The sequence below is a fragment of the Gopherus evgoodei genome, chromosome 1 (assembly GCF_007399415.2).
Source record: "Gopherus evgoodei ecotype Sinaloan lineage chromosome 1, rGopEvg1_v1.p, whole genome shotgun sequence".
Classification (NCBI taxonomy): Eukaryota; Metazoa; Chordata; order Testudines; family Testudinidae; genus Gopherus; species Gopherus evgoodei.
In genome coordinates, this window is record NC_044322.1 from 223904810 (window position 1) to 223976204 (window position 71395).

At 46.2% G+C, this 71395-nt stretch overlaps 1 protein-coding gene and 1 long non-coding RNA gene across 17 annotated transcripts; one reads left to right on the top strand and one right to left on the bottom strand.

The window, feature by feature from the left end:
- Positions 1 to 8367: 8367 nt before the first annotated feature.
- Positions 8368 to 32707, bottom strand: TAPBPL (TAP binding protein like). 8 transcript variants are annotated; one of them, XM_030537680.1, is made up of 10 exons: positions 32557 to 32707; positions 31084 to 31332; positions 18719 to 18994; positions 17867 to 17962; positions 17418 to 17786; positions 16874 to 17203; positions 16028 to 16125; positions 15447 to 15491; positions 14932 to 14961; positions 8368 to 10147 (listed from the first exon to the last, which is right to left on the bottom strand). In XM_030537680.1, exons 1-10 carry the CDS (start codon positions 32603 to 32605, stop codon positions 10124 to 10126), a joined length of 1566 nt encoding a protein of 521 aa, XP_030393540.1. In that variant the 5' UTR covers positions 32606 to 32707; the 3' UTR covers positions 8368 to 10123. The 8 variants fall into 8 exon arrangements, with proteins under 8 accessions (XP_030393540.1, XP_030393556.1, XP_030393565.1 ...); XM_030537696.1 differs by having other exon boundaries at positions 17867 to 17947; positions 31084 to 31335; XM_030537705.1 differs by having other exon boundaries at positions 17418 to 17759; positions 31084 to 31335.
- Positions 32708 to 33755: 1048 nt separating this feature from the next.
- On the top strand, positions 33756 to 47684 carry LOC115636970. 9 transcript variants are annotated; one of them, XR_003997125.1, is made up of 6 exons: positions 33756 to 34072; positions 44026 to 44260; positions 44366 to 44467; positions 45230 to 45348; positions 45974 to 46062; positions 47409 to 47684. It is a non-coding gene; the product is annotated as an uncharacterized LOC115636970 (long non-coding RNA). The 9 variants fall into 9 exon arrangements; XR_003997124.1 differs by lacking the exon at positions 44026 to 44260 and adding an exon at positions 36769 to 36820 and having other exon boundaries at positions 33757 to 34072; XR_003997126.1 differs by lacking the exon at positions 44026 to 44260 and adding an exon at positions 36773 to 36820 and having other exon boundaries at positions 33757 to 34072.
- The last annotated feature ends 23711 nt before the right edge of the window (positions 47685 to 71395 follow it).

Genomic DNA, 71395 nt, shown 5'->3' on the forward strand with positions numbered 1-71395 from the left:
GGCAAACAGTCATTCTGGTTCTGCACCACAAACATGCTGCTCTACAATGAGCTGCATGTGATTTTTGACAGCAACCTCACTACTACCCCAAATACAGCATGGACACATCCCAGGAGTCTGAGTCTCAGGCTACCTCAGGCAACAATGAGGAGAACATTCTAGATGAGAAACAGGAGGAGAATGGGAGACAAGTTAGCTGGGGGTCTATTCACCCCAAGAGCCAGGAGCTATTTTTAACTCTAGAGTCCAACTGTTTGCAGGACTGCATGGTGGCTGAGCATGATGCTGGGAAAGGCACCTCTGGTAAGTATGTAATTCCAATCTAACTGTAGGGGTTACATGCTCTTATATTTTATGTTTTATGTAAAGAAAAAGTGAAGTGTAGTGAGTATCTGCTTCCCAATAGCTGCTCCAGCTACACAGAGGGTGGCCCCCTTGAAAAGACCGTTTATGTGCATAGGAATGCCCAGGAATCCTCCATGGATATCTCTAGGAAACTTTCATGGAGGTACTCTGCAATCCTTTGCAGAAGGTTTCTGAGGAGGGCTGCCTTATTTCTTCTACCATGACAGGACACTTTCCCATGCCACTCCAGTATTAATACTCCTGGCATCACCGTGGTACACAGCAGAGCAACATAAGGACCAGGTCTGTACCCAGATGCTTGCAGCATCTGCTCCCTTGCCACCTCTGATACCCTTAGAAGATTGATATCACATAGGGTCATCTAGGGGAAATGGGGGAAGTTTTCATTACAAGTGCTTGTACTACAAACTACAGAGTATGTGATCCACCACTCCAAGTGATTTCAGGGTCCCTCCACCCTGACATGTGGGTGATTTGGTTGGCAGGGATTGGCACTGATCTCAGATTCTGCACGTCTAGGGTGACTACTACCTCCAGCATGGTTGTACTGCCCCTAGCCCCACCCCTGTCCCTTCCATGCAGCTGTCATGTAATTGCATCTCCTGTCTGGGGTCTGTACAGCCCCACTACAAGATAGGGCTAGGGGTGGTACAGCGGCACCAGAAGAGCTGCCGGCGTGGGGCACTGGCTCCTGAGAGTGGCAGCTCCATGTTTTGCTCCTTTCACCGCTGCACTTCCCGGGAGAGCCCTCTGGGTTCTGCAGATACTGATTTATATCTGCGGATATCCGCATCCACAGGTATAAATTTATATCTGCATAGTGCTCTAATTAGAAGGGGTGAAAAGAAGATGTGTGTGTGAAGCTCTACACCCCAGGGAAATGCCCTTTAACCCTCATATTCATCATTTGTATACAATTGTGATATTTCATGCAAAGCATACTATGTGAGGTATCGTGGGAAAGATTATGATCTGCTCAAACCCCCTGTTCCATCTAAATATGTGTAACCCTTCTGCCCATCTGAGTTGGCAGCAACAAGGGCTGGGTTCAGTATCTAGGGGTTCCGTTTCAATAACACAATGCAAAACCGTCTCAAGCCCCAACCCACTGACCTGGGACAATTACATACCACCCCCGGAGTGCCTCTTAGAGGCAATACTTCCCCTCTTGCAAGCACAGAGTCCGAGTGTAGCAAAATCTTTTTAATAAAGGAGGGAAACAATGCAGCATTATGTTGGAGAAACACCACAAACAGGATTCATAACACAAACAATGAGCAAAAGACCCAGCCCCAGGTAAATCGGGCCGTATCCTTTTCCCCTCAGAGTCTTAAGACCAAACACCCAAAAGATCACCCAAAGTCCCAAAAGTCCAACACCCTAAAAGTCTCTTGAGTCCAGCAACCCAAAAATCATCCAAAAGTTCAACAACACAAAAGTCTCTGTCCCTGGTCAGTGCAGCCCCAGAGTTCAAAAGTTTATCTGCAGAGTTTTACCCACCCAGCCTGGGTGGAAATGGGGTAGGGGGAAAGGGGTGCATGGGGTGTTAAGGGGCACCTTACGTGGTCCGAGGCCAATTGCCCTGCCTCTCCGTGGGGTTCTGCTGCAGCCTTCACCATGAGCCACTCCACTCCTCCAGCCATCCCATGAGCCGCTTCAGCCATCCCACGAACTGCTCCGCTCTGCCCCATTTCACCCCACTCGCCATCCTGTGGACCACTTCAACCATCTCATGAACTGCTCTACTCCGCCCTGCCGTGCCCTGCCCCAGTCCACTCACCTTGCTGTCCCACAGGCTACTCCAACCATCCTGAAAACCACTCAGCTCCACTCTGCTTCACTCTACTCGCCATCCCATAGGCTGCTCCAACCATCCCACAAACTGCACTGCTCTGTCAGCAGCTAAGCAAAATATCTTCAGGCTCCCTCACTAGTTAACACAGCACTCAGTGATCTCAGCTCTTTAGTAATTTCAGCTTGTAGTAGGGGAGCCCCACTGCTGGTAAACCATTGACCCAAAGTGGATTCAGGACATCAACCTGTAATTAGACTCTTGGGTTTTGGAACACATGTCCCTTGTCTAGCAAGTGCTACTTAGCTGATGGTGAGTTCCTCTGTCATAAAACATTTCCACTGGCACTGATTCACATAATCAGGGTAACAACACTTTATTCTTCCTCAAGCTGAGAGAAACTGGGGATCCCACAGCAGTTAAAGTGACCATTTGGGTGGCTGTGGGCTCATGCTAGGCAGGGTGAGTGTGCCTATGAAAACAAGACCAGCCCCTGAAGTTCTTTTCCACAACTCGCCACAGTTCACCACCAGATGTCAGGGTAGAGCTCATCCTGACTCTGCTTATATCTGCATATCATGAATGAAAGTGAAGTTATACAAATTGTGTTGTATGACTGTCATAAAACTATGCTGTGGGCTTGGGAAGTGCCCAGGTACTAGCTTACCAAAGACAATAACCAGGGGGATAACCAACACCCAGGTGGGTGTCGAACAACCATCAACAGCCATTGTCCAAGCAAGGGAGCTACAAAGCAATGACTCAGCTGCACAAAGCCACATCAGGGGAATTGCTCAACCTTGCCTGGTTACTCAGCAATGCCCACCAAACATGCTTGGACTTGTGTTCTCCAAGCACATGGTGGAACTAAGGGTATAAAATAGACGACAGTGCCCCCATACTTCGCCTTTTCTCTCCTCTCACCTATGCTGCAAGCAACAGAGACACTGAGAAGATCAAAGACTCAAACAGAGGAGACTGGCCCAGGTTTCAGGGATGAAACCTATGTACTATGAATTGCAATATCTAATGAGGTGAGAAAAACTGCTTAATCTAGATGTTGCCCAGTCTAATAAGGTTGAGAGTTTAAACTGCATGCTTATATTTTATTTTGGTATTCTGACTTTTTGCTTATCACTTATAATTGCTTAAAATCTATCTTTCGTAGTCAATAAACTTGTTTTACTGTTTAGCTTTACCAGTGAGTTTGCCTGATGTGTTTGGTAAATCTGCACAGGTTTACAAAGGCTGGTGTATATCCACTTTCCATTGATGAAGCGGTGCACCAACTAATAAACTTGTACTGCTCATCAGACGGTATATTCCTGAGGTACAAGTCTGGGAGCTGGGGGGATTTGGCTAATTCCTTTCCCTGTGTGATTCATGAGTGGCTCTGGGAGCATTCATGCAATATAGCTGGCTGTGGGACTCTACATCCTGTTGTGCTGAGTGATAACAGCATCTGCAGGGGTTTGCTGCTTGTCACTAGCAAAGCATTGTAAGAGATAGATCAGTCTGGAGAGCTCAGGGGGCACAGCGGTCCCACAGTCCCAGGCTGCACCCCAGGGAGCGCATCACAGTGTGATGACATGTTTAGAAAGACAATAAGGCTTCTAGGACCTCTGAGACAGGGCTAAGATCTTGGAGGATTTCATTGTCTGAAAAACTGGACATAGATATGGAAAGCAGGAGAGCATTCCAGGAGCATGAGCAGGTCATGCAGGATGAGAGAATGTGGATTATGAAGAACCAATCAGACATGTTGTGGCATCTGGTTGAGCTTCAGGAAAAGCAGCTTGAGGCTAAACTCGCTCTGCAGCCCCTGCAGAACTGCCTGCAAGCACTGCCCTGTTCCCAATTCCCCTCCCCAAAACATTCCAGGAGCTGGGGGTGGGGTGTGCAGTATCTCTTCCATTCAGCGCTGAGGTGAGTACTAAGAACAAAAGGCAGCCAATCAAAGACCTTTGATGGGCAAGACTTCTGTGCTTTCACAGACAAACTGACTTGGTTTCTCCCCTCCCAATATTATTCCACCATTTGCCCAAGGTTAAAGAAACAGAAAGAGCAGGAAAATAATGTATGTGTGTGCAATAAAAGTATTTGTTTCTAGAATTAAATGCTCTTTATTTATTCCAATCACTGAAGTGTGTGTGTGAGGGCTGGTCTACACTATGGGGGGAAATGTAGCATGAATAATGTAGCTGAAGTCGAATATCTAAGATCAGATTACTCACCCGTCTTCACCGCGCGGGATCGATGTCCGCGGCTCCCCCTGTCGATTCCACAACTCCATTGGGGTTGGTGGAGTTCTGGAATCGATATAAGCGCGCTCAGGGATTGATATATCGTGTCTAGATGAGACGCGATATATCGATCCCTGAGCAATTGATTTTAACCCGCCGATATGGCGGGTAGTCTAGACGTAGCCTGAGAGGAAGTTACAGAGAAATTGATGCTATGGAGGAGATGGTAGGGAAAAGCACAACACAGATAAGCGGTGCACATTACTGAAACAGGTTTTCAAAGCATCCAGGAGATGCAGAGCTCCTTGCGGGGCTCTTCTTATTGCTCTGGTATCTGGTTGCTCAAAATTAGCTGCCAATCTATCTGCCTCCACACTCCACCCCTGCAGAAACTTCTCTCCCTTTGCCTCACAGATATTATGGAGCACACGGCAGGCAGTGATAACAATGGGGATACTGCTTTCACTGAAATCCAACCTAGTAAGCAAATTGTGTCAGCAACCCTTTAAACATCCAAAGGCACATTCCACCACCATTTTGCACTTGCTCAAACTGTTGTTGAAATACTCCTTACTGCTGTCCAGGTGGCTGGTGTTTGGCTTCATGAGCCACAGGAGCAAGGGGTAGGCTGGGTCTCCCAGGTTCACGATTGGCATATCAACATCGTCAATGCTTATTTTGCGATCTGGAAAAAATCCCTGATTGCAGCTTTCTGAACAGACCTGTGTTCCTAAAGATGCGCGCATCACACATCTTTCCTGACCCTTCCACATTGATGTTGGTGAAATGCCCCCTATGATCCACCAGTGCTTGCAACACCATTGAAAATTATGCCTTATGGTTTATGTACTCTTTGGCAAAGTGGTCTGCCGCCAAGATAGGCATATGCATGCCATCTATCACCTTACCGCTGTTAGGGAACCCCACTGTGGCAAAGCCATCCACTAGGTCCTACACATTGCCCAAAGTCACTATCCTTCTTAGCAGAAGTCGATTAATGCCCCTGCATACTTGGATCACAACAGAGCCCATGGTGGATTCACCAACTACAAATTGATTCCCACTGACCAGTAGCAGTCTGGCATTGCAAGCTTCCACAAAGCGATCAACACTTGCTTCTCCATAGTCAGAGCAAGTCTCATGTTCGTGTTGCTATGCTTCAGGGCTGGGGAAAGCTCTGCACATAGTTCCTGGAAAGTGGACTTATGGATTCAAAAGTTCTGTAGCCACTGCTTGTCATCCCATAGCTGCATAACAATGCAATCCCATCACTTCGTGCTGGTTTCCCAGGACCAGAAATAGTGCTCCACCCTTTTCAGCTGCTGCATGACTGCCAGCAGCAACCAGGAATTTTTTCATCCTATGGCTTGCAGTAAGGCTGCTTGCATGACATGGCAATGTTCCATGTGGTGGTGCCTTTCTCAGCACTGGAAATACTGCAGGATAAGGCAAAAGGTGTTTCTAATGCTCACAACAGTGCACAGCTGAGTGGGATCCATACTTCTTGGGGTATGGCATACGCACAGCTAAGCCAGGCTTTTGAAAAAACGGTATGAGAAAGTGTCATTGATATCAGGGTAAGGAGGGAGGGAGGAAACTGCATCATGGGAAGCCAAAGCCATGTTTCCATTCCCCCCTGCCTCAATGTTTCAGTCCCATGAGGTGTTGTAAGCTCTTCCCAAAACCTCCTGTGGCTAGTTGCACTGTGGGATAGCTAACCATAGTGCACTGCTTTGTGCATCAATACAAGTATTGCTAGTGAGGACACACACACAACCAATTTAATTACTGGATGTAAACTTACCTTAAGTTGACTTAACTTTGAAGTATAGACATGCCCTCAGTTACCAACCACCAAATCCATAGAGATAACTTTCATAAATGTAATACAGATATCTCTGTTTCTTCGTAGCAGTATTTTAGTAGCGGTTTTACTAATGAAGTCTACCAGTATACACTTCCCTAATACTACTCATTACTCCCCTCCAAGGAATTTTTTACCACAGCATTGCTTTGGGATCTCATGATCCCTACATCCTTTTCAGAGCCACTGTTTTCCAGAGATCTCATTTGGTTACATTCTTTCTTCTTAGATATGTGACTTAAATATATCTAATTAAAATGCTGTATTAAAATGCATTCTGCTTGAATGAGCTCAATTTACTGAGAAGTCCAGACCATCTGGATGACTGCCTTGTCCTCATTTTCCACTCTGCTAATCTCTGTGTCATCAGCCAATCTCATTAGCGGTGATTTTATATTTACTTCCAGACCTTTGATAAAAATATTAAATATCATCCACCTTGTAGAACTCCACTAGAAACACCTCCATTCAAAGATTATTCCCACTGATCATTCCTTTTTTAAATCTGTCAGTTATATCTGTCCATATAGCATGAGCTTTACTGATATTGTCTAGATTTCACGAGTCAACTCTTTTAGGGATCTTGTTATCTGGGTCCTGATGCTTTTAGAACAGTTATCCTACTAGATGGTGTTTTAACATCCCCCTTAGTTACTAACAGATGGGGAAGCAATTCATCATCCTGATGCAATCCAAATACATCAGTTGCCTTCCTTCCAAATATAGAACAGAAATATGTATTAAACACTTCTGCCTTTACTGTATCATTTTATTAACAATTTTACCATTTACACCTAATAATGGGCCTGTCCCATTATTGGGATTTCTTTTGTTCCTGGTATACTTAAAAATCTCTCCTAATTGTCCTTAATTCTGCAGCCATGGATTTTTTTCTGGATATCTTTAGTTTCCTTATCAATTTTCTACACTTCATAACCTCTAATGTATATTGTTTGCCATCTGCCTCACTTTTTTCCACAGACATATCTGCCAGATGGAGCTGGCAGCAACAAGGGCTGGGGGTCAATGTCTATGGGTTCCTCTTACCAATATAAAACAGACCATCTACTGCTGCCTCTTGCCTTTCATTGCAACATTGTCCTCACAACAGGTTGAAGGCTTAGAACTGCACATCAGTGATTTCAGATCTAGTAATTACTCAACAGAAACAAGAACTTTTAATTGAGTTTACTCAACTCTTCCTTTGAACACTAAAGAAAAAAGAACCAAATAGTATCTAGGACCCTTTAAAGCAGAACACACCCCTAGATAAGACACCTTTCCCTAACCCCTCTGACTTTCACTGGGATGTGACATCACTACCCATTGCTTAGCAAGTGGGTTTGAGGTTAGGGTGACCCCTTTAATTAGGGCATGCTAAGCACAGTTCTGCTGCCCTTTATTCATACAGTAAGGATGACAACATTTCATTACCCCTGCATTCAAAGTGATTTGTATCCCAAAACCAGCCAAAATTGATCACTTTGGCAATGTAGCTCTGTCTGCTGAACACCTAGGTGTGTGTATGCAAATATAATCTGGTCTTGAAGTCTTCCCTCCCTCCCCCATTTCTTTTTGCTGAGTTTTCTTTCTGCTGCCCTGGTTGAAACTCCTGCATGGGGATGGGGATCATTACTGAGACAGCCCTTTTAGGCCTGTTTGTTTCCTATTGGTTACACTTCATATTGCTTGTTAGGATATAGATATTCAGGCCTATTTCCTACTGAAAATAAGGAAAAAGGAACTTCGATTTACGCTTGCTGGAAGTTCACCCCAATAAACATTGAATTGTTTGCACCTCCAGACTTCAGGTATTGTTGCTCTCTGTTCATGCGAGAAGGCCCAGGGAAGTGGGAGGGTGAAGGAATAAGCCCTCTAAACATTGCTCCTTACAGAATGAGGCTGGGAATGAAATACTTCATTTTTACCTTATTACGTTTGCAGAAAAGGACAACGAAGAGAATTGTATAATAACCAGTAAACCTCTACTGTGATCTGTTACTTTGCAATTTCGTCCTTCCACCCCTCCTGAGAGGTGGCAGCATGATGATTCTCCCTCCCCAGACCTTCCAATTCAGAAGAATTTCGAGTTAAAGTGGAAATGTGTTAGAAAAATAACAGGGTTTTATTCAAAAGTCAAATTCAAACTAGCACAAAGTGCAGTGAATACCGAATCTTGTTTGAGCCAGTTACAGAGCGAGCCCCCTCCTCACCCACACCCTCTCCACCCTGAGCTTCCCAAATACAGCATTTCAGCAAGATACTAACAAGGGATGTAACTGGCTCTCAATCTCTCCTGCTGAAGAACCTCTTCATATAAATAATTAAATATTCATTGGGCAAGAAAGAGGAGACAAAGCAGGAGTTCGTAGCTCAGTGGTCAGGGCAATCCCCTGAGATGTGGGAGAGGCCCAGCTCCAAAAAGATTTCACTCATATCAAGTGGAACAGCTTCAGCAGGGGACACTGAGACATAACCACCCCAGAATACTCAACAACGCAGTGGTTACAGCACTCACCTGGGATGTGGGAGAACTGACTTCAGGTCCCTGCTCCAACTCAGGCAGAACAGGGATACAAACCTGGGCCTCTTACATTATTGCGGAGTGCTCTACCTTAAGCTAATAATGTTGTTAGTTGAATTATTGTAGCACATAGGATCGCTAGTTGTGACCAGGACCCCACTGTGCTAGGCACTGTACCAACAGAACAAAAGGACAGTTCCTGCCCAAAAGAGCTTACAATCTAAGCGTAATACAAGAGATCTGTAGGGAAATAAAAGGATACAATGAGACAATAATGGTCAGGCTGATCGGCATTCTAACCATTGTCAATATATTTACAGGCATCATGGCAAAGGAGCGTTTTGCGAATGTATTTGAAGGTGGATGCTTTGTGGATGTTTTAAGGGAGCCCCGCCCAAGTGTGCTGAACAACATGGGAGAAAGTAGAAAGATGCTTGTCTGAAAATGTAACCCACAGCCACTGGAGACTGGCACGATGGGCCCATCAGAGGTGAGCATCAACAGTTCAATGGCAAATAAGAGATGATAGGTAGGGTGAGAAATGGCCAAGAAGGGGCTAGAAGGTGAACACAAGCATCTTATATTTTATGTGATAGAGAAGGGAGAGCCAGTGGAGGGATTAAAAGCTAAGGATGACATGGGCAAAGTGACGGTGTACACATGCACACATATGTCTATACATACACCCACCAAATTTCTGACCTGCTTGCTCCCAGCTGTCTTTGTTCAAGGCGTGATCTGATAGGTATGCTCTGAGCATGCCTCTGGGATCAGGCCCTGGAGGTGACAAAGGTAGGGTATTGCTTAGGTTGACAATCCTACTAGGGATTATGCATGAGCTAGGGAACCAAGCAGCTCAGTGGCATCAGGAATTAAGTGATTTTGTGTATGTCCACAGGCAGAAACTTAGGTGCTTAGGGGACTTTTCCAGCAGAACCTTAGGTGCCTTAGGAATTTAGGCAGCTAAAGGGTTAAGCACCAGCTGAGCAGAGGTTTGAGGATCTTGGTGGTGCCTAAATGTTGGACTTAGGCACCTAAAATGCCTACATCCTTTTGTGGATCTAGCTCTGTGTACCTGAAAGTGTGAGAAGAACAGTGTTACAGGGAGGTTAATGATATTACTCTCACTCACACAATGCAGACAACCCCTTTTCTCTGACTCCACCTTTCCAGGATCACAACAGTCCTCCAATCCCTTCCTACAGAGCTGCAAGAGAGTCCCTGGAAAACATGACAGCTCCATTAATTTAAAATGGGAGGTTAATTTTAGAGCGGTTGGGTGTTCATCTGGTATGGAGTCTGTCAGAGGGGGCGCAGGAATAAGGGTAACTGAGTTAACTGTCCCTTTTACCCTGAAGGCCCTTAAGGAGCCAGGCACTCAGGCAGCGGCACAGTCAGCTGCAGCGGCACAGGAGGCGGCGAACAGAGCGGCTAACAGGGGAGTTTCAGTGGGAGTGCTGTTGGAGGAGGTTACAGGGGAGACCAAGGCAAAGGAACCAGGAAGGCAGACCAGAGAAGAGGCAGGGGTCTGCCAGCAGCCCAAGCCTGGTTGGTGGCCTGCAGTGTGGTGTGAGGCGTGGATTGCCAGGCACAGAGTTGAAGCGCTACGATGGAGGCAGAGGTAGCAGGTGCAGACACACTGAGGATGACTGGATGCGGTAGCTGCGGCATGTACATGGTTCTAGAGGGAGCACCTGAAAGGAGTTTCGTCTGCATGAAGTGCCGCCTGATAGAGCTGCTGGAGGAAAAGGTAAGAGGACTGGAGATGCAAGTGGAAACTCTGGCTGAGTTTAAAAGGGGATTTGAGCAGTTGATGGAACACAGACATGATGAGGCACAGGGGACAAGCTCAGACGAGCGGATAGAAGCAGGACCAAAGGACTCTGAGGAGGGGCTGCTGGGTGAGGAAAGTGGACGGTGGAAGCATGTGACTAGGAGAACCAGGCAGAGGAAAAGACGGGCCAGCGATGGAGAAATAGAACTCAGGAACAGGTTTGCTGAGTTGGGAAATGAAGATGGAGCACAGCAGGCTGCTGAAGGACAGAGGGCGAGGAAGAAGAGGCGAGCAGCTAGTCCTGCACAAGGAGGGGAGGAGTCGATGAAGGCGACACCAAGTATGAGCCCTAGGAGGACTGTAAGGGCGAATACAAATCGAAAGGAATTGCGACCACCTGCTGTGGGGGATAGACCGCAGAATCGCACTGTCGCCAGGAAAAGGCAAGTCTACGTGATTGGAGACTCTTTACTGAGAAGAGTAGATAGGCCTGTAACTAGACCTGATCGGGAGAACAGAAGGGTGTGCTGTCTGCCAGGGGCTAAGATACAGGATGTGGACCTGAGGCTGAATACGATCTTAGCAGGAGCGGGAAAGAATCCGTTGATTATCCTTCATGTGGGAACGAATGATACGGCTAGTTACTCGCTGGACTGTATCAAGGAGGACTATGCCAGACTGGGGAAGAGGCTCAAAGACATCGAGGCTCAGGTGATCTTCAGTGGGATTCTGCCGGTTCCTAGAGCGGGGCGACGAAGGAGTGACAAGATTACGGCGATCAACAGATGGCTTAGGGAGTGGTGTTATAAGGAGGGCTTTGGGATGTACGGTCACTGGGAAGCGTTTACGGATAGACGACTGTTCGCTCAGGATGGACTTCATCTAAGCAAGGAGGGAAATAGAATTCTAGGATGGAGGCTCGCCGACCTCATCAAGAGAGCTTTAAACTAGGAAGTTGGGGGAGATGGTTGGGAGATGTTCGGGAGATCTCCACGCCGGAATGTAACCTGGAGAGGAAAGTAAACAAAGTGAGAGGGGATACCCTTGTGGTCCCAAGATTTGATCCAAGGAGGAATAGTGGAGAAACCAGAGTAACGGGTGCTGCTGGTGGTAAAAGGTCTCTGCACGACGGGGGAAAGAATGTCACTGACGCCAAACTCCGAAAATTAAAAGGTCTGTACACTAATGCGAGGAGTCTAGGTAACAAGATGGAGGAACTGGAGTTACTAGTGCAGGAAGTGAAACCGGATATTATAGGGATAACTGAAACCTGGTGGAATAGTACTCATGACTGGAGCACGGGTATTGAAGGCTATGTGCTGTTTAGAAAAGACAGGAAGAAAGGCAAAGGTGGTGGAGTAGCCTTGTACATCAATGATGACATTAACTGTAGCGAAATAAGAAGCGATGGAATGGATAAGACAGAGTCTGTCTGGGCGAAAATCACACTGGGTAAAAAAGCAACTAGAACTTCCCCTGAGATAGTGCTTGGCGTGTGCTACAGACCGCCGGGATCTGATTGGGATATGGATAGAGACCTCTTTAATGTCTTTAATGAAATAAACACAAAGGGGAAATGTGTGATTATGGGGGACTTCAACTTCCCGGATATAGACTGGAGGACGAGTACTTGCAAGAATAATAGGGGTCAGATTTTTCTGGATGTGATAGCGGATGGATTTCTTCATCAAGTAGTTGAAGTACCTACGAGAGGAGATGCCATTTTAGATTTGGTGTTGGTGAGCAGTGAGGACCTCGTAGAAGAAATGGTGGTAGGGGACAACCTTGGTTCGAGTGATCATGAGCTGATTCAGTTCAAACTAGATGGAAGGATAAACAAATGTAGATCTGGGATTAGGGTTTTTGACTTCTCGAGGGCTAATTTTAAAGAGTTAAGGAAATTAGTTAGGGAAGTGGATTGGACGGAGGAATTAGTGGATTTGAATGCGGAGGAGGCCTGGAATTACTTTAAGTCGCAGCTGCGGAGACTGTCGGAAGCCTGCATCCCGAGAAAGGGGAAAAAAAACCATGGGCAGGAGTTGTAGGCCAAACTGGATGAGCAAACAACTCAGAGAGGGGATTAGACAAAAGCAGAAAGCTTACAGGGAGTGGAAGAAATGCAGGATCACTAAGGAAAGCTACCTTGGTGAGGTCAGAACATGTAGGGATAAAGTGAGGAAGGCTAAAAGCCGCATTGAACTGGACCTTGCGAAGGGAATCAAAACCAATAGTAAAAGGTTCTACAGCCACATAAATAAGAAGAAAACAAAGAAAGAAGAAGTGGGGCCGCTATACACTGAGGATGGAATGGAGGTTAAGGATAACCTAGGCATGGCCCAACATCTAAACAAGTACTTTGCTTCAGTTTTTAATAAGACTAGTGAGGAACCTTGCGATGATGGAGGGATGATAAACGGGAATGTGGATATGGAAGTGGATATTACCGCAACTGAGGTAGAGGCCGTACTTGAACAGCTCGATGGGACGAAGTCGGAGGGCCCGGACAATCTCCATCCGAGGATATTAAAGGAACTGGCGCGTGAAATTGCGAGCCCGTTAGCGAAAATTTTTAAGCAATCGGTAAACTCGGGGGTTGTGCCGTATGATTGGAGGATTGCTAATGTAGTTCCTATTTTTAAGAAAGGGAATAAAAGTGATCCGGGTAATTATAGGCCTGTTAGCTTGACGTCTGTAGTATGCAAGGTCTTGGAAAAAATTTTAAAGGAGAAAGTAGTTAAGGACATAGAGGTCAATGGTAATTGGGACGAATTGCAACACGGATTTACTAAAGGTAGATCGTGTCAAACCAATCTGATCTCCTTCTTTGAGAAGATGACGGATTACTTAGATAAAGGAAATGCGGTAGATATAATTTACCTAGATTTCAGTAAGGCGTTCGACACGGTTCCGCACGGGGAACTGTTAGTCAAATTGGAAAAGATGGGAATGAATATGAAAGTTGTAAGTTGGATAAGGAACTGGTTAAAGGGGAGACTCCAGAGGGTCGTATTGAAAGGTGAATTGTCAGGCTGGAAGGAGGTCACTAGTGGAGTCCCTCAAGGATCGGTTTTGGGACCGATCTTATTTAACCTTTTTATTACTGACCTTGGCACAAAGAGCGGGAATGTGCTAATAAAGTTTGCGGATGACACGAAGCTGGGGGGTATTGCTAACACGGAGAAGGACAGGGATACTATTCAGGAAGATCTGAACCACCTTGTAAACTGGAGTAATAGAAATAGGATGAAATACAATAGTGAAAAGTGCAAGGTTATGCATTTAGGAATTAATAATAAGAATTTTGGATATACGTTGGGGGCGCATCAGTTGGAAGCGACGGAGGAGGAGAAGGACCTTGGGGTACTGGTTGATAGCAGGATGACTATGAGTCGCCAATGTGATACGGCTGTTAAAAAAGCAAATCCGATTTTGGGATGCATCAGGCGGGGTATTTCCTGCAAGGATAAGGAGGTGTTAGTACCGTTATACAAGGCGTTGGTGAGACCCCATCTGGAATACTGTGTGCAGTTCTGGTGTCCCATGTTCAAGAAGGATGAATTCAAACTGGAACAGGTTCAGAGACGGGCTACAAGGATGATCCGAGGAATGGAAAAACTGCCTTATGAAAGGAGACTCAAAGAGCTTGGCTTGTTTAGCCTGGCCAAAAGAAGGCTGCGGGGGGATATGCTTGCTCTATATAAATATATCAGGGGGATTAACGTTAGGGAGGGAGAGGAATTATTTAAGTTTAGTACTAATGTTGGCACGAGGACGAACAGGTATAAACTGGATATTAGGAAGTTTAGACTTGAAATTAGACGAAGGTTTCTAACTATTAGGGGAGTGAAGTTCTGGAACAGCCTTCCGAGGGAAGTAGTGGGGGCAAAAGACTTTCCTGGCTTTAAAACAAAGCTTGATAAGTATATGGAGGGGATGTTATGATAGGATTGATCTTGGATTACCACCAGATAGGTCTGCTCAATGGTCTGCGGGGAGGTGTTGGATGGCATGGGAACTGAGTTACTGCAGAGAATTCCTTCTTGGGTGCTGGCTGGTGACTCTTGCCCACATGCTCAGGGTTTAGCTGATCGCCATATTTGGGGTCGGGAAGGAATTTTCCTCCAGGGCAAATTGGCAGGGGCCCTGGAGGTTTTTCGCCTTCCCCTGCAGCGTGGGGCACGGGTCGCTTGCTGGTGGTTTCTCTGCAGCTTGAGGTCTTCAAACCAATTTTGAAGATTTCAATAACTCGATCCTGGGATAGGGGTTGTTATAAATTGGATGGGTGGGGTTCTGTGGCCTGCCTTGTGCAGGAGGTCAGACTAGATGATCAGATTGGTCCCTTCTGACCTATGAGTCTATGAGTCTAAGTCTCCAGAGATTTCTCAGACTTTGGATCAACTGAAAAGAGAGAAAAATAATGAGATTCAGGGTGACAAAAACAATCAATAAAATATCATTCTCTTCCATGTTCTGCAGCTACCAGGGCGATGGTAGGCTATATTAAGGGCTTTCCCTTCCCCCTGCCCTGGTTCTTATCATGTAGACAGAAAACAGAAGACCCAGAAGTAGTGCACCTTTGATCATACCCCTTATAATTTATGGTCATTTTGGAGGGTTTGGGGTCTGGGGGCTTCAGTACCACCTCTTCTGTATCCCATGGGAGGAGTAAGGAGTGAGGTTGTGCTCCAGTCAGGGACAGGGATTTCTTTGGCTTTTAGTGTTTCTTATACTTTCATCCCCAATCCTCTTGCCCCTCCCAACTGGCTGCTTGACCTTATCTCGGGAGAGGAGTTGAGGCAGGACTGTCCTTTAAGTGTCTGCTCATATATTACACACTCATTCTGCCCAGCAACACTTTAGCTGTATCTCTTCTCTGTTTTCACCTGATCTGCTTGTAGACAGGTGTAACACACGGTGTCTTTGTTCTTTGTTCATACCTATTAGTAAGAATATAAAAATATCAAAAGTCAAATGGACAAACAAGACCCAAAATTCTGTCTCAGGCAAATATATAGGCCTGAGTACTACATTATCATCACTAACACTCCTAAGAGCTACCCCCTCTCCTCCACAGCAAGAGACACTGTAAGAAGAGAAGTAGGAGCACTTGCTACGGAATGATCTCCCAGTTACTCCATTTCCAGCTTCTCCCTCAGGGAGGCACAGTGAAAAGGAGGTAGGAGCATGAGATATATGAACATCTCCCAAATACTCCAGTCCAGGCTTCTCCCAGCAAGGCTGCTGTAGGGAAGGAGGCAGAACAGCTGGCTGTGAGGAAGCTTCCAGGTATGCTACTCCCTACAGGAAGCACTGTAATTAGAGTGGCAGGAGCACAAGCTGTAGCAGGTCCTCCGAGATACTCCAGCCTCTGCCGCTCACAGCCAGCAGCACAGTAGAGAGCCAGACAGGAGCTCTGACTGCGGAACCTCAGGCTAATGAGAAGGCTGAAATGCTTTAAACTCTTACCTGTTTTTCTTGTCCTGAGCAAGAGGCCAACGAGAGCAGCAAAGAAGATGAACGTAGCAATGAAGGCTCCCACAAGCCCTTTAGATGTTTTTTGCTCTGTTGGAGAAAGAGGAGGAGTCAGTGATGTGAAGCTCATCTGAGTCTGTTTCAGAGAGCTAAAATTCTTCACACTGATCACACACAGGGCAGAGCTGGGATCCTATTGGAGGAGAGATGTGGTTCCTGGGGAAAGATTAGGATCTCATTTGAGAGAAATGACAGTCCGCAGGGCAGCATCAGGTCCCATCGGGGGAGAAGTATGTGGTGGGGGGAGGGCAGAGTATGCTTTCAGGCAAAGCTGGCTTCTTATTGGGTAGAACAGTGCCACAGGGAGCAGGGACTATCCTGAGTTCCTATTGGGGAAGGAAGGGGGTGGGGGCAAAGAAGGTCCTGGTTCCCTTACAGACAACAGTGTATTGGGGTCCTTGGGGCATGGTTGGGTTCCCAATAAGGAGTCCGCTGAGCAGGATCAGGGTCCAAGTGCTGCCTTTTTGCTCCCTTGAAACTACTTCCCCCTTAAGAGTGTAAGGTGCTGCACAATGCAGAGAACATGCTTTACAAAGAGCTTTAGAGGATGCAATAAGAGCTGAGGAAGTGTGACTGAGAAGCCAGGAGAGGAAAGAAGGGATGGGGAATGAGGGCAGGCAGGGAAATTGGGAGAAATTGGAGGGTGTTCCAAATGGGATGGGGTTATAGTACCCGCCAATTGATAGGTGAGGGAAAAGCTGAAGCTAGATCAGAGGGTTGAAGCAAAAGCTGAGAGGCAGGGGTAATAAGGAGCACTCACCCTCCTTTCCCCATTTACCTGGTACTCTGAGCTGGGCACTAGCTGTGATTGGCTCTTCAAGGGCCAGATGCGAGACATGGCAGCTGTAGGTGACAGGTCTCAGCTCTGTGGCTGTGTTGATACTCAGGTATGAATTGATGCTGTAGGTGCCATCCTGGGCTTGCCTATGGCTGGAGAAGTATGTGCTTGAGTCTGAGATAGGGACCTTGTCCTTGTCGTCAGGGGCCTCCCATGTCCACTTCACCGACACATCCAGGGGGTAATAGCCAGAGATCTCACAGGTCAGGGTAGTGGCTCCATCCCCCTCACGTGACACCAACTCTGGGAACAAACGGACTCTTGGGGGCTCTGGAGGGGGGTAAACAGGAAATTAAATCCAGCCGGTGATAAACTCCGTTTGAGGGGATGGAGTAGTACAGAGGAGTCCCTCATCCCCACTGGATGGGGCTGGGGAAGCAAGGAGGGGGGCAGAGAGATAGAGGGAAGGGTGAGGTTCTGGTGAATGGGGCCTGTCTCCCCTATCGCCCCCTGACTAGGTATCCTTATAGCATCATTGCCTCACCAACTAACTGCAGCTGGATGATGTTCTGGGCCTGGTGCTGGTGAGTGGACACTAAACAGATGTATGTCCCTTCATCCCCCACACCCACTCCATGCAGGCTAAGTGATGCATCTCCAGTCTCCAGCAGCTGCACCACATCCACGTGGGCCGTTGACTGTTCTGCTTGTGCCATGTCCCCTGTCTGGTAGTGGAAAACTCTACGCCCGCTGCCTCGGTGCTGCAGCCTCCACTCCAGCGAGGCCAGAGGAGAGCTGGAAGCCAAGGCAAAGCTGCAGTCCAGGGTGACGGAGGTGCCAAATCGGGTACGCAAAGTAGGGGTGCGAGATGACAATTGGAATTCAACTAGGAACAAAGAGAAGGAGAAATAGACTGACAGAGAATTAAATATATGTGGTTATGGAAGACTTCCCCTGGCAGTACATCAGGGACTGGGTCACAGTTCCACCCACCTGGAGGAAGCATGCTGTGGACTGACTGGCCATGCTGGGTTGAAAGGTTAGAGATATGTCTCCCCCGAAGAAGATCCCATCCTGCAGGCTGAAGCGCTATTAGCAGGGTATGGGGAGTAAGTGCATATTGCTCTTCTTGCTACACCAAACTCTTGGAGAGCAGACATAGCACTTGCCAAGGGTCACAGTGGTGTGGAAAATAATGAACATAAGAACGGCCATACTGGGTTAGACCAAAGGTCCATCTAGCCCAGTATCCTGACAGTGACCAATGCCAGGTGCCCCAGAAGGAATGAACAAAATAGGTAATCATCAAGTGATCCATCCCCTGTTGCCCATTCCTAGCTTCTGGCAAACAGAGGCTAGAGACACCATCCCTGTCCATCCTGGCTAATAGCCATTGATTAACCTAACGTCCATGAACTTATCTAGTCCTTTTTCAAACTCTGTTATAGTCCTATAATAACAGTGGTGGGGAGAACAGTGGAGCCAGAATTGGGGAGTCAAGGGGCACAGAAATGCAAGGGCAGAGTGATCAAGGGGGCACACTGGTGGTCCAGCGGTTACATCCTGCAGATAGCAGGAGGCCCAGAGGGTCCTGTACATTTGAGCTTCCCTCAAGAAGGGAAGGATTATCTATCCTGCTGAGTCTCAGCATATGCAGTCCCTTTCTCTAGTTCCCTTAAGTCCTGGACTACAGAGGGGGGTGGTATTCCTGGGGTCTCTAGTTCCCCTAGCATTCCTTGGTGTGGAGGCTTCAGCCCTGGAGTATCTGGCTCCCCTAGTGCTCCCTGGTGTAGTAGGTGCATTCCAGCACTAAGGTCTTTTCCCCTCATTTGCAACATTCTTTACCTGTGGTCAGCACTGTGCCCTCCTTGCTTACAGGGACCTTCAGCCTTGGGTGCAGCACAGCCATTCTGTCATCTTCCTCACTGTCACTGCTGACTTTCAGCACCAGGGCTATGCTGATCCCACTGGACAACTTCAGGGTCCCCATGAACCAGGAGGCCTGGCTGGGCCCCTCATCTGCCAGGTGTAGGCTGTATGGAGAGATCTCACAGGTCACTTCCTCCCCAGCACAGTCTGCATGCAGCAGGGATTCCGCATATGGGACGGGTACCAAACTTGCTGTAATGAGAAAGAGAAGACAGGTAGTTTGATGAATGGAACAGGAAAAACAGGATCAAGTTTCAGTAGGGACCTAATCTAGTGAGACACCAAGGGCTGTGTCTCACCTAGCGTAAAAGGGGGTAAGGCTGCTGCTATGGAAACACAAGAGCCTTAGCATGTAACATTGGTCTCCCAGCTTGTTTAAAGAAGTTCCTGTGGTGAATGAAGCAGTCATATGTATTATTTTTTATGAATACCATATATTCCTCAGTTTTCCTGTTTGCTTTAACTTTGCAGCCAGACTGGATAATCTCAAAGGCTGTTGGGGGAAAACCACAGGGAACAAAACAATAACAGACAGATGATATCTTAAGGGAACAATAGGGAGAGCTATAATTTGGGAAATACCTACCTGCCTACATACCAACCATGCTAGCAAGGTTTATTCTTCCCAAGCTTAAACCTAGGAGAAAAGGGGATGCTGAAATATTAAAGGTCCCAGCCTGAAAAAGGAAGAGGTATTGAGGGTACAGCAACAGCTCGAGATGTGTGTCTGTCAAAGAGAAAATCTACCTGCCAAATCAATTATTGTTACTGAAGCACATGCCAATCTTTCTTGTTGCCTGCCCACTCTTCAGCTATACTCCCCAAGACAAAATATGAGAGTGCTTTTAATAATTTGTTAATACTGTATATTGGCCTGGCTCTGATGAGGTTGTTTTTGTGAGAATGTCTTTGATTAAGGGCTTCCCAACAAGTGACCATCTGGGATGGTCCAGGCAGATAGGAGAAGATTGCTCAAGATGATCCTGTAGTAGCTTTGCCAACTTCTTCTTTTAGCCCCTGCTGAAATCAAACAATTGCATGAGAATTTCAGCTTCAGTTAAAAAATTAAGTTTCTAACCATCATGAATAAGGAGAAAAACTTTGTTTCAACTGCTACGTAAAAATATTTTGTTTTAAAATAGTTAATTATTTTGTTGGTCATTATCACTGGCCACAGGTTCCCAAGGAAAGGAAACACAGGTGTCCAAAACCTAGTTGGACCTGCATGGTGATAAGCAGCTGTCATACATGGGGCACTGGTCCCAGCCTTGATCCAAGTATGGAAGAATCACAAGATCCCATCCTAAAACAGACAAGGGCAAGAGGTCCAAGACCTGATTTCGGTTCTATGAGAGAGATTGGAAAGGGGACTGAAGTGCAGCTAGTCCTGTAGCTGTGATACTCCCCTTCTTGCACCCTCTCCTCTCCTTTTACCCCACCCTTATACCCCTGTCGAGTTGCAGACCCAGGGTGAAGTGTACGTTCTTCCACAAAGGAACTCTGTCCTCAGTTGAAGACAGCTTGGCGGGACATGAGGGCAAGGAAATGTATAGGTTAGAGCATGAGCATACCAAGATGTTTCAGAGATAGTCTAAATATATAACATGCAGCCAGTTTGAAAGGTGCACAGTGAGAAAGGTGCTTGCAGAGCCTAGTGAACAGGATAGTTGTAATTCTGCTGCTAGTTTGATGCACATTCATTATGATGATATGATTATATTTTTAAATTACATTATCACACATGATTTTTCCCTGCATATATCATCAGCTGGTTTGAACTCAGGACTTTCAGATCAACAACACAGACTTCTACCACTTGATCTCACTGGATATGTCGACACTGCAAGTAGACACCCACAGCTGGCCTATGCCAGCTGACCCAGACTCATGGGGCTCAGGCTGCAGGGCTGTTTAACTGCAGTGTAGATATCCGGGATTGGGCTGGAGCCCAGGCTCCAGGACACTGCGAGGTGGGAGGGTCATAGAGCCTGGGCTTCAGCCCAAGCATAGAAGTCTACACTGCAATTAAACAGCCCTGCTGCCCGAGTCCCTGAGGCCCAGTCAGCTGGCATGGGCCAGCCACAGGTTCTTAACGGCAGTGTAGACATAAGGAAGTAGTAAGTTGTAGCAGAAGTATCCTGTGGAGCCTACGAACCAGGCACTAGAGAATAGTGTGACGCACTTTGCTAGCTGCTTGCTTGACAGCATAGAACAGTGGGTATCAGGATTTTCAAGCTCTCTCCTCCTACATTCTCTTTAGTCAAACAGCACTTCTGCACTCTCATTGCAGACTATCCTCAAATCCCCAGCCACTTTTTTGCCACTTTCATGTCCAACCTTAAACTCTCCCCTCTCTTCTCATTTCCACTTTTCCACTAAAAATTTTGCTGATTTTTTCGGAAAGATTAGAAAAGGCCGCTCTTTCCTTCCCCCTTGCTATCTTTTCCTCCTTTTTCACTATCACTGAAGCTGAGATCTCTCATCTGCAGCTTTCCTCCTCTGACCATTTCAGCAGCCCAACATCCCATCCATCAAGTGTGTTCCCCTTCATCATGTTCTCCTTTGCCCTGCTCTCTCCCTTCCTACCCTCCCTCATTCCCACCTTCTTCTTTACTGTCACCTCACACCTTCCCATGGTAACTACTTCTATACTATCAACTCCGCCATGCAACTTTGCACTCTCTCTCTCTCTCTCTGTCTTTATCTAAGGAGGAAGGAAGGTGTCCATGTGCTTATGACAGTGGTGAATTAGAGTTCAGGAGCCCAGGGTTGCACACTGCAAAATTGCCATGCAGTAGCAGCTCCAACTGAGGTCCACGGGTGCAAGTGCACCCACAGAAACTAGGTCCAGATAAGAACTGACTTGCACTGGTAGGACTGCCTGGGGCAGGGTGTGCAAAAACATCCATCCCAAGATGCCCCACATGTGGCCCTCATTTTTAAAGTTCTCCCGCAGTCCCGTATTACCCTTGGAAGGTCCCAGTGCCAGCTACTCCGCCTAGCAACAGGTCTCACCCACCAATACAAAGCTGAGGCGAGCAAGGCAGCAGCCAATCAAAATATGATGCCCTGGACAATCTAAGCTCATCCTCTTCTGCTAATTAGAGAGCCAGAGAAGGAGTGTTTTTTTCTACCCAGCAATATGGAACGTGTGGTTAATCACAAAAAGACACCAATGGAAATATCAGGCAGGCTGAGCCCGCCCTCATTCCTATCCGGCCTAGCAACCTCTCAGGAAGGGTCTAAGGCCTAATAACATTGGGACAGATTTAGCCAATCAGGAAAGGAAGCAAGGTGATTGACAGACCAATATTAACCCCTTGAGGAAGCCAGTGCTGCAGGCTGCTGGTTTGCTGTCCTTGCCTTAAGTAATGGCATTTGGGTGAAGACAGCTCACCCATTGCATTGAGAGGGGGTGAGGCTGGGAGTATGCAGCAGATCTTGGCTGGATCTAGGATGCCCTCACTAATCAGGAGGGCAATTCTTCAAGGTGCTGAGGCTGTTGAATACCTTGTGTGTGTTTTCCTGGACCACAGTTTCCTGTATCCATTGTCCTCGAGAGTAGCTCCTGGGATGCCAACTGAAGTCATCAACAGCTGGTGTCAGAGCCACTGTAACTGTCTTGTCCAGGGACAAAGAAGATTCCTTTGGTGGTGAAGGCAGCTGGAGCATTTCCCTCACTGCTTCTATCACATCATCAGAGGCTCCCTCCAGTTCTGGGGAGGGTGCTCTGGCCAGCAACACCAGAGGCAACTGAAATCTTCTCCTCTTTGCTGAGACATTGGAGGGGACCCTGCTCCAAGATCTATGGGAGGGCAGGCCAATAAGGCCATGGTGGCAGTTTGTACTGATACTGGCATAACTGGGTATGCCCCTTCCAATGCTAGTTCTGCACCAGGACTCAGTACTGCAGGAGTATATCGGTGACAGGGGTGAAAAGTAGCTCTCAGGAAAAGGCAATACTAATAGTTGTGACGATGGCTCCAATGGTAGGGCTGATGATACCAACATCAATGTTGATGCCTGTACTAGCATTGAGTCTGGTGCTGAGTGGAGCAGTTCACAGTCAAGGGCATATTTTGAAACTCAGAAGGGCTCCAGTTTAGAAGTTATGAAGTGTAGAAAATTGATAAAGAAAGTTAAAGACATCGACAAAAAAATCATGGCTGGCAGGAGCAAGGACAATAAGGAGTTTTTTAAGTATATGAGGAACAAAAGAAATCCTCGCAATGGTATAAGCCCATTACTAATGGAGATGGGAACATTAGAATCATAGAATATTAGGGTTGAAAGGGACCTCAGGAGGTCATCTAGTCCAATCCCCTGCTCAAAGCAGGACCAACCCCCAAACAGATTTTTTTCCTGCAGTTCCCTAACTGGCCCTCTCAATGATTGAACTCACAACCCTGGGTTTAGCAGGCCAATGCTCAAACTGCTGAGCTATAACGATGCTAAAAAGGCAGAAGACTTCAATAAATATTTCTGTTCTGTATCTGAAAAGAAGCAGGATGACATACTCATATCCCATGAGGATGATGAAGTATTTTCAAGAACTCAGTAACTAGGGAGTATGTTAACCAATATCTATAAAGCACAAAATAATTTAAATCACCAGGTCCCTGGATAACTGACACCCAAGAGTCATAAAAACATGCTGGCTGAGGAGATCTCTGGCCTGCTGATGTTCATTTTAAATAAATCTTGAAATACTTGGGTGAGATGGGGCACTCACCTCCTGAGTACCTCCTATTGGCTGTGTGCAGTACTGCAATCCTCTTTTCCCCATTCATGGTACCCTCTATAAGTTGTCAACTTCGCTAGGCAGGTCTTCAGAGGCTCAGCCCTCTGGCCAACTCACTGTCCTCAATAGATGAATCCCTTCCGGGGTAGCAAAAGTCCAACAAACTATCTGCCCACATGAGGGTCGTCAGCCCCGTCTCTGGGAGCTTTAAATCCGGTTTCTTCACTCAGGCTTCTGAAGGAAACTTGTCCCCTTCTTGGGGCTTAGGTCACTTTGCTAGTGGCCAATGGGGGAACACAGGCCCACCCACTACCCCAGGTCCCAACCCAGGAATCCTATAAACCGCATCAAGACACTGCTGCCTCCGGTTTGCTGCTATTCCCTGGGCCTTTTCCCACATAGACTCATAGACTGTAGGACTGGAAGGGACCTCGAGAGGTCATCGAGTCCAGTCCCCTGCCCTCACGGCAGGACCAAATACTGTCTAGACCATCCCTGATAGACATTTATCTAACCTACTATTAAATATCTCCAGAGATGGAGATTCTGCAACCTCCCTAGGCAATTTATTCCAGTGTTTAACTACCCTGACAGTTAGGAACTTATTCCTAATGTCCAACCTAAATCTCCCTTGCTGCAGTTTAAGCCCATTGCTTCTTGCTCTATCATTAGAGGCTAAGGTGAACAAGTTTTCTCCCTCCTCCTTATGACACCCTCTTAGATACCTGAAAACTGCTATCATGTCCCCTCTCAGTCTTCTCTTTTCCAAACTAAATAAACCCATTTCTTTCAGCCTTCCTTCATAGCTCATGTTCTCAAGACCTTTAATCATTCTTGTTGCTCTTCTCTGGATCCTCTCCAATATCTCCACATCTTTCTTGAAATGCGGTGCCCAGAACTGGACACAATACTCCAGTCGAGGCCTAACCAGCGTAGAGTAGAGCGGAAGAATGACTTCTTGTGTCTTGTTTACAACACACCTGTAAATGCATCCCAGAATCACATTTGCTTTTTTTGCAACAGTATCACACTGTTGACTCATATTTAGCTTGTGGTTCACTATGACAACTAGATCTCTTTCTGCCATACTCCTTCCTAGACAGTCTCTTCCCATTCTGTATGTGTGAAACTGATTGTTCCTTCCTAAGTGGAGCACTTTGCATTTGTCTTTATTGAACTTCATCCGGTTTACCTCAGACCATTTCTCCAATTTGTCCAGATCATTTTGAATTTTGACCCTGTTCTCCAAAGCAGTTGCAATCCCTCCCAGATTGGTATTGTCTGCAAACTTAATAAGCGTACTTTCTATGCCAACATCTAAGTCGTTGATGAAGATATTGAACAGAGTCGGTCCCAAAACAGACCCCTGCGGAACCCCACTTGTTATACCTTTCCAGCAGGATTGGGAGCCATTAATAACTACTCTCTGAGTACGGTTATCCAGCCAGTTATGCACTCATCTTATAGTAGCCCCATCTAAATTGTATTTACCTAGTTTATCGATAAGGATATCATGCGAGACCATATCAAATGCCTTACTAAAATCTAGGTATACCACATCCACCGCTTCTCCTTTATCCACAAGACTCGTTATCCTATCAAAGAAAGCTATCAGATTGGTTTGACATGATTTGTTCTTTACACATCCATTCTGGCTATTCCCTATCACCTTACCACCTCCCAAGTCTTTGCAGATGATTTCTTTAATTACTTGCTCCATTATCTTCCCTGGCACAGAAGTTAACTAACTGGTCTGTAGTTTCCTGGGTTGTTTTTATTTCCCTTTTTATAGATGGGCACTAAATTTGCCCTTTTCCAGTCTTCTGGAATCTCTCCCGTCTCCCATGACTTTTCAAAGATAATAGCTAGAAGCTCAGATACCTCCTCTATTAACTCCTTGAGTATTCTAGGATGCATTTCATCAGGCCCTGGTGACTTGCAGGCATCTAACTTTTCTAAGTGATTTTTAACTTGCTCTTTTTTAATTTTATCTTCTAAACCTACCCCCTTCCCATAAGCATTCACTATGTTTGACATTCCTTCAGACTTCTCAGTGAAGACCGAAACAAAGAAGTCATTAAGCATCTCTGCCATTTCCAAGTTTCCTGTTACTGTTTCTCCCTCCTCACTGAGCAGTGGGCCTACCCTGTCCTTGGTCTTCCTCTTGCTTCTAATGTATTGATAAAAAGTCTTCTTGTTTCCCTTTATTCCCATAGCTAGTTTGAGCTCATTTTGTGCCTTTGCCTTTCTAATCTTGCCTCTGCATTCCTGTGTTGTTTGCCTATATTCATCCTTTGTAATCTGACGTAGTTTCCATTTTTTATATAACTCCTTTTTATTTTGTAGGTCATGCAAGGTCTCGTGGTTAAGCCAAGGTGGTCTTTTGCCACATTTTCTATCTTTCCTACCCATCGGAATAGCTTGCTTTTGGGCCCTTAATAGTGTCCCTTTGAAAAACTGCCAACTCTCCTCAGTTGTTTTTCCCCTCAGTCTTGATTCCCATGGGACCTTACCTATCAGCTCTCTGAGCTTACCAAAATCTGCCTTTCTGAAATCCATTGTCTCTATTTTGCTGTAGTCCCTTCTACCCTTCCTTAGAATTGCAAACACAGCTCCCTTCTCTTCACCCTTCCCTCAGGGCTGAAGTTCTCAGATCATGTTCCTCCTCACGGCACACAAGTACCACCAGAACCCTCCCTCTAGTTCTCTCAAGCTCCTGTGACCAGCGAGGAGCACCCTGCCTTGTTCCTCTGGGCTCAGCCAGGAACTGACCTGCTCAGGCCCAGCAAGAGCTTTTATTTGATCCTCCTGGGCTTTGACTGGCTGCTTCTATGCAACCCTTCTCAGCAGGCCTGAAGGACCCACCTCCACTGCTCCTTTCCTGGGGCAAGGTGAGGTAGGACCACAAGGCCTCTAGCAAGGGGCCTTGAAGGGCCAGGTACATTCCAGAAGGCTGGAAGAGTGCTAATGTTTTGCCACATTTCAAAAACAGCAAGTAGGATGACACAGGCAACTGTAGGGCAGTTAGCTTGATATCAATCCCCAGCAAAATAATAGACTAGCTGATACAGGATTCAATTAATAAAAAATTTAAATGACAGAAATATAATTAATGCCTCTCCACACGCTTTTATTTTAAATAGATTTTGTCAAACAAACCTGAATTCATTCTTTGCTGTGACTGCAAGTTCAGCTGATAAAAGCAGATGTAAGGCACTTAAACTTTTGTAAGTTGTTTGATTCAGTACTGCATGCCCATGTGATTTTAAAAATTAGCATTGACACAATATCAGTAGGGTACATGTTAAATGGATTAAGAACATTTTTGTCAATGATATGGAAGTAAATATAAAATCACTGCTGATAAAATTTTCAGATGACACAAAGACTGGCAGAGTGGTAAATAGCAATGAGGATGGGGCAATCATACAGAAAGGACTGGACCAGATGGTAACCTGGTGTGACATTATCTGACTAAAATATGACCATGTAGATTGAGGTGAGAAAACTACATCTTGCAGGCCAAATCTGGCCTGTCAGGGCTTCAGATCTGGCCGGTCAGGACTTGGATCCGGCCTGCGGGATTGCCACCCCCATGGCATCACACGGACAGGGCAGGCAGGCAAGGAGCCTGCTCTGGCCCTGCTGCACCTCGCTGTCAGCCCAGAGTCATTCCAGGTAAGAGGCGCCAGGCTGGAGCCTGCACCCCAAACCCGTCTTGCACCCTGCACCCCAATTTCCTGCCCAGAGCCACCTGCCACGCTCTGCCTGCATCCCTGCCATACCCTGCACCCCTCCTGCACCCCAAACCCCTACCCTGAGCTCCCTCCCACACTCCATCCTGCATCCCTGCCCTGAGCCCCCCCACACTCTGCACCCCCTCCTGAACCCCAACCCCCTTCCCTGAGCCCTCTTGTATACCCCGTACCCCTCCTCTGCCCCAACCCCCTTCCCTGAACCCCTTCCTACACACCACACCCCCTCCCAAACCCTGCACTTCCTCCTGCACCGCAACCCCCTGCCCCAGCCCTACATTCATGGCCCTGCATTCAATTTCCCCACCCAGATGTGGCCCTTGGGCCAAAAAGTTTGCCCACCTCTGATGTAGATCATTGTTGCTACCACTGTTATATAATTGCAACAAATATTGTACACAGGTTGTCAAGTAAGGTGTCTATGGAAAGGCTATGATTTGCTGAATATGGTTATGCTATTTATATGCATGTAACATTTTGTATTTGAAGTTATGAGTATTGGTTCTATACCTGGATTCAAATGTCTTTGCCTGCAGCAGTGCTGACAAGGTAGTTAGCCAGCACATCTTGGAGGAACTGTTGAAATTGACTGGCCCATCAAAAGAACATTTAACTCACAATGGAAGATGCTCACCCACCCTAATTGGACTTTCCTGTGAACGTGCTGTTTGAGGTACAGGTAATGGCTTCTGCTGTGTCTTATCATGCACAGACATGTGACTTGCCTATGTGACTCCAAATATTATCTTGTTAACTAGGATTTTCCACTAGCTGTGCTGAGGGCTTTGTTTGAAACAATGGGTTTCCCTCCACATGGCAGAAGCTATAAAAGTCCCTGGAAACACCTCCATTTTGCCTCTTTCCTGCTCCAGCTCTTTCCTGCTCAAGCCTCTGGACTATGGAATTATATTAATGGGAGCATTCTAACCAAGGGATCTAGGACCTTCCATTGATTTGGAAGCAACAATAGACTTGACTTAAGCCAGCAGTTTATTCCATCACTGCTACAAGCCTGAACCTAGAACTTTGCAATTATTGTATGTACCTGCTTCCTTTAACCAATTTTAACTTTCACCTTTCTTTCTTTTCTTTTATAAATAAACCTTTATATTGTAGCTAATAAAGGATTGGCAACAGCATGATTTTTGGGTAAGATCTGAGTAATATATTGACCTGGGTGTGTGGCTGGTCCTTTGGGATCAGAAGAACCTTCTGTTTGATTAAATTGGTTTTAAAGAACCACTCATCTAAGTCTAGTGTTTTCAGACTCAGACTGGAATGCCTAAGGAAACTGCTTTTATGACTTCTTGTTAGCCAGTGTGGTGAAACAGAAGTTTACTTTCGTTGCTGGTTTGATATATCTCATGGGAGAATAACCACTAATTTGGGGTATGTCCGCCCTATTTCTCAGCAGTTTGTCCTGACTTTGATATTCTCAGTTGTGACCCACAAAGGCACTGTTACACCTGGGCGCATTCAAACAATTTGCATTTGAATACAGCCAAATGCAAAACTGTACATCTAGAAACAGGAGATGCAGGCCCTAGTTATAAAATTGAGGCTATATCCTGAAAACAGTGACCATCCAACAGATTTAGGGGCTATAGTGGACAAACATTCAATATGAGTTTCCAGTGTGATGCTATGGCAAACAGGGTTAATATGATCTTTGAACATATAAACAGGAGTATAGTGTGTATGCCCCTGATGAAATTGATAATGGAATACTTGTACAGATGCGATGTCCACATTTTAAATAAAACGTTGAAAATTTTGCAGAGGATTCAGAGAACAGCCATAAAAATTATTTGAGGGCTGGAAAAAATGTTTACAATGAGAGGCTTAAAGAGCTCAATCTGCTTAGTTTATCAAAAAGAAGACTGAGAGGTTACTTGATTCCTGTGTATAAGGGCCTCCACGGGGAGAAAATACCAGGTGTGAGAGAGCTCTTTAATCTAGAACAGAGGTCAGCAACCTTTCAGAAGTGGTGTGCCAAGTCTTCATTTATTCACTCTAATTTAAGGTTTTGCGTGCCAATAATACATTTTAACGTTTTTAGAAGGTCTCTTTCTATAAGTCGATAATATATCACTAAACTATTGTTGTATGTAAAGTAAATAAGGTTTTTAAAATGTTTAAGAAGCTTCATTTAAAATTAAATTAAAATGCAGAGTCCCCCAGACCGGTGGCCAGGTCCCAGGCAGTGTGAGTGCCACTGAAAATCAGGTCGCGTGCCGCCTTTGGCACGTGTGCCATAGGTTGCCTACCCCTGATCTAGTAAGAAAGGCCTAACAAAGAACTAATGGCTGGAAGTTCAAGCCAATCAAATTCAAATGAAAAATAAGACAGATTTTCTAACAGAGAGGGTGATTAGCTCTTGGAACAACTACCATCTCTTTAAGTCTTCAGCTCAAGACTGATGCCTTTCTGAACAAACACCAGTGATTGGGCTCAATACAGGGATAAAAGGGAGAAATTTGATGGCCTGTATTATACAGGATGTTAAACTAGATCAGCGGTTCGCAAACTGTGTGCCAGGACACCAAAGTGGGTTGCAACCCCATTTTAATGGGGTTGCCAGAGCTGGCTTATACTTGCCAGAGCTGGCTTATACTTGCCAGGGCTTGGGGCTGAAGCCTGAGCCCCACTGCCCAGGGCCGAAGCTGAAGCCGTGCATGAGGGATTCAGCTCTGGGCAGCGGGGCTCAGGTTACAGGTCTTCTGGCTGAGGCTGATCCCTTGGGCTTCAGCTTTGACCCCTACCCTTTCTGGGGAAGCATGGCTCAGGCTTTGGCTCCCCACCTGGGACAGTGGGAATCATGCAGACTCAGGCTTTGGTCCCCCCTCCTGGGGTCACGTAGTAATTTTTGTTGTCAAAAGGGGGTAACAGTGCATTGAAGTTTGGAGTCCCTGAACTAGATTATCAAATGGTCCCTTCTCGCCTTAAAATAGATGCATATATTAGTTAAAATCTATGAATATTCTGGTCTATGGCCTTGTCTATATTGGGACTTTAGCTACTGATATAACTGGGATTTTCGCCACAGTGCAAACTCCCTTCTGTATGATTCTGATTTATACTAGTGCAGCCCAATTATCATCAGAGCAGTTTATTCAGGTTTCAGTCTCCATCAGTGAAAATAATGGGTTTACCTTTTTTCACTAGGAGAACCAATGTGATTATCTCAGAAGGGGACTGTGATGGTAATTCATTAATAAGTATGCGGGGCTCAGATATTGTGGTGGGGGGGTCATGTGGGTAAGTAATGTTGTTGTAGCCATGCTGGTCCCAGGATTTTAGAGAGACAAAGTGGTTGAAGTAATATCTTTTATTGGAGCAACTTCCGTTGGTAAAAGAGACAAGCTTTCAAGCTATGCAGAGCTCTTCTTCAGATCTCAAGAAGGGCTGAATAAGAGCTAGCTCTGTGTAAGTCAAAAGCTTGTCTCTCTCACCAGCAGAAGCTGCTCCAATAAAAGATTTTACCTCACTCACCTTGTCCGTCTAAAGTAAGTGCTGCAGCCCCCTGCTAGCCCTGTCCTGGGCTCTCACCCCACAGCTCTAACAGTGCCCCTCACTCCCAACCTGCAGGCCCCTGCTAGGAAGTTGACAGATAGTGACTCTGTCTCTATTTACACAGCGCCCTTCACCCTGCTATCCCTTTGTCCATCCCATCTCCTGTGGGCCCCTGGGGCAGGGCTCTGTTTCTTGAGTCTGTGCAGATTTCAGTTAACTCATGGATTACTGTGGCTGGCATGCAATTCTCCTATCCCCAGCTCCTCACTCACCTGAGACTTCAAAGATGATGGGAAAAGTGGAATCAGTTTTTGTGCCTGGTGCCTCATAATTGGTGACACTGTCCAAGCTTCCATCATCAGCAATGCTGATACCTCTCAGCACTAGGGTGGCAGGGTCTGAGGAGAATGATCCAGCAAAGGCACCTGGAAATTCACCCACAGCTTCCTCTACATAATGACAGTCCAAGACCACATCCACAGAGCGTAATTGGGACCCTGGGGCCAGCTCCACTGGCACCTCTGCTGAGAAGGAAAAGAACCAGCTGAGAGGTGGGGTGCACACACATACACATACCTGCTGCCCCACTGGGACAAGACATTTGGCACTGACATCTTGCCCTTTTCTGGGGCAGCCCTACAGAAAAGGGGATGATCCAGGTGAGCCCTGGGGCACACCATCACCACACAATTCCCCTCCTTCCCTGGAACACCTCCCCTGAAGTACCTCTTTCCAGTTTGGTATTACTTCCCCATCCTCCACTGCCATCATCCTTTTGAAAGACTCTAGGCCAGTGGTCCCCAACCTTTTTGTGGCCAGTAGCACATTCATGTTTTCAGAAGAGTGTGGCGGGCACCAACAGTTTTTCAAGGCTTATTTTGTATTTGTACATTAAATAATATGAAAAACATATTTAATATAACATAATATATGAATCCAGAGAGAAGAGAGAAGCCGGAGAGAAGCTGTGAAGACAGAGAACACCGGCGCCTGCAGCCTCAGAGTTCTCTGTCCCCAGCAGGTGCGGCTTGTCTCCCCTGCTGGGTACTAGGCAGACCCCACGTCTGCTGGGAACAGAGAACACCATGCTCGCAGCCTGAGTTCTCTGTCCCCATCAGGTGCTGGGCCGCGGCTTCTCTCCCCTGCTGGGCACTAGGCGGGTGCACATAAATACCCCGGCGGGTACCATGGCGCCCGCGGGCACCACATTGGGGACCACTGCCCTAGGCACTCCCTCATGATTATCAACTTACACTATCATACCTCCCTCTTGGTGTCACCACCATAAGGTCCATCCATCTCGGGAGGGTGGGGGAGGCATGGGGCCCATTTGTCTAATCCCTTCTGGGACACAAGCTGCTAATCAAACTGTTCCCTATCTTGTTCCCTGAGCCTATAATGCAGGGGTGGCGAAACTGTGGCTCATTAGCCACATGCGACCCTTTTACCGTTAAAATGTGGCTCACGAAAGCCCACTTCCCTTCCCCCCATTCTCCACCTAACAGACTGGAGCAGGGTAGTGAGGTAGGGGCTTCTGCCCAGAGGAGAGGGGTGTCTCGGGGCTTCAGCGGGAGCAGGGCTGCAGCACCAAGCGGAGCCCTGGCAGATGCGCCCTGAGTCTGGAACTTCTTAAGATTGTGCTAGGCGGCTGGGAGGGCTTGGCCACCCCTGCTGTAATGGGCCTTCTAAAAGAGGCATCCCTGTAGACCAGCCAGAATCCCACAGCTGACACCTCCTAAACTCACCAGCCTTCAGAGCCAGCATTCCACAGATGAGGATGAGCCCTAGATTCATTTTGTCCCCCAAGCAAGGGGTTCCAGACACCCTAAAACATCATGCGTCTGTGCCAGAATCAAACTCTGAACCAGTCTTCAGCCTGCCAGTGTCTTTGCTTTCACTTTCACTCTGACAACCAAAAACAGATTCGAAAATATTAACTCCTTCCTTACCTAAGAGAGGAGCCAGATAGCCTGAGACTCTTGGAAACCAGATAACTGGAGATTGCAGGTTAGGATTGAGGAGCGTCAGCAAAGCTGGCTGTTTAACTCTCTGAATTGCTGTTTTAGATAAAACTCTCCTGTTCAGTCTCTTCCAAAACTCATTTTGTGCCACATTTTCTTTTTTTGAGCTCCCCAAGCCTCTGTGGAGCCATTTGAATCTGTGTTCAGATGCATTTTTAAAAGATTTGTGCTCACAAAATAGTTTTTGCTAATCATTCTTCAGTTGAAGAGAAGTGCTTGAAAGTTGTCTCCTATGAGTTACATGTAAAAAAAAACTATCTGAGTTCAGTGATTGTGACATGAATTCCAGAAACAAGGGAAGTTTGTTCTCAGAATGAAAAAAATAATAATCTAGATTTAGAAAGTGAAGGAAAAAAATCCAGCAACTCAACAGAGATGAGTGAAAAAGAGGCTGAGTATTTCTGACATACCAAAGGTTGACTAAGTTTCTCTGTCTCTCTCACATATATGGCAAGAAAATGCCTATTTTTTTCAATTAGGGCAGAGCATACTATTATCTGCACACAGATTTACAGGTGTACAGCTATGCTGTTTTGGAAGTCTGACTTTAACTTTGCTTTTCTTTGCCTTATGTTTGTTGTTTGAGTTTGAGCGTTTGTTTTTGTTTATTTGTTTTGTAACTGAGTGGTTAGAGAGGTTGAAGTGTCTGAAGCAGAAACATCAGCCCTCCTAGCCTCCACCTCCCATCCCAGTACAACTAAGAGTGGCTGAGAGGGGCTAGGTCACTGGGGCTGGGTGCAATCTCCCTTGGCCAGTGGAGTATATACAGTGTTCGCTGTGAAATCCTTCCTCTCTGGTGCGTGTTCAAAATCTTTTACTACGTATTTCATGGTGACAGTTCTGTAGTCTGTGCCCACAGCTGTGTGTGTGAACGAGAGCGGAGACTGCTGTATATTGTGGTGCTGTCTCTTTAAAACGGGTCATGCCGCCATGTCCTCCCCTTGCCAGGGAGCTCTCAGGCGAGGCAGAGTCACTCGGCGGCTGCCTGCTCCATCTGCAGGGGCCATCTTGTTATTGACATGTGTCGGGTCTCGCTCTGGCTTCCTGCAGTAGACGGGTTGCAGCGCGCTCACAAAGAGCTGTCTGGCATTAGCAGTGTCCCCAGGCTGCAGGAAGTAGCTGGTTTTGCTTGGACACAGCGTGTCAGTAAATGGTGCAAACTGCCACACACAGAGACAAGAAGCTGCAGTGCACAGACCAGCAGAAACCAAACAGAAGCCACAGAGAATAAAAAGACACAGTGAGTACATAGACGTGAAGGCAAAATTAAAGCAGTTAAACTAGAAAATAGTATTTAAAATAAAATTCTGGACAGGGAGGATCGCAAGCCAGCCCCACCTTTATCTTTCTTTTGTAAACTTGCTGCAAATTGAAGGAGATGGGAACAAACCTTCCAGATCTATATGAAAACCTCGGGAGCAGATAAAAAAGAACTTGGCATAAAAGTAGCCATTTTACTGCACATAGTGGGAGAGGAAGCTCTGGAAGTTTATAACGTTCTTACAGCAGCCAGCTGAAAATGCTTCTGTTTTGGATGAGATCTTAACAATGATTAGGAACTATGGTAACTGTAAGAAAAAAATTGTGATCTGTACCAATTGTGTTCTGTAGTGGTCTTACCTACACTTAGGGAAAGAGCGGATAGACTCTTCCCCTAAGTGTCATAGAGCTGAGGCAAAAAACAAGAAATGAGAGTTTGAAAATGATATTCTCAGATACAGAACTGTGTTTAGTGTCACCGATAAAGGGCAAAAGGAAAGGTTGTTGAGGAAAGTGGAAACCTAATTTGGGCTTGCAGAAAGCAATAGGCATTTGCAGAGCTTCACAAGCCACAAAATAGAGATCTTGTCTGGGCCACATACTGACATGTTTGTAGAGGCTGTTACACAAAAGAATACACAGGGCATCATGGGGAGAGCCCAACTGCTGATGAGTCAGAGCAAGGCAGACCCACCAGTCACTCACACACAAACTCTATGCACACTGTGGTATGACAAACCTAGCCTATGGAAGAACATGTCACAAATGTGGAAAATTAAATCACTATTCTATTTGCAGAGTTTAATCTTAATATTGAGGTGGAAGCTAAATGTTTTCCAAATCACCGTTTGAGAAGGATAGCAAGTCCCATCCAGTCTGATGTTGTGCTTGTAGCATATCCTGATTCCAGAATATACTCTGAAGGAAAAGTCACCTTAACAGTGGCAACTGTTAAAGCTAAAGTCAGTCTTCAATTGAAGACTTCACCTTAGTGATGAAGACTTAATTGCTAAGGCATTTACAAAACTACTGATAGCAGAGAAGCTTGCATACAGGTACACCTAATATGTATGCGGGTATGCTGCATACCAAAGCACCCAGCACTAAAGAAGATTGATTGCACAATACCTGGAATTCTTCAGGGGACTAGGAGACTTCTGTGGGAAGCATCACATATATACAGACCCATCAGTCCACCATTGTCATGCATGGCTGCAGAACTACACCTACAGTGACAAAGTTCACTCAGTTAGAAAAGGAAAGAGTCATAGCCAAAGTGAACTCACCTACTCCATGGGTTAGCAGTTTAATCATAACTGAGACAAAATATGGGAAGATTAGGATTTGTTTGGATCCCTGATGCCTTAATAAGACTATATTGAGACAGTGTTACTCTGTCCCCACACCAGTAGATGTCCGTTGCTGATGAGCTGGTAAAAGCATATTCATTATGCTAGATAAGAAAGATGGATATTGATAAGTCACTTTAGATGAGTCATTTGAATTTTGCATTTTTAATATACTCCGGAACAGATACAAGTTTCTCTGTATTTTCCACTGCATGCATCTGATGAAGTGGGCTGTAGCCCACAAAAGCTTATGCTCAAATAAATTTGTTAGTCTCTAAGGTGCCACAAGTACTCCTGTTCTTTTTGTGGATGCAGACTAACACAACTGCTACTCTGAAACAAGTTTCTCTGTTTACCTTTTGGAATAAGAGATAAGGTGGTTCAGTAAAGATAGTGACATAATAAATAGATAAGAGGAATGACTAAGAGAACATGCCGTTGTGTTGTGTTCCAGTGGTTTGAGTTGTGCCTTTTATCTGCCTGCAAACCAGCTGCCCTAAGTGTTAGGTGTAACCATATTGAATGGTGGAGCAAATTGGCTGTGCTGTCACTGTGGAGTGAGAAGAGTTACATCTGTACTTTGAGGAATCAAGTATTCCTCATTTCAGTATTGAGTTCTGTAGGCTTTGTCAGTATGGGGTACTGGGGTGGGGGGGTGTCTTGCCATGGGGATTGTCAGCCATCTGGTGGTCTACATGACTAGTCTCCAGTCCTTAGTGAGGAGTCAGTGAAGCCAATGGCTCAGAAGGAATCCTCAGGTCAAGGGTGAAGAGATGGTAACATTTAGCAAATCTGGGGTGGTCAGTATTTGTGTGTAGGTAGCCGCTGTTTGCTATGCCTGATCTAAACTTGAGTTTTGCCTTAGCAAAGGGTAGGTGCTAGACTTTGCCCTACAGTGCTTATGTGCTCTGTTCCCAGAGTGTCTGTAGCATCTGTAAGGACAGTGTGTTATTGGCACGTTGGAGTATCACTCAGAGGGCAGAGTAAAGGTTGCATTGCAGAAATGGTTTGTACCTTCACTTTTTATTTCCTTGTTTTCAGAGGTTTAAGGTTACCCACTGTCCACATTCTGGAAGGGCATTAGGCAGCACTGAGTAAACCTAACTCTGTATTAATGAAGGTTTGGGACAGTTAATTTCCTTGGTATTTTAAAGAAAAAAATTCCTACTACCCCATCGAGTGGTTGCCCTTGCTGAACCCCAGAGGGGAGGTGCAGTTGCCCTGAATTGTGACACCTGCTACTAGAGGGAGCTGTGGAGACTGTTCTGTTGTTTGAATCCATAAAGAAAAATACACCAAAATTTGAAAATAAACTCTTCTCATCAAGCCAGGCCTGGAAAGAAGGGACTCGGCAGAGGAGGAAGATGATGACGATGCAGGTCGGCACCTCTCACAGGTTCCAAATAAAACCGAGGAAGCCGTGTTACCATGGTTTAGGGATATCACACCAGCAGGAGCACTATTTCTCTGCACTGCAAGAAGTGCGGTAAGAGGGAACACATCAGTTAGGCTTACCACAGTGCCCCACAGAACAGCAAAGGATGAGATGAAGCCATCAGTGACGGCAGGTAGGAGCCATGGAACTAGTTATGTGACTAGGAGTTGTCGGGCTTGGAGGCAGATTGTTTCCAGATGAAAGGATATGTGAGCTGTACCATTTCACAGAACTGTATATGGTAGAGAATGAACAGATGTCATCACCCCTATTATGTTAATGTAAAGGTAAATGACGTGATATTGATAATGGAGAGAGATACAGGAGTGGCAGTGACCATGATCTCTGAGGGAGCTTACAAAAAAAAATGTTATCTGAGGTAAGATTAAAAGAAACTATTGTGCTTTGACAGAATTGCAATAAGGGCAGAGAGGGGCATTAAGCTGTCTCCCTGTCACTCTAACTTATAAAGGTGTCTGTTCACCATTAGAATTAGTTGTAATGGAAGGAAATGGCCCCCCAATAATGGGCAGAGCTTAGTTATGCAAGATTAAATTGGATTGTGGTACATCATCTGCCAGATAGGGGCACTGAAAGACCAGTATAAAGCTGTCATTAGTACAGATATGGATTTGTTTAAAGACATACACCAGCAAACCCTGGGCCATTCCTCAATTTCTGAAGGCTATACCTGTGACATATGCTCTGTGAGAGCCTATGGAAAAGCAACTGGATGACTTGGAAAAGCAGGGTATAATTTCTCTATGGAATCCAGTGAAAGAACTGCACCAATTATGTGTATCCTAAAAAGTGATGGTAGTGTAAGAATTTCTAGGGATTATAAAGTCACTAAAAACCTCTGTCTGGAGATGGACAAGTATCTACTTCCTAAACCACAAGATTTATTTGCAAAACTGACAGAGGGAATGAAGTTGAGTAAAATAGACTTGTCCCAAGCATACCAGCAGATGGCAGTGTAGCCAGATGCAAAAAAAATTCTGTTCACAAAAGGGATATTTAAGTATGAAAGATTACCTTATGGGGTAGCTAGCACACCTGTTCAGTTTCAATGAATAACAGATCAGGCACTACAGGAGGTAAATAGTGATGTCTGTTGTTTAAATGATTTGTTAATAACTGGGAGGACTTCAGAGGAACATTTAAAAATATGAAGAGGAGACACTAAAGAGATTACAAAAAATATGTTTTTAAGTTAACAGAGATAAGTATGCTTTTTTTTCTTCAAAATCAGGTTACTTGTCTGAGGCATTGTGTAGATGCAGAAGAGGTTTACCTATTAAAAGAGAATATAAAATCCGTTGAGAACACTCCAGTGCTATAGACAGTTTCAGAGCTTAGATTGTTTCTGAGTGTGTTCAATTATTATGAAAGATTCATTCCAATATTGCCAATATTAATTGCAGAAACTATAAAGTGGGTTTGGACGGAAAAGAAACATAAAACTTTTGACGTAGTCAAAAAGAAACTAGTTCTAGCCTGTTGGTATGTTGTAATCCTGAGCTTTCAATAACTAGGGCCCTGAGAAAACTGCGACTATGCAGAAATTGTGGAATTAGCCTAGTACTGCAGTTTTTTCCCTACAGCAGCGAAGTAAAAGTGGGCACCTGTACATTCTAATCTCATGCTTGGGAAATCTGTAGCCTTACATGAACTTCTGCTTCGATGTAACACTGCCCATGGATGCCTGCTTCTGTCATTCCGTTTTAGGGGAAATCGCAGCAGTTTGGGGGTAATTCAGTGTCTGTTTTTATACAAAAGAATGCAGCAGTGATCTTTCCCTGATGGCATTCTGTGTACATCCTGTGAAATTTGCTACTTTACCTATGGCAGTGCTGTAATTTAATAAAAAAAAAAAAAAAAAAAAAAGATTTTCTCAGGGGCCTACCCTTAACCTAACCTGTGACACCTCTCCTGGAGGAATTGGTTCTGTCATTTCACACATTTGTAAAGATAGGAGTGAAAAATCCATAGCATTTGCTTGCAGAACATTATCAAAGGCTGAAAGATAAGACTCACAAATTAAAAAAGAAGCATTAGCATCATTTTGGAGGTTATTAAATTCCAGTGAATACCTGTTTGGGAAACAATTGACCTTAATCACTGATATGGAATTATAGGGTTAGAAGGAACCACAAGGGTCATCTAGTCTAACCCCTACTAAGATGCAGGATTTGTTGTTTCTAAACCACCCAAGACAGATGCTGTCCAGTCTCCTTTTGAAAACCTCCAGTGGAGAACCTTCCGCAACTTCCCGAGGCAATCTGTTCCATCGCCATATTGTTATTACCGTTAGGAAGTATAATCTACTGGTAAAAATACTGGGTCCAAAGGCGTTCCACTAGTGGCAGCATGGCTGAAGAAATGGGATTTGATCTTAGCTGCCCATCCATATGACATTTATTATAGACCATCAGAAAAACATGCTACTGCAGAAGCATTCTCCTGTTTGCCCCTTTACACAGGGAAACAGTGAGGAAAACTCTGCGTATAGAGTCTCTTTCCTAGATGACCTTCCTATTACAGCTAATGAAATTGCTCTGGAAATAAGAAAAGATCCCATTTTGGTTAAGGCGATGCACTATCAGGGTGGCCAAATCATACAACAGAACAACTTAGCCCTTACTATTTCAAGAAACTGGAGTTATCCCTGTAGGATGGTTGTTTACCATGGGGACTAGGGTTGCCTGGTGTCCAGTTTTCTACCGGAATGCCCGGTCAAAAAGTGACCCTGGTGGCTCCGGTCAGCACCGCTGATCAGGCCTTTAAAATTCAGGTTGGCCACCCACAGCAGGGCAGGCAGGGTGCCTGCCTGGATCTGTGCAGCTCCTGGGAAGCTGCCAGCATGTCTATCTGGCTCATCTGCTCCTTTCAGACAGGTCACTTTCCACCATTGCCTCAGCTCCCTGAATGACAAGAACCAGCCAACTGGGAAACAGGGAAGAGGAGGGTTTTAAACAGGCATACCGATTATAAATATTGTTACAAATCTGTGGCACCCAAGGACTTCCCTGTTGTCACTCTGCTGAACTGCATGGCCCTCAGGGCTGTACTGTGACTGTGTGCATAGGACTTGGCTTTTCCTACCCCAAAAACTTGGGCCTCAATGACTGGAGCAAAAGGAGATTCTCCACTAGATGTTAGCAGTATAGAGCCTATGATACTCAACTAAGCATTTCTGATTCATCCAACAATGCCCTGCAGTGCACATATATTCTGAATAGCTGGGTACAGTGTTAGTGCTGTTTTATAATGGGGATGATTCACCTTTACTCCCTGCACCCCTTTAGCTCTCCATGGGCTCAGTCGTTAAGTAGTCCCCGCCCTGGTATGGGGCCATATCCCCAGGGCTTCCTCCCTGGAGACACAACCTTTCTACGGCTGGGCTCAGTCCTTTCTCAGTCCCAGCATCCAGCTAGGAGCTCCTTCTTTGCTCCCCCAGTGCCTACTAACAAATTGTCTTTGGCTCAATCCTAGCAGGCAGGCAGGCAGGAGCCTCTCGCTGCCCCAGTCCCTGCCCCCACTTAGCTGTCTGTGCACCTACTGCTCTTCAGCCAGGCACACAGTCCTTTCTTTTCCAGCAACTAACTGCTGAGCTGTTCTGCAGCTCCTTTTATATGGCCCTCCTGGCCCCTGATTGGTTGCTTCCACACAATCACTCTAGGCCACTTGGGAGGATCTCTCCACAGCTCCTTTCCTGGGATGAGTGTGGCAAACTCTGAGGCCTCCAAGCAGTGGCCCTTAAGGCCTAGTCCCCCCCATCACAAGCCCCCAGATAACTAAGTCCAATAATTTTGGATCATGTCCCTGTACTATGGGCCTAGTGAAACACTTGGAACATTAGCTCCCTCACCCTGCATGAAACTTACTGTGCTTCATGGCAACACCCCTTTTGTCACTAGGTGTTTTTAGAGCACCAGCACCACAGAAACCAGGCACTGTATTAATAGGCCTCCTCTCATGCCCTGTCCCTCCAGGGGGCCCTTAGCTACCCTCTCTCTCTCCTCCATGTCATTAAGTTATCACATTGCAACAGGTAAATCAGAAAGGTCTTCACAGGCTATTCGTGCTCTGCAGCAGAACACTTCCTCCTCATTCATGGTCCAGACTGATCTGGTCTCTCTCATTTCAGTTATGCCAGGACAGGGGTTGGCAACACACAAGTGGTGTGCCGAGTCTTCATTTATTTACTCTAATTTAAGGCTTCACGTACCGGTAATACATTTTAATGTTTTTAGAAGGTCTCTTTCTATAAGTCTATATTATGTAACCAAGCTATTGAATGTAAAGTAAAAAAGATTTTCAAAATGTTTAAGAAGCGTCATTTTAAAATTAAATTAAAATGCTGATCTTATGCCACCAGCCTGCTCAGCTCGCTGCCAGCCTGGGGTTCTGTTCACCTAGGCCGGCAGCGGGCTGAGCAGGGCCTGTGGCCGAGAACCCAGGACCCCAGACCTGTGGGGGCGGGGGAGGGCTCAGGGCAGAAGGTTGGGGTGGGGGAGGGGGTTTCAAGAGTCAGGTCAGAGGGCTGGAGGTGGGGGGGTTGCAGGGCAGAGGGATGGGTCTGTGGGGAGGCAGGGCAGAGGGATGGGACTGTGGGGAGGCAGGGCAGAAGGCTGGATGTGTGTTGAGATAGGGGGGTTCAGGGCTGAGGGGTGTGGGGGGTGCAGGGCAGAAGGCTGGGTGTGGGGGGGGTTCAAGGGTCAGGGAAGAGGGCCGCGGGTATGGGGGGTGCAGGGCAGAAGGCTGGATGTGTGTTGAGATAGGGGGGTTCAGGGCTGAGGGGTGTGGGGGGTGCAGGGCAGAAGGCTGGGTGTGGGGGGGGTTCAAGGGTCAGGGAAGAGGGCTGCGGGTATGGGGGGTGCAGGGCAGAAGACTGAGTGTTGGGGGGGTCGGCAGAGGGCTGGGTGTGTGGGGGGGGTGGGAGTTCAGGGCAGAGGGCTGGGTGTGGAGGGTTCAAGGTTCAGGGCAGAGGGCTAGGGGCATGGGAGGTGCAGGGCAGAAGGCTGAGTGTGTGTGTGTGTGTGTGGGGTCAGGGCAGAGGGCTGGGGTGCTCCCAGCCCCCTCCCCTGAGTGACTCTTGGCAGGGGGCTGGAAGGGATATGCCTTGTTCCACCCTGTCATGGTATAATTCCCCACTCTGAACCTTAGCGTCCAAAAGATGAGGTACCAGCATGAATTCCTCTAAGCTCAATTACCAGCTTAATACTTGTAGCGCTGCCACCAACCAGGAATTCCAGTGCCTGGTACACTCTGGTCCCCAAAACCTTGCCTGGGGACCCCCAAGACCCAGACCCCTCTGGATCTTAACACAAGGAAAGTAAACCCTTTCCCTCACCGTTGCCTCTCCCAGACTTCCCCTCCTTGGGTTACGCTGGAAGATCACTGTGATTCAAACTCCTTGAATCTTAAAACAGAGAGGAAAATCCATCTTCCCCCCTCCTTCTCAATCCCCCTCCCAGACTCTCCCTGAGAGAAAATAATCCTAACACAGAGAGAAATTAACCTTTCTCTCCCCCTTCCCTCCTTTCTCCCCACCAATTCCCTGGTGGATCCAGACCCAGTCCCCTGGGGTCTCACCAGAATAAAAAAAAAAACAATCAGGTTCTTAAACAAGAAAAGCTTTTAATTAAAGAGGGAAAAACAGTAAAAATTATCTGTGTAAATTTAAGATGGAATATGTTACAGGGTCTTTCAGCTATAGACACTGGGAATACCTTCCCAGCCTAAGTATACAAGTACATATTTGAACTCCTTCCAGCCAAATACACATTTGCAAATAAAGAAAACAAACATAAGCCTAACTTGCTTTATCTACCTAGTAGTCACTATTCTGGACATATAAGAGACTGTATCAAAGAGATTGGAGAGAAACCTGGTTGCACATCTGGTCACTCTCAGAACCCAGAGTGAACAACAACGAAAAACTAACAGCACACACACAAACTTCCCTCCCTCAAGATTTGAAAGTATCCTGTCCCCTGATTGGTCCTCTGGTCAGGTGACAGCCAGGCTCATAGATCTTGTTAACCCTTTACAGGCAAAAGAGATATGAAGTACTTCTGTTCTATTAACTCTTACTTATCTGTTTATGACACACCCCCTTCCCCCAGGCTCCGTCCCTACCTCTCCCTGCATCCTCTACGGAGCTATGTGCACGCTGCTGCTTTTCTCCCCTCCCCCTCACTAGGGCCATCAGCTGATTGGCTCAGGGAAGGAGAGGAGGCGGGGCAGGAAAGCACCACACTGGGGGAAGAAGCGGGGCAGGGGAAAGCTTGGCTGCAGCAGAACCAAGCTTCTGCCTCCTGCCCCCACAGGGGAGGGCTGAGTTGGGCTGAGGGCTGGGACCGCGGCAGGCGGCTGTGTGCCGCTCAAAGTCGGCTCACATGCTGTAGGTTGCTGACCCCTGTGCCAGGACGTGCAATAGCATTGTTGATGGAAAGATGCTCTCAGGCTTTGTACCAGTCAATTCCACCCTGTGGAAGGATGAGAGTGAGGTGAATAAGCCACCCCAGGGGCAAAGGAGGTTACAGGCTGTTGTACCCTGGGCTGGATAAAAGGAGAGGACTGGGCCAGCCAACCAAAGCCATGCAGGCATTCACTGAAGCCCACTTGTCTCAGGACACATTGCCATCCGCTTCATTCCATACAACCAGTAACCCACTTAATGAAACAAACATTATACCCAAGCTGTGCATGGATGCCTGCAGACGAGCTTAGGCCATATACACACACCCCCACAACCAACCAACCAGAGACAGATTTTATAGGTATCTAGGTATTAAAATACATTTGAAAATTTGCCTCCAGTGATTATTTTTCAGTTCCCACTTTGACCACTAGATGACACAGTTGTTTCACAGGAATAGAAGTGGTGAATCATAATATCATCACATAGAATACCAGGGTTGGAAGGGACCTCTGCTCAGAGCAGGACCAGTTCCCAACTAAATCATCCCAGCCATGCTTTGTCAAGCCTGACCTTAAAAACCTCTAAGGAAGGAGATTCCACCACCTCCATAGGTAACCCATTCCAGTGCCATTCACAAGGGCATTTCTGCAGGATCTGGATGCCTCTTATGTTTAATGCTTATTAATAATGGATTCTCTTTCCCATGTCCTTGTTTAAAGCTTCAGGATGATTGTGTAATGATGCAGGTGGAAGCCAGGAACAACTGTATCCCCTTCTACATGGAAAACATATATTCAAAGAGAGATTTCCCCCCTGGTGTTATATATGTCTACAAGCTTTAAACAGATGCCTTTTGAAAAATTTTTAGTCTCAGAGCCAAAAATCTTAACAAGACAACTGTAAAGACACTGATCAGGTGAACAGGGACTCTCTGGGGTGATGGTGCCATGCAAGGTGAGAGCCACATATATTTGGAATCCATGTCAGTAGGTTTTTGGTGAAGAGAAATTGATATTAAAAGAAAACATCTAATGCTCCCCTCTGTCCTCCCATTCCCAGGTCTCTCAGAAGAATATCAGTTTCTCTTTCTTAGCTGAGCAAGAACTTTCTGTGTCCAACATCAACCAGCTTCAGTGCTGATATATGGTTACTATAAAAGAGGTAGGAGGCCTGGCTGAGATCCTTCTCTGTTTCCACTAAACTGGGTGATGTTTATTTGCACTTTGCTGCTGTACCTTACCACAATTGACAAAGGGCCACAACCAGCCTGTGTGTTGGATGTTAGCCCCATGTCCCTCCCAGATGCAGCCAATGGACTCACTGGAACTCACCAGACACTGTGTGTATGTTGTAGCTCTGCCTTGGGAAGGGATTAGTCCAAAATGAGATTTCAAGAGAGTTTCATCAAATAGTTAGTGACTTACTGAACATGTCAGATTCTGCCCATGAGTTTATAGATCAGCTGTGAAGACAGGTCATTCTGAAACAAGGGAGGCTGTGAGCCAGGGGAACTCTTGGTGCCAACTGGTGGAAGACACAGGGATGCATAAGTGTTGCAGGGATCCCCCTGGGTCTGGTATTTACATAGTACTTTGTCAGAATCTGTTGCAAGATCTTTACTGAAATCTTGTCACACTGGCCATCATAATCATTGCAACATGTATGTGTGGTTACTATGTAAGAAGCTATGCATATATAATGAAAATTATATTTTAAGTTCTGTGAGTTGGGTGCACCTACCAGCAGTGGATAAGCAAGTTTCTTTCAGACAGAAAATGTTTATCTATTGGTCTGTCTATATTTAAATGAGGATATTGTATATTTCAGAATGAACACCTATTTACATTATGAGCAAAATGCTAATCAAGTGATTGAAAAGTCTCCAGTGAAGACAATGGATTTTTTTGTTTTAAAAAACTACAGCTCTAGGGACAGAAACAAACTCTGCATCTTTCCACTGAGGAGGCAAGAGTTCAGCATACTTGTATCATGAATGGAAGATCACAGCCTAGGTTGGCTGTAATACACTGGAAGGATTTGGGGTGAGTTTTTGCTCTATCTGACATGACAAGTAAAGTGTAGGCTCTAGAGTGCATGTTATGATTTTATTTTATATGTAACATTTTGTGTCCAAAATTTCTGCTTTTTATCACTTGAATCTCTGCTCTTTTTTGTTTTTGTTTTTTTAATTTTTCTCTGTAAACAAATCTCTAAGTGCTGTGTGTAAAGCAGAGCTGTGTTCTATGGTATAACTGATCAGCTGTGATGTACTGCTCGTTGGGAACAGCAGATTTGGAGAAGCTGAGAGTGTCCAGTGGATGAGGGGCTTAACATTGCAAATGGATGCTTGGATGTCTCAAGGGTTGGAGTGTATCTCTCATTAACCAATAAAGAGAGCAGGGCCTGGAAGGTAGTGCTTGTCTTGCCACAGGCTGGTGGTGTTGGGGAACCAACCCACAGTGAGTACAGACAAGGCTTCCTCATGCTCAGGGCAGGAGGTATTGAGGTCCCTCACATCCATGGATACCCCTTGGAATCATCACACAGGATTCAACTTCTCACAGGTGTTTGTGAGTTGAGAATACTCTAATTGGGGCAGGGGGCAGTTATGTGGAGGTTATAACAGTGGTTTGATAGAATGTGACATTTGGGTTTTTTCTTTTCCAGGCAAACACGTCTTGCTGAGTGCAGCACAGTCTGTGGTCAGACATCTCACCTGGAAAGCAGCTGCAAGTCTGTAGCGATTAGAGTAACGTGTGAGTGATACTCTATATAGAGAGCGATAAGAATGGGGAGAGGGGAAGGTGGGGGGAGGAGAGAGTGGGTGGCATGCAGAGATGTAGCTAATGAAAGGAAGAGCTGTTCCAAATCGAAAATGCTCTGAGGCATTTTGTAAGGTATTTGAAAATGAGCCCATGTCCCTGGAAAAATATACAAGATTTTGCAGATGTTGGGCTTGGAAAGGAATCCCTTTTTACAGTGAAAATAAACCTATTCCTGAGCAGAAAATGGGCCCCATCAGGTGGGATTTTCAAAAGCAACTAAATGACTTAGGAGCACATGTGCTATTGAAAGTCAGTGGGCAGTGCACTGCTGAGGCACTTTTGAAAATCCCACACATCAGCTGAAGATGACTCTGGGATCAGAACTCTTGCATATTCAGGATTTGAAATGTCTCACGGTGCTGATCCTGTAACAGCCTCTTCAGGGAGCTTCATGGAAAAGTGAAACATGCGGGGCATGAAATTGCCTAAAACACAGTGAAAATCTCTGTGCTGAATTCTACACCTGCAGTTTCATGCAGCTGCAGTGGTTTGTAGAGCAGGAAACAAAAGGAAGTGGGATTACATGTGGATTTTTCCCTCCTGGCACAACTAGAATTCCCATTAAAGCCAGTGGGGCTGATTCTGATCTCTCTTGCTCCAGCATAAATCAAGAGTAACTCCCACAAAGTTCACAGAGTTACAGCAGTGTAGGAGAGAGCATGGGTGGGGATGTAGGATTGCTCTGCATGGGTCCAAACAGGCTGATATTTCATGTAATTAATAGAACCCCCCCTTTCAGGACTGGCCTGTTTAGCTGTACAGAATGACATTTTCTGGGGAGAAAATTGAGCTCTTTTTGGTGCTGACTCTCCCTTTTCATTGCTATGACAGAGTGCTGAGGTCTGACAGGTAGGACAGCAGCCTCCTGGTTTTAGCCTCAATTAGTTCCTCCAGGGACAACTGCTAGAGCAATTAGCTAATCAGAAGGAGAGGCTGGGGAGGTAAGGAAGAAATTAGACCTCAGCCGGCTAACCTGATAAAAGCCAGGAAGGAAGTGCTACAAGGAAAGGATGACTTGGCTACCTGAGTCCAGACTGAAAGAGTTCCCAAGACAAGGAAATCTCTTTTCCTCCTAGGGCCCTGGTAAAGATGGATTGAAAGATGTAGGATTAAAAACTGATGTTGCCCGGTGTTGGTGGAAGGGTTTGGAATAAAATACAGACTGAACACTAAAAGAGAGTGGGTCTGAGCAGTTTCTGGAGCATCAGAGGATGGACAGAGCATCACCTTGTTACAGTCACTCATGGTTTTTACTTGGTGTTTTTTCTTCTTCACAGGACAAATGTGGAATGTGAACTGAGGAAAGAAGCTGGACAGCTTACTCTCCCTCTAACTATAGACTGTTAGTAAATGTTACACTTACAATCTGACTGACTGCCTGCTGTGACTGTGCAGTAGGTAACTTGGCTAGATTCAACCCTAGTGTGTATATCCCCTCCATGAACTCCCTCCAGATCTATAAGACCACACATGATCCTGGTTCCACACTCAGACTGAGAACAGTAGTTCGTCAAAGCATATAACATTCCCCATAATAAACTTCTCAAATTCCACGACTGGGTCCTGGTTATCTTGTTCTCTCTACACGCGTTAGTGGCATGAAACTGAAGAACACTTACTGCTAGTAAACTCAATGGCATTTCCCTTTTGTAGTGCAATAAGAACTTATGAACACTCCAGCTGACCAATTCCAAAATTTCAGGGAATGTTCTAGGCATCAGTGGGCAGAACCCTGCAGATTTTGAAGAAACATGGATAACTGGAAAAGCCTGATTTCTACTGGTGCATGTGTAATTTAAAGTCAGGCCTACAGCATGCCCATTTGCTGCAGGCAGAGAAATCTCTGGTGCCCCTGTTGCTGCCTACACAAATCACAGGCAGCTGTTTAATATGCTGTTCTCTCTCCATTAGGTGAATTGCCCGGCCTATTTAAGCAATGATGTGTGCAATTTCTAGTTAGAGCGAAAGGCAGTCCCAAAAAGACAGGAACAAAAGGGCAATGGAGTTATGCATGACTCTTGGGTGAGCCATCAGGAATAATGTGGGCAAGGCAAAATATCTGTTTCACAGCTTTGCCAGTGGCCCTCAGTCCTTTGCTGCAGCCCCCTGCTATTCCAATCCTAGTTGTCTCTTAAGAGCACAGTTTCACTAGGTCTTCCACTAATTTCCATACTTCATAAAACCTGAGCACTGGGATTAAAAACTTACACACCCCTCCTTTGCAAGTAAGAGGAAGGTAAGTAAGAAAGGGACTGTGCCATTTAGAGGACGGAGCATCCCTCTGCCTTGTCCACTTCACAACACTTTCCCAATTACTCAGCCCATTACAGGGAAAACAAGAGGGAAAGTTAGCACCACTCCCTTTAGGGCTGGTCTACACTGGGGTGGAGAGGCTGAAGTATCTTAGTTCAACTTTCCTGGCTGTCCTTATGGCGGCAAGTCGATCGTCGTGGCTCCGCTGTTGACTCCGGTTACTCCTGCCGAGGTGGAGTATGGGCATCAATTCAGGGATCAATTATTACCCGCCAATCCGACGGATAGTGTAGACGTGGCCTTAGTCTCATTCAGTACTGAATCAGTCACCCCCTCCCCCACACCTTGATCCTTGTCCCTAGGATGTACCAGTTTTAGGTCGGTGCTCAGTTCAGAGAATACCACAATTACCCTAATGCAGGATAGGACCCACACAATCAGTGTGTTGCTTGTGTCTGATACAGCTGGAGCCAGTGATTATGGGGCCCCTGTGATGTGACCGTCCCCTTGTCAATCTGACCCGCATCATATTTCTAGGACCAGGACGTACAGTCTAGTTTGTTCCCTGTACCTCTTCACATCAGAGCATTAAAACGAGGGGAGGTCCTGACTTACCACTAGATAGTGTGGCAAGGCACCTCCTCCACCCCAACAGGCTCACTGCTTCCCCTCTGGCAGGGGGGCCTTGAGTAAGTCAGTCCCACTCCAGATAGTGTTTATTCTCCTACTTGGGGTTTATTTCTCAATAGTTTCCAAGAAGGCCTCCGAGTAGGTCCAAGGAGTACCCTTCCACCAAACAAAAACAAACATGTTTGTAACACAAACCAAAGGTGAATACCTTTTCCTACCCTCTCCAGGGGCATGTGGCCTGTTATTGGGGGAGGTTTAGGTTGGATATTAGGAAAAACTTTTTCACTTGGAGAGTGGTGAAGCACTGGAATGGGTTACCTAGGGAGGTGGTGGAATCTCCTTCCTTAGAGATTTTTAAGGTCAGGCTTGACAAAGCCCTGGCCGGGATGATTTAGTTGGGAATTGGTCCTGCTTTGAGCAGGGCGTTGGACTAGATGACCTCCTGAGATCCCTTCCAACCCTGATATTCTATGATTTTATGATGATTGGCCCTGGAGCACCAGTTCTTCCCCTAAATGGGCAGGTAGCTTCCACTGTAAAGACACGAGCAACCATCCAACGTGGAGAAGCCTTTCTCCCTGCTGCCACTAGCCCCGCAGCAGCTTGTCTCTCACCTGAGGAAGGGTTTTTGAAAGTCTCAAGTAGTCCTTAATTGTACTCAGGTATCCCTAGTTGACCTGAGGTAACCCCTTTTCAACTTATAGTGAAAAGGGCCTTTCTTATTCTGGGGCTAATATACCCACCCGCTTCCTGGAATCCAACAGGAGCCTGCTCTTACATCTATCCAGCCTGACTTTGCCATGATAGTAACAAGCTAGCAATGCTGACTCTAGGGTTAAATGCAGTGGGCATGCCTACGTGGCCCTGCAGTTTAAACTACAGTGGTGTAAACAGCAGTGCACACTAATGTGCTACGCTATAACTCCACTCTGTAGAGTGGGGTGGACAACTACAGCTGGTCCGGCCTCCTGCCTGGCCCCTGAGCTCCTGGGCCGGGAGGCTAGTCCCTGATCCTTCCTCCACTGTCCTCCCTGACCTAGTGCTCTGTGCTGCCCTGCGCTGTGGCGGCGGCATGGGCTGGCCTCAGCTGGGAGGCACAGTTGTAGCGCTGCCAGCCACCGGTGCTCCAGGCAGCGCAGTAAGGGGGCAGGGAGCGGGGAGGGGAGGAGGTTGGATAGAGGGCAGGGGAATTTGAGGGGGTGATTGGGGGGACCTAGAAAGGGGTCAGTTGGTCAGAGGGTGGGGAATGGGTTGAATGGGGGAAGTGAGGGCAGTTGGGATTGAGAGGAGGGGTTGGATGGGGCAGTGTGGGGCAGTCAGAGGCAAGGGTTCTGGGGGAAGTCAGGGGACAAGGAGTGGGGGATCATCGGAACGGGGGGTTGGATGGGGCAGGAGTCCCAGAGGGGCAGATGGGATGGTGGGATGGGCCATGACCCCCTTCCCTAACTGGCCCTCCATACAATTTCCAAAACCCGATGCGGCCCTCAGGCCAAAAAGTTTGTCTGCCCCTGGTGTAGACCCTGTGAGTGCAAACTGAAAATTAGGTAGTTTGCATTAATATAGCCCTGTTTCAGGAGTATGGCAATGCAAATTTTGTGCCTTTTATTTACACCTTCAGGGTTTATGTGGGGCAGTTACAGCAAAGAATAATAGCACACAGTGCAGTTTGCACCCCTCTAGTTGAAACTGCAGGGCCATGTAGCAAACCCTTAGAGAAAAAAATAATGAAAATAAGTAATGATTAGTGTAGACAGCATTTCCACCAATAGATGGGGCTGTATCTTTATCTTAGTGTTAAGTTGTGTTGTTGTATCCAATGTAGGGAGTTTAGCTGGGAGTTCAGTCCTGCCTTTGGTGCTGGAGTTATTTCTTGCAGTGTCTCAATAAATACTTTGGGTTCTACAAGCAAATATTACAACTGGTGGCACCAGCTTCAAGATGGCAAAAGCAGTTTTGCCTGAGAAGAAATGAGGGGATCTTGCAGACGAGACTGGAGTCTGTGCATAGTTGGCAGACTTTAAGCTGATGCTCTCTGTTAATGAGTGGTCTGGTGAAAAAGCAGCACATACCTAGCACTGTGTTTGGATGGTGACTCCAACTAATTTTACCAGCACCTTCCCTTTGTGGATCATAGTTTTTATAGACAGTAGCACGAACATTTGTATGACCCCCATGGGGGGAGATTCATCATTTTGAAATACTGGAAGGAATGGCAAGCCAGGAAGTGGCAGGGAGGGGAACATCTGTGTAGGTATTTGTGTACATTGCAGACACTGTTCGAAAGGATTTTCCCTGCACTATCTTGCCTGGGAGATGGCTCAAATGAAGCAGAATCTGCTGCGCTGAATCTGGAACTGGCAATGCAGAGATGGGGCCTATGCCTAGTGGCGAGCTGTGAGAGAATCCCATTTATAAACTGTTCAACAGAGGATCTTCATAAGCTGATGGTGAAGAAAGATCACATACTGGAAAAAACCTAAGGGCCAGATTATACACAGAGTTACAAATGTGGAAGCAGAAAGTGATGTTTCCTTAAAGGAATCAGCTGTTAATTCCCAGCCCCCGTGTGACCCCTGTGCAGCAACTCTAGAAAAGATTGTGAGGGAAATGGCTAAAAAAATGGAGGAGGCCCGGGGGGAAGCTGTGCACGGCCATCTGGTGGGTCAGGGAGGGACTGTTTTCCTAGTGGGTCCCAGGTCAGATGACATTTGCGGGTGATGCAGAGGCAAAGACCTTGGGAGATGAAATTGCCCATGAGTGGGAAGCCACATCCAGGGAAATTAGAAATTGCTGCAGCAGTAGGGCCACCCTACTAAACGGGCTTTTATTGTGGCAACCAACATTTCTAGTGATGTTGTACTGGGAGTAGATTTCATCTGAGGGAATCACAAAATCCTGGTGTGGATGCTGGGGGGCATCTTCTAGACCTTCAAGATACCTCTACCTTGCTTACAGGGTGGTAGCTCAGAATAAAGCAGCCGTAGAAGGCAATGAAAGGATCTGAATAGAACAGCTGTTTTAATGGCATGCTAGTGTGTTTCCCAAGTTCTTCATTATTCCTGGAAGATAGGATTGGATGCAATATCAGACTGTTTTTAAGCCTGAAATTGTTCCAGTGGGACAACTTCAGCCTGCAGCTGCAGGGGGAGCAAAGGTTAGGTGGGAGGGCAGAACTGATGTGAGGGCAGGAGTGAAGCAGGGTTGTAAAGCAGAATTAATTGCTGGGCAGGGGACAGGCTGATGTGGGGGTGAAAGTTCTCATAGAAGGGGCCAAAAATCACCTTAATAAATTTAGGTGAAGGGGCTACACTACTTGTCATATGGACATGAACACACACATGGATGGACAGACACTAGGGTGACCACACAGCAAGTGTAAAAAATCGGGACATGAGGTGGGAGGTAATAGGCTCCTATATAAGACAATGTCCGAAATATCGGGACTGTCCCTATAAAATTGGGACATCTGGTCACCCTAATGGATACAGACCCACTGGTTATAGGCAGGGGGCATTCAACAATCGACAGTTAGGCCAAAAATGCAATACAATCTTTTTTAAAAAACTTGGTTTGGGGCCAATGCCATGATTTTTGAGCCCTGACTCATGATTTTTTAACTTTTGGGTTGGCAATACTGAAAATGTCACAGCTATAACCCCTATAGATGGTGAAAGGGTGGGAAGAGGGCATGAGGGTGGGAGAGAAGGAAGAGCAGGAGGCTGATGTGAGAGGATGCAGAAGGGGCACAGCTCAGCTGGGAACCCTGCTAGCAGTTGCCCAACTCCACAATGTTTAAGACCTGTCCAGAATCTAGGCCTGTGTAATGGAAACCCTGGGCCAAGCAGCTGCAAAGAGTGAGACAATCACCAGACCCCAAATTTTTCCTTTGCTCCAAAGACTGGAGGGAGTGTGGCTCAGCTGCCCTCTAGGAAATCCCACCAGCAGATGGTCAGTCATTTACTGTGTGTTGGCCTAGCCCTAATGCTCATCACAGCCATAGCAGCAGCAGTTCACCCTGTGTCCGCTGCAGGTCAGCTGAGCTGATCCCACACTCTCCCAGTAGGTGGGGGCACACTCACCAATCAAGAAACACCACCTGGCAGCATGGGACAAAGTTCAGTCACTAAACAGAAGGAACAAGGAGACAAAAAATAAAAATTAAAGTGCGAAATAAAAAAATCAAATATTTGAAAATAATTAAAAACACATTTTTCTAATTGATTTTTTTTTCACAAAAAGGACATTTCTTTGGCATTTGTAGTCTTCAAAACAAGAGTTGTGATCAATAATTTTTCATTAGAAAAATTTTTCATCAGCTCTCCCATGACATGCTTGGCTCTTGCAGCAGTTAGTACATTTCTGACTAGCAGAGGAAGCTTTTGAAACAGGCTGGCGCATACAGGAAAGCACACACAAATATCCTGATCCAGAGAGATTTGTCTCAGGTGTGTGTTTAAAAAAAGGGTCCCAACAGTCTTTCATGTGAGATATAGAGATTAATCCTTATAAAACTCAGACTGAACTGTAGAAACCACAGAACCTCATCTACACAAGTCTCAAACTCCCTCAAGGCCTAAGTGAGGAAGAAAGTGGTTTCTTTCCCACCACTCATTTCCCCTCAAGTATGTTGCTCCTTCCTCCCTGCTATTAGCTCCATCTCTTACATAAACATCCTTATAAGAGATAAGAGCAGCTGAAAATCACACATGTGCACTCATACAAACATACAGCTGTAAATAGAACTGTGATACACCGGCCCTCACTCCTATATATTTTTAGACTGTAAAAGTTTGCAGGGCAGGGAATATCTTTTAACATATATGTCTGTACAGTCCTCATTGTACAGTGGGACCCTAATCCTGACCAAGGGATTCTGAACAATAACATTATTTGTAATTATTTGTACTACTGTATTAATAGGTCATTAGCAAAATCCATTTTTTAAATTCTCAGTGCTAGGCCAATTCTCTAAAAGATTTTCTCTGTGCTAAGAATGTATCGGCAACCATTCTGCAAAATGTCTAGTTTCTACATCAAACCCCAGAGATGATACTGCTGTTCAACATAAAGTGTGTTTTGTTTTGTTTTAATAATGGTAAAAGTGTATTTTTTTTCTTTTTCTTTGTGTTTACAAATGTCTGGCCTATTTTGGCTGATTTTATTCTTTAATCACTTTAAGGAGAGTCTAGATTAGAAAATTTCAGCCTTGAAGATAAAAAGTTATGAAGAGGTGGAAAGGATCCCTTTAAAATGGAAATGCTCTGGCAACGTTACCTGTAGTCTGGAGCACAGGTGTTGACCTGCACTCCACCTACAATAGATCCAGGAAGACAACCATCCACCACACAGCCGGATATGACTGTCAGTGGTCAGCTCTTGTTATGAATTCACGCGGTTTTGGCAATTCTCTTGGATAAATTTGATTCAATAAAATTGGTGACCTCATGTGATCTTAATTTCTCCAAAGTGCAGGCTTCATAGTAGAATTGGTTGAATAAAGAAAAAGCTTTACAAATAATCTCAAACTGCTCTGCCTAGCTCATACCCAGCTCCACGAAGGAATTTAAGGTGTGTAAATTGCTAGATTGCTTAGAAGGCTACTTCAGAACAGCATGTGAACAGCTGAAAAACCATTAGTGGAGAATGAGTGGCTTTTAGGCCCAGACTTGTTCCTCGGTGAGGGTGTCCCCAAGCAGGGGCACCTTGGGCTCGGCAGCTGCAGGGATCAGGGGTCCCAGCTCCTGTTCGGGGGGGCAGGGAAGGAGAAGGGGATTACAGAGTGATCAGCAGCCCCTCTCGTTTGTTCCACGATTTCAGAAGGGTCACATGATAGATTCAGCACTCTTTTCACTGATCTGGCTGGTGGACCTCATAGATAATGGGACCTGCCTGGCAGATTACCTCATATGAAGCCTGCCATTGGGCTAGAATTTTGGCCTCCTCGGAGGGTAGCAGTACGTGGCCCTGATCCCCTGGTTCTAAGGTCTGAATGCGCTCCCCGGTTATAAGTCCTGGGCTAGGACCCCTGGACGGCCTGCAAATTCTCCCTCACTAGATTACCGACCAGGGTTAGGTGTTGTTGCAGTTGCATGACATACTGTAGAAGCCCCTGGGTCTGGGTCTAGGTCTGAGTCGAGGCCTGTTCCCAGATCTCCCATATTAGGTCGAGCAAACCATGAGGTAGATGCCCATACAGTAGCTCAGATGGCAAGAACTAGGTGGAGGCTTGCGGTGCCTCCCTGATGGCAAGCAGTGGAGGAAGAAGGTCAGTTAGTCCCAAGGGTACAAGTCTTTCGGTGGAACTTTCAGAGTATCTCCTTGAGAATCCAATTGAAGTGCTCAACCAGTCTGTTCATCTGGGGGTGATAGACTGATGTCCGCAGCGTCTTGATCCCTAGAAGGCCGCAAACTTCACGGAGCAGCCAGGAGGTGACATATGTTTCCTTCTGCGTCACAATCTCCCAGGGTAAGCCCACCGGAGTTATGGAGTTCTGCCATGATGCTTCATGCTGTGGCTTTCCATAGGGGGACTGCCTCAGGAAAGTGGGTGGCCTAATCCATCACTACCAGGATGTAGTGATAGCCAGCAGCGCTTTTAGTGAGAGGCCCCATTAGTTCCCTCATGACCCTCTCAAAGGGTGTTCCCACCACCAGAAATGGGACCAGGGGAGCTTTCGGTACCTCTGGAGGTAGTGTCAGTTGACACTCCAGGTAGGAAGCACAGTAATCTTTGAGATGCCCAGCTAGAAAAAACAGGCCAAGACCCCAGCCATGGTCTTCACCTGACCCAAATGGCTGACTGTGGGGACGCCATAAGCCATCTTATGTACTGTCTGCCGGTGACACTGGTGGCATGACTCGCTGGAACCAGGGCTTGCGGGTCTGAGGATCCTGGGAAACCCTCATAGGTGCTTCCCTGTCAGCTCAGATTATGGCCACTGAGCTGCGCACTATAGGTTCATTGCTGCCCCGGTTGTCTGACTGGGTTGGAGTGTCTCCTCTGGGGGTGCTGAGATCCGCACGTGGGGCTAGGTGAGCCTCCCTGCACACCTCAGCCTGCCCTCATGGGGGGTTTCCCTCAAGGACCATCTGCTCTGGCAGTTTTGGTGTGCAAAATCCTGGTGAACTCCGGCCAGGCAAGTCTGAGGATGATGGGATAAGGCAGCTTCAGGGCGACCCCTGCTGTTATTACCCAGGTCACACTATCCATAGTTAATGGCACTCAAGTGTTCTGATACATCTTCACATCCCCATGGATACAGAGGAGCCCAATCTGGCCAGGTCACTTGCTGGGGCAAGTCCCTGACACATTAGAGTCTGTCCACAGCCAGAGTCCACCAGAGCATGTACCTTTTTCCTGTTAAGGCCCATGGGAATCAGCACCTTGGCAGTGGGGCGCCAGCGGGCATGGGTTTCCCCTGTGTAAACTTGCACAAAGGAGCAGTCCATGGTTGGGCACTGTTGCTGGGGGTGCCCAAAGCTGCCACAAGTGAAATGAGGCCAAATCTTGGCAGGGACAGTCTGGGCCTCATCTTCCCCTCTCTGCTGTGGCTTGCAAGTGTCCTGTAGGAATTTGGGACGGGTGGTGGCAGGGGACCATTGTGATGGTCCTTGTCATGGTTCGACTCCCAGTGGGCTGCTATTTTAGCACTGGAGGGCCTTTCTGAGGCTGAGGTTGGGGGGCTTCACACCGTCGTCATGATTCCAGGCATCATAGGAGCCTGTCCATCCAGAAAGTCCTCCATGAATCCAACTGCCACCTTCAGGGTGGTGGGTAGATGTCGCAGGACCCAGGCACTCCCTTGGGGTGAGTGGATATGCACAAACTATTCAACAGCCACCTGCTCAGCTACTTTGGTTGTGGAACAACAATTGGGTTGGAGCCACCACCAACAGGTGTCTAAGTTCCAAAGAGCTGATAGGTTTTCCCTCAAAACTGGTGCCAAAAGATTCTGGGGGTGATGTCTAAGTTGTCCATGATAGCCATCCTTACCGTCCTGTTGTAGCGGGTCTCATCATTGGGGAGGTTACGATATATGGCCTGGGATGCCCTTGTTGGTTGGGAGCCAAAAGTCTGGCCCATTGGTTTGGGGCCCGCCAACAGCTGAGAAGACCCACTCTAAGATGATTAGAAAAGTCTCTGGGTCATCTTCTGGTCCCATTTTTGTGAGGTGTACTGACAACATGGGGGGCACAGAGATAGCCACTACTCTGGGAGCCAGACTGGAGAGGCTAGGCAGAAGGGCAGACTGTTGCTGGAAACACTGCAGCTGGTATTCCTGCTGCTGGACCCCCAGCTGTCAGATTAGCTGCTGCTCCTGGGCCTCCAAGTTGCTGGAGCAGCTGCTGCTGGCTCTCAGTCCACCATTTCATCAGCTGATCCAGTTCCAGGGGTAACACTTGGCCTGATGGTGGGTTATGAACAAGTGCAGTCCCCCTCTGTCTCAAGAGGCAAGTGCTGCCTGCATTCTGCACCATGTGTAGGAGTGTGTGGTCATCCCTCCTCCTCAGTCATGGAAGGAGGCCACGCCCCAATGCTCTCAGATCTGTAGCAAGACAAGGATTATTGGGCGATTAGCGGTCTCTACAGCCCTGGCCCTCTAGGCAGGGCCAAGAGGCAAATAATCCAGTGATCTGCCTCAGGCAGGGCAGAGCAGCAAGCCTAGAGGCTCAGGCCCTCAGCCAGGGTGGTGCACCAAACAACTGACGGGCTCAGACCCACAGGCAGGGCAGAGCAACAAACAGTAGAATCATAGAATATCATGGTTGGAAGGGACATGAGGAGATCATCTAGTCCAACCTCCTGCTCAAAGCAGGACCAATCCCCAATTAAATCATCCAACAGATTTTTGTCCATATCCCTAAACAGCCCTCTCAAGGATTGAACTTACACCCCTGGGTTTGGGGGTGGGGGGGGCAATGCTCAAACCACTGAGCTATCCCTTCCACCTCAGTCTGATGTCCTAGATCTGGCAGACATCAGACAAACACAGGCCTCCTGACCTAAGGGGGGGGAGGCTGCCAACCCAGAGGTGAGGTTGGCAGCAGAGGGTAGTGGGGACTCGGCCCATCCTACTCTACTGAGTCCCAGCCCAGGGCCCTAACAGTGGTGGAGTGTTCTGCCACTGGATCAGCAGGTTTCCAGCAGAAACACACTGACTTGGATTCAGGCAACAACACAACCAGACAATAGTCTGGTGTCCCTGGGCTACTTCCTACACTCCCCTCTCTAGGTACCTGTATGTGGGGGTTTTCCTCCATCTCCTCGGGGTACACCACCAGCATCATTCCCAGTAGCTCCTCAGTGTCCAAGTCAGCTGGTAGCTCTGGCGATCTTGGTGAGTCCTCAGCACTGTAGAGATCCTCTTCAGGCTTCCGCTCTAGCAGCTAGCGAGAGGCATATGTCTCCCTCAGTGGCTCCAGCCCAACTGAGATGCTGGACCCACCTTTTATACTTCCTGTCCTGCCCCTCTGCTTCCAGCGGGGCGGGCATGAGTGTCCTGGCTGCGCCCACTAGAGGGTGGGCTGTGATTCCTCCCCATTAGTCTCAGAGGGAGGCCATGCCCCCTTGCTACAAGGCTCCTGAATCTATGCTGATGTATTTGGCTCATAGCATGGGGCGAAACATATGTTAATACTTGACCTATGCTTTTACCTGCCCACTTTGCAGTGTGGAGGCAACAAAAGTACAGGCTCCTGGCCTCATGTTTAGATAGTCCTCCAATGTCATCCCCACAATGTCCTGCTTCTGTTTCTCCTGGCATATCTACCTAGTCACTTCCCACTTGCCCTCTATGCACTGGAAGCTACCTGATAGCTCTTCAAGTAATGCCCATATGGATGCTCCACTACAGGTGCACATACACCTCTCAAGGCCTTAATCAGAGATTTCTAGCTAGCAGTGCCTGTTCAACCCATGCATGTGTCCTTTACTTCTTCATGGCAGACACTGAGGCTATATGGGAGTGCAAGGGGTGAACCACCCAGAGTTCCTTCTCTACCACCTTGGCCCAAGACGGCTCACTAGTGTGTCCATCTTGAGCATATTCAGCCTTTTTCTTCACTTCTATTAAAGTTAGTTTAGTTTAACGTTGTTAGTGTTAGTATAGTTAACATAAGAGGATTGCTTTTTCTGCTCTCTTTACTCCCATGAGATTTGTCTTCTTCGGGTGGGGTATGCCTAATTCCCCAGGCTTCAAATGTTGTTCCTTTTTGTTTCTTCCATTGACTTGTCTCCCATGGGAGAACGTGGAGGAAGAAGATTCCCAGTTGGTCTCCTCGGTTTCTGATAGGGGTTCTCCTACAACCCCTCTGGAAATCTGCCTTCACTCAGGGAGGATGTTGAAGTGCATCAAGCATGGTGGAACCAGCCCTATATGCCATCTCCCTCTCCCTTATGGATGCCCCGCAATGGCAATCTTAGAACCACTGGATTGCCTATAGGTAACAGTTCAATAAACCACCAGTACCATCCCAGAGAGAGACCAGAGTTCTACATCCTCCCTTCACCCTTTCAAGACAAGTTGTCATGGTATAATTCCCCACTCTGAACCTTAGCATCCAAAAGATGGGGTACCAGCATGAATTCCTCTAAGCTCAATTACCAGCTTAATACTTGTAGCGCTGCCACCAACCAGGAATTCCAGTGCCTGGTACACTCTGATCCCCCCAAAACCTTGCCAGGGACCCCCAAGACCCAGTCCCTCTGGATCTTAACACAAGGAAAGTAAACCCTTTCCCTTACAGTTGCCTCTCCCAGACTTCCCCTTCCTGGATTACCCTGGAAGATCACTGTGATTCAAACTCCTTGAATCTTAAAACAGAGAGGAAAATTCACCTTCCCCCATCCTTCTCTCTCCCCCTCCCAGACTCTCCCTGAGAGAGAAAGTAATCTTAACACAGAGAGAAAATTAACCTTTCTCTCCCCCTTCCCTTCTTTCTCCCCACCAATTCCCTGATGGATCCAGACCCAGTCCCCTGGGGTCTCACCAGAATAAAAAAGATCAGATTCTTAAACAAGAAAAGCTTTTAATTAAAGAAAGAAAAAACAGTAAAAATTATCTTTGTAAATTTAAGATGGAATATGTTACAGGGTCTTTCAGCTATAGACACTGGGAATACCCTTCCAGCCTAAGAATTCAAGTACAAATTAAAATCCTTTCAGCAAAATACAAATTTGAACTCCTTCCAGCCAAATACACATTTGCAAATAAAGAAAACAAACAAAAGCCTAAGTCGCCTTATCTACCTAGTACTTACTATTCTGAGTACATAAGAGCCTGTATCAGAGAGATTGGAGAGAAACTTGGTTGCACGTCTGGTCACTCTCAGAACCCAGAGAGAACAACAACCAAACCCTAACAGCACACACACAAACTTCCCTCCCTCAAGATTTGAAAGTATCCTGTCCCCTGATTGGTCCTCTGGTCAGGTGACAGCCAGGCTCACTGAACTTGTTAACCCTTTACAGGCAAAAGAGATATGAAGTACTCCTGTTCTATTAACCCTTAACTATCTGTTTATGACAGGAGCACTTCTTATCCCCCCAAAACTCTCCCCTCCCTGGGTTGCCTTGAGGGACTTCACCAATTCCCTGGTGAACACAGATCCAAACCCCTTGGATCTTAAAACAAGGAAAAATCAATCAGGTTCTTAAAAAGAAAGCTTTTAATTAAAGAAGAAAGGTAAAAATCATCTCTTTAAAATCAGTATGTAAAATACTTTACAGGTTAATCAAATTCATATAACCCAGAGGAACCTCCTCTAACCTTAGGTTCAAAGTTACAGCAAACAGAGGTAAAATGCTCTCAGCAAAAAAGGGACATTTACAAGTTGAGAAAACAAAAATAAGACTAATCCGCCTTCCTGGCTATTACTTACAATTTTGAAACATGAGAGACTGATTCAGAAAGATTTGGAGAGCCTGGATTGACGTCTGGTCCCTCTTAGTCCCAAGAGCGAACAACACCCAAGACAAAGAGCACAAACAAAGACTTCCCTCCACCAAGATTTGAAAGTATCTTGTCCCCCCATTGATCCTCTGGTCAGGTGTCAGCCAGGTTTACTGAGCTTCTTAACCCTTTACAGGTAAAAGAGACATTAACCCTTAACTATCTGTTTATGACAACCCGTGTGGCCCAAAACAGACATATGAGCCTGGGACTTCTTTAATGTGTGTGTGTGTGGGGATTTTCAATCTGGGTGGAGGCTAGAATGGCTGAGGAGAGGCTCTGAACATCTATTTCTGCGACAGTCAGTGAGGCTTACATGGCATATTTTACCTGTCATAGCTTATTTAAGAACAAATCATGTCAAGCCAACCTACGATAGAACCTCAGATATGCACACCAAAGTTACAAATTGACCGGTCAACCAGACACCATGTGAAACTGGAAGTAACCAATCAGGCAGCAGCAGAGAGAGTAAAAAAAAGAAGCAGCAAATACTGTGCTGTGCCTGTATTGCATCTTAAAGGTAGGCATATCTAGGCTGCCTGTTCCCCCTCCCGCACATGGGGCAGCCACTTACACTTGTTAACCCTTTACAGTCAAAAGAGACATGAAGTACTACTGTTCTATTAACCCTTAACTATCTGTTTATGACACAAGTGAAAACATTTGAGGAATTGGAAGCTAGGGTAGATGAGGAAGTTGCCCTTGAAACTCCTATTTCATAGTCATTGCCAGATAAGATACTTATGCCTGCCCCTCCTTCCATCACCAATGACTTCAGACAGTTCCAGAACCTCATTAGAAGGGTAGCAGACACTCTGCAGCTCCCTCCTGGATCCACTTAAGATGGTATGGCAGACACTATTCCACCAAGTGTAAAAGGGCAGACAAGTAGTATTATGAGCCTGCTAAGGACTGTGATCTTTTGTTTTCTGATCCCACACCTCGCTCCCTCATAATGGATGCTGTGAATGAGCAGGGTTGACAACACTGTTCCATGGCTACACCATATGACAAGGACTAAAATGACTGGATCTCCTTGGACAAAAGTCTTACTCATCCACAAACTTGCAGTTTCAGATCGTAAACTATGAGGAGGTCATGGCTAAATATAACTTTACTAATTATAGCAAACTCCTGGCCTTTACTAAACACCTGCCACAGCAGGGAACAATTCCAATCAATTGTTGCTGAGGATCAGCTGTTGGCCAGAATGGCTCTTCAGGCATCCTTAGATGCTGCATATACTGCTGCCAGGTCCATCTCCACAATGGTAGTTATGCACAGAGCATCCTGCCTCCAGCTTTCAGGGTTTCTGAGAAAGGTCCAAAATACAGGAGAAGATTTCTCCTTTGATTGTCACAACCTTTTCTTGGAGACCCAGAGTGACTCTCTGCACATGCTTAAGGACTCCAGGACCATCTTCTGTTCTTTGGGCATTTATACATTTATAAGTAAGAAGCATTTCAGGAGATCAGAGACTGCTCAGAGATCATGCCCTGGTCAGTTCTTGGAGTACCAAAGACCTACAGACCCCTCTATAAAGAGACACAGGGACATCCAGACATAATCTAAATAACAGTTTTGATGGATTGGTCAAGGGTTCAAGTCCTCCTGCTCCTCTGATTTTACAGTTGAACCCTTTAGCCCATCTCCCTTACTTTGGGGACCACCTTGTCCATTTCCATCTGGATTGTGAGTAGATCACCATGGACCAATGGGTCTTGGAGGTCATAGCTTTGGGCTGCATTGTTAAGTTTTTGACATACTCCCTCCCTTCCACCACACTTCTCCATCCCTCTTCAGGAACCCCCTCACAAACTTCTACTAAGGCATGTGGTCTCTCTCCTCTGTTTAGAAGTGATATAGATGGTTCCTTTCCCTTCCAGGGGCAAGGGATTATACTTTCTAGTACTGAAAAAGAATGGAGATTGGAAGTCGATCTTAGATCTAAAACAGCTGAACAAGTTTGGAAGCCCCAGAAGTTCAGGACAGTGACTTTCACAACTATAATTCCTACTCTAGAAGAAGGGGATTGGTTTTCATCCCTGGACCTACAAGATGCCTACTTCCATATAGCCATTCACCCATCACACAGGAAATACCTGATTCACTAAGGGCCAATATAATCTCCAGTACAGAATGTTTCCCTTTGGCTTTCAAGGCTCCAAGGGTATTCTTGAAGGTTCTAGTGGTAGTGGTGTCTTACTGTGAACAGGAAGCAATTCTCATCTTCCCATACCTTAATGACTGGCTTATCAAAGGCTACTGTTGTGAGGCAGTGTTGTCATCCACTCGGAATGCCCTTGCAGTATTCCAAGAGTTAGGCCTACAGCTAAACATAAAGAAATCCATGTTAGTACCAGTGCACAGAATTCAGTTCATAGGGGCATACTTGGACTCAGTGACAACTGAGCGTACCTCCCTTTAGACAGATTTGTGATTCTGTCAGAACTGGTAAGAACAACTCAGGGAAGCCCTTGGACATCAATTAGAAACTGTCTTCAGCTCCTTGGCCAGTTGCAGTGTGCGTCTTTGTGATCAATCATGCCAGGTTATGCATCTGCTATTTCCAAGGTTGGTTGAGAACTCTCTGACAAAAGGTGCCTTGGAAAAGCAAGTGGCAGTCCACTTCCATATAAAGAACTCCCTGAATTGGTAGAAGGAGTGACTCCCCTTGTGTAGGAATCACTTTCTGCTACCCAACCCCATCAGTGGCTATAACATCTGCTGCATCCCTGTCAGGGTGGGGAGCCCAGCTTGGCACCCTCACAGTTTAGGGTGGATGAATGGCCTATAAGTCCAGTCTCCACATCAACCTGTTGAAGCTCAAGATGGTCAGAAAAATTTGTCTCCATTTCCTGCCCTTGATTGGGCAGAGTGATCAAGATGATGATGGACAAGAAGGAAGGCACAAGATCCTCCTCCTTGTGCTCTGCAGCTATAAAGCTCTGGAACTGTTACATAGTCAACCACATCTAAATTTCAGCAGCCTACCTTCCAAGCATCTGGAACACCATTGCTGATGCCCTCAGCAGACACTTGTCCCATGACTACAAATGGGAGCAGGATACTCAGATCCTCCAGGACATATTCCAGACATGGGGATGGCCAGAGATTGATCTTTTCTCCACCTTCAAGAACAGGAAGTGACCTCTCTTCTGTTCAAGAGGGCACGGGAGGCACTGCTGCCTGAGGATTGCCTTCCTGCTACTGGGGAAAAGGAATCTGTTCTATGCCTTTCCCTCATGTCATTAATTCTAAGGGTGACGAACAGGATCAGGCAGGACAAGGCCAGAATTATTCTTATGGTATGTACCTGGCCAAGACAAGCTTAGTACCTGTGACCCTACATCACATATTATTCATAAATATATTGTTATATGAATTTGACATAACTAAGATGTATTCTATGCAAGATGGGTCGTGTAAGATACCATTGGAAAGATTATGATTTACTGAATATGATTATCTTATTTGTATGCATGTATCTTTTCTGTATCTGAAGCTAGTAATATGGACTCTGTATCATTACAAACATGTTTGCACCTGAGGAACGCCCACCAGACAAAATGCAATCAGGTGGGCTGATTAATCAATAGGCCATTAGGGAGAACAATAGGGCTCGAATGATACTAATCTCCTACCTTCCTAAGAAGCTTCTTGGGATGCTGCTGTGTCACTGCAGGGTCATGCGATTGTGTCACTTGGTACTGGACCCCATCTTGGCCTACTAGTATTTTTCCACTAATAGGAGTAGGGACCAAACTGGGAAACAAAAGATTCCCGCGTTATGTAAATCCTGTTTAAGGCAGGGAAGTCAGTTAATCTTGGTTCATTCTTCACTGAATCCCGCCCAGGATGATTGCTAAGAACATCTAAGAAACTAGGATTGGTGGGGGAGGGGCAGGGCAGGAAAGAGCTGAGCCCAGGCTGGAAAAGTGTCTGGCCTGTGAAAGAAATGCCTAAAACAACATTTAAGGTGAGACATTATGACTTGTAACCAGTTTCTTTAGTGTATTGAACTTAGTTTGCATATTTGTTTTATTTGATCAGTATTCTCCTTTGATCCATTTGCTAACCCTTAAAATTGCTTAAAATTAACCTTTTGTAATTAATAAACTTGTTTTGTTTTCTCTAAACCAGTTTGTGCAATTCATAACTGGGGCAGGGGGAGGGAAAGCTGTGCATATCTTCTTCCACATTGAGGGAGGGAGTGAAGAGCTTATGTTGTACAGTTTTCTGTGTAGTGCAAGACAATACAATTTTGGGTTTGCACCTGCGGGAGGTGGGGGGGAGGGAGGAGAGTGTGTTACGCACTTGAGTGCTGGGCAATCCCATAGCTGATTCTTCCCATGCAGAGCTGATTTCAGTGTCTGTGTCTTTCTGCAGCTGGGTATGTTCCTACCTGTGTGTGTGCTAGAGGAGGCTTGAGGATGGGGCACAGAAGGACAGGGTGAGGGAGCCCAGGCTACTTGAATGGGCGGGTTCAGTGGGACTCCAGTACATCAGGTGGCACCTTGCAGTGGGCGTGGGGGAAATCCATCACAGTACTCTTTCCTGCTTCAGTTGTGTCCAACAGCAGATTAAGCTCCCAGCCATTCCTTATCTCCTGTCTCAGGATGCAGGTCATGCACTTCACCCGGACCTGGCAGTTCTACATCTCAAACTGCTCTCCAACGTTTTTAATATTAAGTGCCAGCAGTCTGGATCCACTTTGGTTTAGGTGGAGCCCATCCTTCCTGCATAGACTCCCTCTATCCCAAAAGTTTCCCAGTTCCTAATAAATCTAAACCCCTCCTCTCTACACCATCATCTCATCCATGCATTGAGACTCTGAAGCTCTGCCTGCCTACCTGGCCCTGCGCATGGAACTGGGAACATTTCTGAGAATGCCACCGTAGAGGTCCTGGATTTCAGTCTCTTCCCTAGCAGCCTAAATTTGGCCTCCAGGACCTCTCTTCTGCCCTTCCCTATGTCACTGGTACCTACATGTACCACGACCACCGGCTCCTCCCCAGTACTATACATAAATCTATCTAGATGCCTCGAGAGATCCACAACATTCGCACCAGGCAGGCAAGTCACCATACGGTTCTCCCGGCCATCACAAACCCAGCTATCTATGTTTCTAATGATCGAATCTCCTATTACTAACACCTGCCTTTTCCTAGTGATTGGAGTTCCCTCCCCCGGAGAGGTAACCTCAGTGCAAGAGAATACCCTAACACCATCTGGAAGGAGGGTCCCAACTATGGGAACATTTCCCTCTGCTTCCGGTGATTGCTCTGCTTCCCTGGGCCTTTCATCCTCAACAGCACAGGGGCTGTCTGACCAGAGGTAGGACAAATCTACAGTGTCCCGGAAAGCCTCATCAACACACCTCTCTGCCTCCCTTAGCTCCTCCAGTTCCACCACCCTGGCCTCCAAAGTCCGTACGCAGTCTCTGAGGGCCAGGAGCTCCTTGCATCGAATGCACATATTGCCACCCACCCACAGGGCAAGTAATCATACATGCTACACTGAGTGCAATAAACTGGATAGCCCCCAGTCTGCTGCTGGGCTTCTGCCTGCATTCACTCCTACAGCTACCTAGGTTAATGATAGGGTTTTTGTTTAAATCAAGAAGATGTGGTTATAGTTTGGTTGAAAGGTTTTAAAGACTGGCAAGTGTAACTCACCCTCTTCCCACTCCCCTTCCAAACTCCCTCTCATAACTCCCTGTTAGAGGCCCCTGTCTGCAAAGCTCCCTGGTCACTTGCTCATGGCTATATAAAGCCCTGGACTTCCTGATAGCCCTGCCCCCCGACTAAGGCTCAACCAATGAACAGAGGCTTCTAGATTTCAAACCTAGATTTCAAAAGTATTATTTACTCTTTCTCATAATACAAGAACGAGGGGCCATCCAATGAAATTAATAAGTAGTAGGTTTAAAAGAAACACAAGAAAGTATTTTTTCATGCAACACACTGTCAGCCTCTGGAACTCCTTGCTAGAGAGTGTTGTGAAGGCCAGTACTATAACGGGGTTTAAAAGGAAGCTAGATAGATTCATGGAAGATAGATCCATCAATTGCTTTTAGCCAGGATGGGCAGGAATGGTGTCCCTAGCCTCTGTTTGCCAGAAGCTGGGATTGGGTGACAGGGCATGGATGACTTGATGATAACCTGTCTGTTCGTTCCCTTTGGGGCACATGCCATTGGCCACTGTCAGAGGACAGGATACTGGTCTTGATGGACCTTGGTCTGACCCAGTATGGCCGTTCTTATGTTCTCTTTTTAACAGTTAGTAGGAGTAATAAATTCCTATGCAAACAGCACAAGGAAGAGTAGAATATTTTTCTTAGAATTTCAAATGTTTTAGGAGCTCCCCTGGCCATGGGGGCTAAAGGTAAATGTTTAATCGTAACCCTCTCCGGATTGTGAGTGTTTCTATGCAAAATCTCAACATCCCCTTAACATGGGGGAGGTGAAGGGGGGGCATGATGTGCAATTTCCTAGCATTGTTAAAACAAAAGATGATGGGCAGGACTTTATAAAAATTAGCCTTATTGCCAGGACTTTGAAATTCTGAACTGGTTCTGGGAGAAGGGAGGGGGAAGAGAGTATTACTGGCTAGGCTGGGTAAATAGAACAAGAGTCAGGGGTTAGAGACTGTGACTTGCTGAGCAAGGAGATTGGGACCTGGGGGAGACTGGGACTGACTAGAAGAGGAGTCTGGGACTGGAAACCAGTGGGGTGGAACTGGGAGTGGGTGAGGAGAGAATGACCAGATAAGGAGCCAGAGTGTGGGGACAATCTAAAACTAACTGGGCAAAGAGACTGGAATAAGCAGCCAGGGTGAGGTGGGGGAGACTGAGAGCAGATCTACACAAACATTTGGTTTGTGGCAAGCTGGGGTATAAATCTCCCCTGCACTGTCCTGCCAGTCACCCAGTGTCCATGTGGACAATGCTGCCTCGCATTAATAGTTCCCTAATGTGCTTTGATCTACTCCCATTTCACAGCACTAGGGAAATGTTAGTGCACAGCAGCAGGGTCCACACAGACACAGCCAAAAAATCTTACTGTGTTATAGGTGAAACCATGATATATCGAACTTGCTTTGACCCGCCAGAGTGCACAGCTCCCTGGAGCATTGCTTTACCGCGTTATATTGGAATTCATGTTATATTGGGTCACATTATATTGGGGTAGAGGTATACATCCCAGTTTGCCACAAACTAAGTGCTCGTGTAGAGAAGGCTTGATATTGGATGAGGCATCAAGAGAGGGAAACTGGGGCTTGGGGCAGAGAGGACAACCCAACACAAGGGTAAGAGTGAGAAACAGATCAGCTGAGGACCCCAGAGGGGAGAGGCAGCACAGAAAACAGGAGGGAAACTGGGACTTGGCTGGGGAAGCCAGAGATGAAGTCTAGGACTGGCTTGGCAAGGAGACTGGGACTGGGGAAGAGAAGCTTGAGGAGTGGGGACTAGAACTAGGTAGACAATGAGAATGGGACTGGGATACAGAGCAAGGGATGGGGAAGAGACAGGACTGAGACAGGGACAGGTTGGAGAGGAAGGGGCAGAAGGGTTCAAAGAGTAACTCCTGATGGAGCTCCCCACATGTCCCAGCAGGGCAGACAATGGCTACAGAGACCCTAGTCACTGGTACTTAACTGACAATACAGGGGTCAAGGCCTTTCAGCTTTTGCCTCTGACCAAGCCGGGCACAATCCCCCTAGCTTGGGAGAGGGGAGGGGCCCTTTAAGTGGGAAAATTAAACAAAGAAGCTTATTGGAAGATCTTTGAGGGTGAGCTTTTACCTGTAGTCAGTTTTATAATGTATTTAATGAAAAGGGAGCCCTGATGAACAGAGAGGGAGAGGCAGGGTCTGCAGGGCAGGAAAGTGAACCCAGTCCCAAGATGCAGGGGTACCTGGGGTAGGTTGGACCAGACCAGGTTTTAGGGAAATGCTGAGGATTAGGTAAGACATATGCCTGTTGGCGTTTAGTTGCTTTAACACTTTTCTCTCTGGTCACTGTGTTCTATGGATACATAAATAATATCACTCTCCTGGGCCTGGTACTATTCAATATTTTCATTAATGATTTGGATATTGGAGTAGAGAATAAACTAATCAAATGTGTGGATGACACAAACCCGGGAGGGGTCACAAGCTCTTTGGATGAGAGTATTAGAATTCATAATGATCTTGATACATTGGAGAATTGGTTTGAACTCAGTAAATTAAAATTCAGTAAAGACAAGTACAAAGTACTAGACTGAGGAAGGAAAAATCAAATGCAAAAAATTCAAAATGGGGAATAACTGACTAGGCAGCAGTACTGCAGAAAATGTTCTGGGGTTATACTGGATCAGAGACTGAAATGAGTGATGCTGTTTTGAAAACAGGAAATGTCCTTCTGGATTTTATTAACAGAATTGTCCTCCGTAAGACAGAGGAGGTAATTATCCTGTTTTACTCAGCACTGGTGAGGCCTCAGCTGAAGCACTGTGTTCAGTTTTGGGCTCACTCTCTAAGATGGGTAGTAGGACAAGAAATAAACCACTTACATTGCAGCAAGGGAGAGTCAGGTCAGATATTAGGAAAAACCTTCTAACTATAAGGATAGTTAAGTACTGGAACAAAGTACCAAGGGAGTTTGTGGAATCTCTGTTGTGATGTTGCACTCCCTATGTTTCATGGAAATATGCTTATGAGTGTGAATATGATGTAACTGGAATATGCTTTATGCAAAAGGTCTCCTGTAAGGTATCATAACAAAAGTTATAAACTACGGAATATATTCCTCCTATTTGTATGTATGTATCATTCTTGTATCTAAAGCTAGAAATATGAAGTATAACTTTGAGGTCCTATTGTAATTATGCAAAGTGTGGGCCATTAATGGTGGTGTAGAATCTTTATAACTCCCATTGACTAGGACAATTGGTTGTAGGTGGTTTATTTACCTGCAAGCCTTCCTGCGTACGTGTGAGCCAGCCTGTGGGTAATGAAGAATGAGATCTCAGAGGACATGTGCCCATGTCAAATGATACTGGAATCCATCATAAACCTGGTACTTTTCCATTCAGAAGGAGGTGTGGGGACCCAGAGAGACAAAAGACTCCCGCCTTGTGACAAAGCTATAAAAAGGGACGGAGCAGAACAGAGGGGGCTGCCAGTCATGAGAAAGCCCCTGGTTTCTGCCTTAGATGTCTACTGGAACTAAAAAGGACTGTTTTACCCTGTATAAGCTCTATACAGAATTAAATGGATTTATTTGGGGTTTGGATCCCATTGGGAACTAGATGTCTGGGTGCTGGAGATAGGTGACCTGCTGAGCAGTTTTTGGTTGAAGTCTGCAGCTTTAGGGGCATGGTTCAGACCTAGGTCTATGTTGCAACAGGCTAACGTGCTTGGCTCATCAAGGCAGGGTTCTGGAGTTCCAAGCTGGCAGGGAAAATGGGCTCAGAGGTAATTTCAGAACATCAAGTGACAGTCCCAAGGGGATCTCTGTGACTAAACCCGTCACACGTTGTCATAACTATAAAGGGAAGGGTAACAACCCTCCTGTGTACAATACTATAAAATCCCTCCTGGCCAGAGACACCAAAATCCTTTTACCTGTAAAGGGTTAAGAAGCTCAGGTAACCTGGTTGACACCTAACCCAAAGGACCAATAAGAGGACAAGATACTTTAAAATCTTGTGGGGAGGGGAGGCTTTTGTTTGTGCTCTTGTTTTGGTGGGTTTTGCTCTTGGGACTAAGAGGGACTGGACATCAATCCAGGCTCTCCAAACCTTTCTGAACCAGTCGCTCATATTTCAAACTTGTAAGTAATAGCTAGGCAAGGCGTATTAGTTTATCTTTGTTTTTCTCAACTTGTGAATGTTTCTTTGCTAAAGGGAGGTTTATCCCTGTTTTGCTGTAACTTTGAAACTAACGCCAGAAGGGGTTCCTCTGGGCTCTTTGAATCTGATTACCCTGCAAAGTTATTTTCTAGCTTGATTTTACAGAGATGATTTTTACCTTTTAAGAACAAGTTAGACAAACATATATCTGGGTTGGACTGGGTATGCTTAAACCTGTCTTGGTGTGGGGGGATGGATTAGCTGACTTCGTGAGGTTCCTTCCAGTCCTCCATTTCTATTTATTCAAAGATTTGATAAGCTATTCAGGCCTGCTTATTTTTTAAGAAGTTTTTCCCTAGTAGATACTGTTTAACATCCTCCTAAGTTACCAATAGACTGCAGAGTGGTTCATCCTCTTCACGTAGTATGAATACACATCCTGCTTCTATCCAAACCCAGAAATGTTTATTGAACACTTGTGCCTTATTTTATCTTTGCTCCTAATATACTTTAAAAAATTCTCACTATTGGCCTTAGCCCTGCCAACTATTGATTTTCCCTGATAGCTTTAGCTTCCCTTATTGATTTT

Coding starts and splice junctions, on each gene's coding strand:
- TAPBPL (XM_030537671.1), bottom strand. CDS start 32,605: ATGAATCTAGGGCTCATCCTCATCTGTGGAATGCTGGCTCTGAAGGCT. Junction 31,336..32,556: donor AATGCTGGCTCTGAAGGCTG/GTGAGTTTAGGA, acceptor TTTCCTTCTCAG/CAGAGGTGCCAGTGGAGCTG. Junction 15,492..16,027: donor TCAGGACAAGAAAAACAGGT/AAGAGTTTAAAG, acceptor TAGGTATGAACA/AAGAACAAAGACACCGTGTG.